This window comes from Cryptomeria japonica, chromosome 10 (assembly GCF_030272615.1).
Source record: "Cryptomeria japonica chromosome 10, Sugi_1.0, whole genome shotgun sequence".
NCBI classification, from domain to species: Eukaryota; Viridiplantae; Streptophyta; class Pinopsida; order Cupressales; family Cupressaceae; genus Cryptomeria; species Cryptomeria japonica.
In genome coordinates this window covers 299,386,646-299,458,734 of record NC_081414.1, presented here as the reverse complement: position 1 = coordinate 299,458,734, position 72,089 = coordinate 299,386,646, and the positions used below count along the sequence as shown (strand labels likewise).

At 38.0% G+C, this 72,089-nt stretch overlaps 1 protein-coding gene across 2 annotated transcripts; it reads left to right on the top strand.

Annotated features, from left to right (window-relative positions):
- Positions 1 to 20,147: 20,147 nt before the first annotated feature.
- Positions 20,148 to 68,943, top strand: LOC131040907 (uncharacterized). Of its 2 annotated transcripts, none has more exons than XM_057973865.2 (4): positions 20,148 to 20,439; positions 65,648 to 65,994; positions 67,837 to 67,963; positions 68,360 to 68,943. In XM_057973865.2, exons 1-4 carry the CDS (start codon positions 20,322 to 20,324, stop codon positions 68,878 to 68,880), a joined length of 1,113 nt encoding a protein of 370 aa, XP_057829848.2. In that variant the 5' UTR covers positions 20,148 to 20,321; the 3' UTR covers positions 68,881 to 68,943. The 2 variants fall into 2 exon arrangements, with proteins under 2 accessions (XP_057829848.2, XP_057829849.2); XM_057973866.2 differs by having other exon boundaries at positions 20,307 to 20,439; positions 65,620 to 65,994.
- The last annotated feature ends 3,146 nt before the right edge of the window (positions 68,944 to 72,089 follow it).

Sequence of the window (72,089 nt, the reverse complement as noted above, 5' to 3'; positions counted from 1 at the left end):
TTTTGATGTGATATTTCATTTACTGATACTTACAATTTGTGCGACAAGTTTCATATAACCACCAAAGCCGAGTTTGTGTTTCCCGTGCTTTTCTTGTCTTGCCTTGGTTGCCTTTGACGTGTCACTCAATCTATGAAAAGTTTGAAATATGTTAGATTATATATAGAGAGTAATTAATTAGTACATGATTACATTCTTAATAGTATCCCATACCTTCTTTTGGCGTCTGGTGGTGTATTTCCTTTTTTCCTTTCAATTCTCTCCTTGGCATCCAAAATTAGGTCTTTCCACTCCCTCTCTGGAATCATGGGGGACGCTCGTACTTTACATTCTTCTCTAAATGGGTCCTATATTGGTCATTCACATATTTTATATATGTGCCATCTTTTTCAAGTAGCTTGGTTTTGTCAAATGTGTCATTTCCAAACAACTCAACCATACGGTTTGTCAATTCATCTTTTAACTTTTTTTCTTGGTCATTCCACCTTTTAAAGAAAAAACAAACCTGTTAGATTCAGAAATGAACTGAAGCTACATTTATTATAGTTCAAGAAATGGATCAAAGGAAAACTATTCTAGCAATGATATAAAATCAAAATAATCGATTAGGATTAGTTCACATGTGATGTTCCACCTTTTACATATGGTGGGCCCAAATATCTGCAATGCAATGTCATTAAGATTTTTATAAAAAATATCATTTCCTTCAAAAAATTCATGGGATCATTAGTCCAAAACGAGTGATCAGAAAGTAAATTACAATTAGACTATATATAATAATAATTTTAAAGTACCTGGAACCTTCTATATCTTTAAGGGAATCATTTCTTCATCGCTCACCACCAATGTGGCCTGCAACGTTCCCATAATAGCAATACAAGAAGATCCAGGAAATGATGGTATGTTATCAGTAATAGTCACCTCTAGCGCATCCTCATGTGCATCTCCTGCTGTAGAAAATGAATCCACTATGAAATGCCCACAAGAAAGAACGCTTGAAGGGAAATAAACACGTAACAAAAGATAGAGCAAAAGAGGGATCTACCAACAGTGGGCAGACCAATATGACGTGCAGTAGAGGATGTCTGCATGTTGCGTGTTGCCAACATTGCAGTCGGCAATACATGTGGGGCTAACCTCTGATGAGGCACCGATGACATTTGCACAAGAACATTGACATCACCTGAATAATAATACATTAAATATATAAAACATTAAATATATGAAAAGTGCAAGAATTGTAAACAAGGATGAACCTTTATTATGAACATTGACAATATCAAGTATGATGTATTTTGGGTACTCAAAGTGATAAGCCAAGAAAATCATCATCACCTAAACTACCTACAATACCCCGATCATGGCCACCAGGTTGATGAGGAAGCATAAATTGTTGTAAAAACAACACGTACATATTTTAATTAATGACATAAAAGAGTATAAAATATAAACCATTATTGAACTTCTATTATAATTAAAGCTTTCATTACTACTTGCAATTTTTTTGTTGTCCACATCAAATTTTGCACCCTCTCTCGTATCTCATTAGTCTGAGGCTCCACGGATGCCAAAGCAACAATCTCTCTACTAATTTTTCTAATAGACCTTTTTATCAATTCTATAGGGTTTGTGGAATTTGTGATGTCATCATCGCTTACTCCTGTTGAGTCCACATCCCTAGAGAGGTGCTCAGGTACTGCAGCTCCCTTTCCCTTTCCCCGAACATCCATCTATGACAAGAATATCATTAACAATTACAAAATTACTCTAAAACGCTCAAGAAAAGAATATAATAATGTAACAGTTTGCTTCTATCTAATTTGTACAATTACAATGAGGTTTACCTGCTCGGTAGAAGTGTCGCGACCTACATCCCTATCTATGTTGTGTGATGGATCCACGTCACCTTGTGACAAAGAAAAAATATAAAAACGTTAGCGAAATGAAACCAATAGACTTAGCAAAAAAACTTCATAATAAAATGGTATGTTGGAGTCATTAATTGAAGGTTGGTTAATTTAAATGGTATATAGTACGTACCACCCCCATGATAGTATCTTTGTTTGTATCTATATGATTCAAATTATAATCGATTAGCAGCTCTTCCCCTACACTTATTGATTTTATCGCACATACGAAAACATGATTTCCCTCGTGTGCCTTAAATATGCAATTGGGTTGTTTATTAGTTGACCCAAGTCGCATACTATTTATAAAACCTGCAATATTCCCTGTTGCTTTTGGCCTTCCATCAATGTATACAACCACTCGTTTACTTTGATCATTATCTTTCTGTTGTATATAATTTGCTGATAGTGCATACCTACGCATACGTTTTTTATATCAAACAATTTGCATCCAATTATTGTAATTGTAGCAAGGTCCGACAAACTCCATCAATTCAGCAACTTTGTTGTAATAGACCTTTATGTTGTCCATGGAAAATAGGCCCAAACCATGTAACAATGAAGGTGCTATGTGATATATCCTATTGTTAACACAAAAATCAATGTTTATTGGAGGAAGTTCCTTGGGTACCCATTGTTTCTGTAGATGTTTGTACCTCAAGGGCACCTCAATTTCGCCTTTGGTCTCATCATCATAAGAACATGACCCCCCTTGAGAAAGGAAAAATTTCATGCATTTATTGAATTTTCTTCTAATCTTTTGACCTCTAGTTGATCCCCCTATTGTAGACCTACTACATGTCTCACTTTTGTTTTCTATTCTTGCATTTTCCTCACTCGAGGAAGACACATCTGACAAATACCTATTTGGTGGTACTTGCACTCCATCAAATGAGAGAGGTAGTTGGTAATGAGAGAGATATTTTGCAAATGAGGGTAACGTTGATGAAGAAGTCAACCCTAAAGTTGATGTTGAGATTCAAATTTGAATAAGTCCAACTAGGGCCTCAAGTGTTGATAATTGTATTAGATTTGTTGCTAATGTCGAGGTTTGAAAAAATGAGGAAGTTTGTTTTCCAAGTAATTTTTAAAAAATAAACTTTTTTTGAAGTTGAGAAAGTACAACTTCTGAGATCCCAAGAGCATCTGCAAGCAAAATACCTGTCATAAGAGAAGATTGGAGACAGAACACAAAAAAGACTTTGAAGAAAAAGATTATCATTCAAAGAGGGAATGAATAAGAAAAGTTACAATACAATCCTTATGACAAGAGAATAGAAACCCTAAAGGGATAAAGAGTATTTAATAATTACAATAATTATTAAATACCTACAATATTATTAAATGCCTAAGTTTAGCTTAAGCATAAAGTGTTATAGACTAATAATTAAATAAATAATTATTAGCTAATACAAGATAACTCTAACAACCCCCCCCCCCCCCCCCTTAAGATGAACTTAGGGAGTAGCTAAAAAACTAAATGTAGGAAAGAAAAATGCAACTATAGGAAGAAGGCAAAATTTGGGTCTCGGCAACAAGGCCTGATGAGGTACCCAATCACAACCAAATCTCTATGAAACAAAGAAATAGAGAAAACCACATGGGAAAAAACTCTACTCCAAAAAGAGATGGGAAAAGCATGCAAAAAAAAACATGAAGGAAGGAAGGCCTCAATGAGATCCCCCAAGGACAACTTCCTTCACCCCAAGCATAGAGTGCAACTGAAGATAGCACAGTGATGCAAAAGGTTTAGTGAAGATGTCAGCAACCTGCTCCTCTATAGGAATGTACTCCAAGATGAAAAAGTCATCCTGAATCAACTGTCTAATGAAGTGCATGTGAAGCTCAATGTGTTTAGACCTCCGGTGCTCCACTGGGTTGTGAGAAGGGTGAATGACACTTTGATTGTCACACCAAAGAATAGTGGGACTATCATGAGGAAACCCAAACTCAGTCATCAACTGCCGAAGCCATAAAACCTCCTGACTGGCTAACACCGTTGCTCAATACTCAGCCTCTATATATGATAATGCAATAGTAGACTACTTCTTGAAAGACCATTTGATAGGACCAAAACCAAGGAAAAAAACAAAGCCAGAAGTAGACTTCCGATCTTGAGCATCACCAACCCAATCTGAGTCAGTGAAGCCAACAATGTGAGGGGATCCTGAAGTATAGTGAATGCCAAACTGTATAGTGCCCTGAATGTACTGCAAAATACATTTGGCTGCTTGCCAATGTCTCTCATGGGGATCATGGGAGAACAGAGAGACAAGACCAACCGCAAAAGAAAGATTTGGGTGTGTATGTGTCAATTATAACAAACTGCCAACCAACTGTCGATATAAGGTAGAATCCACGGAAGATGTAGAACAGGCGAGAGACAAAAAAAACACTTGACTGAAAGGGTGTGGGTGTAGGTTTGCAAGTAAGCATGTCAAATCTATGAAGCATATCAAGAGAATACTTCTTCTGAAGTATGGAAATCCCATCGGAAGATTGAATAACCTGGAGACCCAAAAAATAGTGTAGAAGGTCAAGATCTGTCATCTCAAACTGCTCCATCAAGGCTCTCTAAATATGTTGAATTAAGGAGGATGAGCTACTGGTAATGATAAGATCGTCAACATAGAGCACAAGAATAACTATTTCATCCCCCTGACACTGAATATATATTTTGGAATCAGAATGACAATGTGTAAAGAGTGTGGAAAGCAAGAAAGAGTCCATCTTCTCATACCAGGCCCGAGGAGCCTATTTGAGACCATATAATGAACATTGAAGTTTGCAAACCAAAGAGGAATCCTGCACAAAATCTTGAGGCTACTCCATATAGATCTCCTCATGAAGGTCTCCATGCAAAAAAGCACTCTTCACATCCATCTGAAAAATTGTCCATCCCTGTGAAGCTGCCAGAGAAAGTACAAAGCGAATAGAATTCATCTTGGAGACAAGAGAAAAGGTCTCAGAGTAATCAATACCCTCCACCTGAGAAAACCCCTTCGCAACAAGACAAGCCTAAATAGAACCATCTGCAACATACTTGGTATGGTACACCCACTTGCACCAAACCAACTTTCTTCCTTTCGGAAGAGTACAAATATCCCAAGTATGATTCTTCATCAAAGAAGAAAACTCCTCATCCATGGCCCTATCCCACTTCGGGCGACTTGTCACCTCTGAAAATTTTTGAGGATCATCTAAAATGGTATGACTCAGAAGACTAGAACCAGATGTTTGTGCATGAGTATGACGAGTGTCAGAAGGATCACCTGCCATAGAACTAGCAACATCAACTGTAAACCGGACCCACTTGGGTAAAGGTTGGGCGACGGGTGGTGGTGGTGATGGTGGTGGTGATGGTGGACTATCATCTACATCATCCTCAAAGAAGAAGGAATCCTCAAAAGATGAAGAGGGGGAGGAGGTAGTGAGGGAGAAGCTGGTGATGGAGAATCCATCTGAGGAAGGCGCTCATCCAACTGGACATCCCACCTAAACAAGACCTCTCGAGAATCAGGATCAAACAACCTGTACGCCATAACATCCTCGCAGTAGCCAACAAAAATGAGTGGTTGGCTCTTCCTCTCCATGGTTTTCCTTTGAGCATCTGGAATAAATGCCCAAGCCTCACTACCAAAAACTTGGAATGAAGAACAATCAGGATTGACATGGGACCAAGCCTCCTTAGGATTCAACTGGCACAATGCCTTATGAGGCATCCGATTCTGAATATAAGTGGCATAATTAACTGCCTCAGCCCAAAAAGCAGTCTGCATAGAACATGATTGAAGCATACAATTGGCCATCTCCCTTAGTGTTTTGTTCTTTCTCTCAACAACACCATTCTGCTGAGGGGTGTGAGGAACTAATAACTGATGCTGCAAACCATGTTCTGTGCAGAAATTTGTAAAATCCTGATTCACATATTCTCTCCCATTATCTGTGTGTATCCTCTTTATAGAAAGACCAGACTGCTTCTCTACAAATGTCTTAGAGACTTGAAATGAATTAAAGACATTGAACTTGTATTTAAGAAAGTACACCTATGTGCATCTGGAGAAGTCATCAATAAAAGTGAGCACATACTTGGACCTTAAAAAGGATGGAGTTAGAGATGACATAAGATCACTGTGGATCAAATCCAAGGGTGCCTTAGCACGAGTGGCTCTGCTTGTAGGAAAAGGATCACGGTGATGCTTGCCAAGTGCACAACCTCGACATACACCGTCAGTATAGGATATCTAAGGGAGCCCAATAACAAGTGCCTGTGTGCTCATCTGTTGTAAGTATCTATAGTTGACATGGCTAAAATGCTCATGCCACAGTCTGCTCACTGAATTTGCATGTGCTACAAGAGAAACACCTGAACCATCTGGAGTCTCAAAGCCATTAAACCGATATAACCAAGAATCAGGATCAACACTACCAGTAGCCACAACCAAATTAGAATCATGGAGCTCTCGAATAACCACATCATGTAGTGAGAACTCAACCATTTTACCAGAGCTAGAATGACAAATCTGATAAATAGAGAGGAGGTTCATAGAAATGTTAGGAACCAAAAGAACATCCTGAAAACAACCACCTGTCAACGGAACAAAACCTGAACCTGAAACTGAAAGTTGGACTGAGTCACCAACTATAATCTGTAAAGTATTACTATGAGAAAGTGAGGTAACAAGCTATGATGAGTGTGTCATGTGGTGAGAATCCCCAGAATCAATAATCCAAGTGGATGTAGAAGGAATAGCTTGTGTAGAAAGAACATGTCCTTTCCCAGTAGAAGAGGAAGATGGAGGTTGAGGAGTAGAAATATGATGCTGCTGCATGGCTGCCTCCAAAGCCTCTAATCGTTTCCAACAACGAGAAACTGGATGACCTTCTTTGCCACAGAAACTGCAAAGTTAATCTGATTTCTTCTTAGTCTTGGAGGAAGACTCGCCAGACTTAGAAGAGTGCTCCTATTTGGGATAGGGCTTCGGTTTGAAATCAGACTTAGGTAGTGGCTTGGAGGGACGCTCACTGCTAGCTAAATCCTTCTTAGGCTTCAATTTCTATTTCTTATTCTCTTTAGATGTCTAAGCAACCAATGTTTTTGGCTTTGATCATGTGAGCGTGTCCAACTGAGATAGGTGAGCTTGCTCACGAGTCAAGCGATCGCAAAACACATCAAAATTAGGCATGGTGAAGTGTTTACCCAATGCATCCATAGTAGAATAAAAGGTGGAAGCAATTATCTGATAGGGACCTCAAAGCTTAGAGAGAATCAGGTAGATACACTCTGGGTCTGTCTTATTTTTACCACAACTGTGTAGGATAGATCTGGTGGTTTTAAACTTGTTCAGAAAGTCCTCAATGTGAGGAAAAGAATCAGGTAACAAGGAAGAGAGCTCTACCTCAATCTGTAATGCTTTGAACTCATTGACAGTACCAAAGAGAGTTTCAAATTTGGACCACATAGTCCGAGGAGTAAGAAAACCATCAAGGTGAAAAAGCAAGTTGTCTGAAACATGTAAGGAGATGACACCCATAGCCTCATCCATCTTATTTTGGTGCTGAAGAATCTCAAAAGGACACTGCAACATCGACTGATCCGCATCCAAACAGGACCACAACCCTCTTGATCTAAGAAGCCTCTTCATACGAGCTTTCTAGAGGTGATAGTTCTGGGATGTAAGAAGCTCAACTGAAGAATCTGCCATGTGTACTTGTACCTAAACCTGGACCTGCTCTTGATTTTTTTTAATTAAGTGATCTTTCAGATTAGACAGAAGATGCAAAAGGGGTTGTTTTTTTTTTTGAGTTGAGGTGTTGTGATTTTCTGAAGTAAATTATAGAAAATAGTAAAAAATAACACCCCCCACAATATGTAAGACAAAAAACCAGTACAATTTGAGAGCTAAAAAAGAAGACAAGAGCAAAGAAAATGTGTCAGACACTATCTTGTGTACCTAATGATTTTTCTAGAAAAAATAACTCCAAATCTGAGAAGGGCTCTCCTAGACCTTTCCGACGCCTATTCATTTTCTGAAAACGAAGTCCGTTTGCCCAAGTTATGGCTCTCAGAGTGTAGAAAAGAGCGTTGACTTGGATGGCAAAAAACAGGTACTAGATGAAAAAATCAACAAATCTCACCTCTACATTTGGGTAGATCTCGAAAAGAGATTTTTGGCACCTATTCGTTTTCAAAAAATCGACCCCGTTTTCCCAAGGTAGGACAAAAAAAACCTCCCCCTATCAAAAAGGCTTGCAAGAGGAAGCAAGAGGAGGTGAGGTAGCACTTTGGTTGGGCAACGGAGGGCAGTGGGCGGCGGCAGTCAGGTGCAGTGCAGCGGGCGGCGGCAACCCCGGGCACTGTGCGATGAGCAGCGATGGGTGGGCACGGTGTAGTGAGCAATGGCGGCCCCAGGTGGAAGCCAGTCAGGCGTTGTGTAAAGGGCGGCGGCGGGGCAGTGGAAGACATTGCCTGCGGTAACTACTGACCACAGAGCTAGCTGCGATGGTTTAATAAACCGCTAGCAGCTGGTGGTAGTGGGCGCGACCTGGGCACACCATTGAAAGGCCCAGAAAAGTTTTTTTTTGCCTCAAAAAACGTGCCCATAAGGGCCAAACTCAAAAAAAAATCCAAGAGCTAAAGTTGTCCAAACTAGACAAATTTTATATGAAAATGGGGGTTTTTGGGTGTTCTAAGCTCAGTGTTGAGATCCGTTTGAGCTCAAAATTCCTAGCAACAAAAACGATACCCCAAATCCCAACTAAAACCTCTGAAAAAAAACTGAAACCCTTGCCTCCAGAGAAAATCTTCTGAAAAGAAATCAGGAACAAGCAACAACAAATGTAAGCTCTGATACCATGAAGAAGTTGATAAAGTACAACTTTTGAGATCCCAAGAGCATCTATAAGCAAAATACCTGTCACAAGAGAAGATTGGAGGCAAAACACAAAAAAGAATATGAAGAAAAAGATTATCATTTAGAGAGGGAATGAATAAGAAAAACTCCAATACAATCCTTATGATAGGAGAATAGAAACCCTAAAGATGTGCAACCCTAAAGAAACCCTAAAGGGATAAAGAGTATTTAATAATTACCTACAATATTATTAAATGCCTAAGTTTAGCTTAAGGGTAGAGTGTAATAGACTAATAATTAAATAAATAAATATTAGCTAATACAAGATAACTCTAACAATTTCTATAGGGTGTATTGACTTATACCTATCGATCCATGAGACTGTGCAGGATCCTCATCAAACGGGTTCAGGTTCCTGCACATGTAATTCAATTATCTTATGTTAGCTAAAAATTACATAGTACACAACATGAACAACATGAAATTTGTAGACAAAAAGAGTATTAAATAAAAAAATAATAATTTAATTCCTTACCTTTACTTTATGTAGACTATGCAGGATCCTCAACTAAAGGGTTGACAATGTCTGTAGTTAATGACCTATTCCCACCAAGGGTGACAACATCACACAAAATATATACATGAAATCAACACCATCAATTAAGCATCATAAGCATTACATTTGTAAGTTGATAAACAATAAATACCTATGTGTCATAAGCATCACATATGTGTCATCATAAACATGTAATCCATCACATATGTATCATAAATCACCATCCATCACATAGGTAATAAACAATCCACATTCTATAAATAAACACAAAGTTAAAAAAATGTCACATGTATCATCATAAACATGTAATCCATCACATATGTATTTTAAATCAACATCCATCACATAGCTAATAAACAATCCAAATTCCATAAATAAACACAAAGTTTAAAAAATGTCACATAAATAGTCACTCTCCCTATCTCCATCTCCTCAGGGTGGCATAGTTCTACTATTAGGACCCGTTAGAGGTGGAACATGAATTAAAAACATTAAAAGGTGCTTCATGAATTAATTATGCAATGACATTATAATTCAAAACATAATGAATTAATTATGTAACCATATAAGTCAAATAAATTTCTATCAAGAAATTAATATTAAATAGATAATATACTAATCACATACCTCATACATTTCATTCATGTCATTGATCTTCTTCTTCATCCAACTCATCATCATGACCATGATGATGATGATGATGATCATCATCATCATCATCACCACCACCACCACCACCACCACCATCATTGTCTTCGTCATTGTCACCATCACCATCACCATCACCATCACCATCACCATCAAAATCATCATCATCATCATCATCATCATCATCATTAGCTTCTTCTTCTTCATCATCATCGAGTAACTGTCGATCATGATCATCATCTACATCATCTTCTACTTCTTAAGTATCTTCCTCTTCCATCACATTATACTTTATCGGCCTTCCTCTTGGATCGTGTCTAACAACAAATGACCAACCTGGTTTGTGTGGAACCTCTAAGTAAAATACCTACTCACATTGGCTTGGAAGAACATAGGGCTCATCCCCAACTAGTTCAAACGACCTTGTATTAACCATTGTAAAACCATCATCATGTTCAATAACAATTCTATCAGGATCATTTTTATTCAATTGTAGCATGTACCATTTGACGATGAACAAAACTAATTTGAAGGAATTAAAGTCACAATCAAGTATATCATCCAAAATGCCATAGTATCGATTTTGAGACTATTGAGGATGTATGTCGTTTCTCGATGAAATATTTGTCACCTAAAATACTACAGTTATCCTAGAATCACAAGTTTTCTTCATGTCATCCAACTTTTTGATGTGAAATTTATGACCATTGCAGCACATAGTGTTGTGGTGTTTGACTTGCAATATGTCAAACATGTAAAAATTATTGCATCATGAGTTGATAAACATATGGGTGATTAATAAATTTATATGTACCTGTTTATCTCTTAAACCATATACTAAATCAATTTCCCTTTGCGTAACATTGAAATCTCCATTACGATGAGCTTCTTTAATCAATGAAGCCACACCTTCCCATGTTAATGTGCGACCAAAATATTGACAATGTTAAATCCATACCGTCATCCAATCAAAGATTGTTTGCAATATACAAATGTAGTGCATCCCACTCTCGACCAACTATACAAAAAATAAATAGACATCTTACAACCGATTTATTTTGAAGATTAAGAATTAATTAACTACAATAACATCTCATAATTACCTCTCACTTTACTCAATCTACTTTTCCCCGTCAAGTACTCCCCTTCAAATTTGTTAATGGGGTTGAGATCCCAAATGCAATCCACGTGGATCTTTGCTACAAATTTAGGAAGATATTCAGAAATATACACCATAGTCTTGTATACCATATATCTCTCCACCATAGAACCCTCAGGATGTGCTCTTTGTCAAACCAAAGCCTTGAAAAATTTCAAGTGCCTCTCAACCATCCACATTGACCTAGTGTGTACACGTCCACACAATTCAATCTCCTCAACTTGGTGTATGAGGTAGTGTTCTTGTGCATTGAAAAAAGGTGAAGGTAGACACTTTGCATTTCACACATTAGATGAGAAATTTTTCTCTTCCAATATTTTATATCTTTTTATGAATTTCTTTACATGACAACCACCTACAAGATATTCAAGACACAAAAATATATATTACATAACAAGTAAAACAAATCACAAATATAATGTCTATACAACGAACTTAAAAAATATCACTACTTACCTCATGTATTTTCCAAGATCATATTTAACTTGCTTGACATTATTGTCAAAGTGGTCTGGGAGAGATAGAGGTAGAACGTACTGCAACAATTATAAAATTATCTTTTCATTTTTTTCTAACATAATACAATGAAAAGTGCATGCACAGTATACAAATATATAGTAAATACACAAGAACATGAATTACCTTAATGAAGGTATGTCAACCATGCATTGTCATCCCTGGCCCAAATTCACTTTTCTTTGATATGAGATTGTTTATGTTGGCAACAAATCCTGTGGGAAATTGAATTTTTCTTATGACTTCTTTTATAACATTGCTTTGTTGGTCCGTTAATAACCAAGGAAGGTCACTTATATTAATCTAGTTTCCATGGCTATTTGATTGAATGACATTTTTCATTGCATGATTGGATTCCTAAATGTCACTACAAGTTTTGACATTTTTTTTTTCTTTGTCACGCCTTCCATCCAATATTTTCCATAATGTCTCTGTTATATTCTTTCCAATGTGCATAGTATCAAACAAATGCACAATTTGTAATTGCTCGTAGTAGGGCAACCTACTAAATTGTCGGGGATAACTTTTTAGTCCCTTAGGAAGGTGGTCATTAATGCCTTGACGACCTTCACGATCATCAATCACATCATCAATAAACAAAACACAATAGAAAAGATGTTTTATGACATAAACCATTAGATGGAATGGCATTACCTTGACGATTAATTCTATTATATTCCAACTTCCATAGGTGAGGTGTCATTCATCGTGGCTTTGATGTATTCTCTTCTTTCCCATTGAAAATATGTTTTTCAGTATTTCGATACTTATGATTTTTGTGGAGAAAGTGCCTATACTCATCAAACACCTGCTTTTCTAAACTTTTCGAATGATGAGATTTCATCTTTGGACCACAAACTGGACATGCAAATTTTCCCTTTGTTGATAATGTATAATTGGATTAAATATGTTAATTTTTTTAATTATAACTATCATGCGCAACTTTAACACTATAACATACCACAAAAATGTGTTAGCCCTGGGGCATCGTTTATTGTCCATACAAGCATCACATGGAATTGAAATTGTCTTTGTCCTATTGGTCTAGAGACGTCATACATAGTGACACCATTCCATAACTCCAACAACTCATAGATAAGAGGCTCAATATATACATTCATATCTTTAACTTGGTACTTACTTAATCGAATGAACAAAAACATTACATAACTATTATGACCATTTTACTGCAATATTTATAATTAAATGTAGACGACTATTAAATGATAAAATACCTGGAACAATCATTGCCAACATTATGTGCTCTCTCTTTATTGACATCCATGGAGGAATGTTATTGTTGATAACAAAAATAGGCCACATTGAGTAAACAGATCTCAGCTCTCCAAATGGATTGACATCGTCTGTTGCCAATGAAAGCCTGAGATTACGACATTCTTCTTTAAAGTGTGGCCACTTTTCCTCAATGTCCATAAATATTGAACCATCTGCAGGCATTCGAATAATGTCATCTCGACTTCTATTATGTGATTGGTAATCCATAAATTGTGTCAAGCTAGTGCACTTGAATAATCGTTGCATACGTGGAATAATGGAAATATAACGAAGAACCTTGCGAGGCACCTTTTTTGTTATTTGATTTGTTCGATATCTACTGATATGACATTCAGGGCATTTAGTTTGAAATTCATGTTTTTTGTGATATATAATATGATCATTGGGACAAACATCTATTGCTTGATACTCCATTCCAATATCTTTCATAATGGCAGATAATTCTCGGTATGAGCGAGGTAGAATATTTGATGGTGGTAACAAAAACTCACCTATCAATCTACAACAAAAAAATATAATTTGTTAATATAAAGAATATTAATGGTACATGATTCACCATTTATTAACTATAATGACATATATGACATACCTTAACATACCTGAGATTGTTATGTTGGATAAACCATTCATAACCTTCAAGTTCACCAACAACAATACAACGGAGATAAGAGTTGTCTGGGAGCCTTCATAAAGGGCCTCATACGCCTTCTCAAGTAGAGGTAAATCATGAACAACATCAAGGTCATTTTCATCATCATGATCAGTTGCGCCAGTACTAAATGTGTCATGGATCAAAGTATTTGTACCATCATCTTCAATTGTGTTTTGTGGCTCATGATTGTCATCTTCCATGGGATCATTATCTCCAGCTTCGATATTCACACCTCCATGTTCCTCCACTTCGAAAACCATATTCTTCAGGTTGTGTTGATCCATATCATGTGCTTTGGGGTGCTCGACCTATATAAAAATGATAAACATAAATAAACCATGATCATGATCTTATCATCAAGTGATTTCTTATGTATATAAATTGTTAAAACGATATAATAAAAAACTTACCAATGGATGATACTCATGTCCCCCTTGAATGTGACCATGCAACCTACAATGTTTCTAAGTTGTTTTGATTAGGAGTCTTCTAGTCTTTAACCCCTTACAAATTTTGCAGGGACAATAACATTTTCCATCACCTTTTCTTTTCAAGTTAGACCACAATCTAACAATTGTCTCCTTATTTTGTTGTTCGCTGATATTGTCTTACATGGTCTTTCTTCACAGGCAAAAAAATTAGGCTATAGAACTAGTTATATAGAAGTTGAAATGTTAGTTATGAAATCACATTTCAATATAATCTACCAAATTAAATTACTTGAACATAGAAATAATGCAAATTGAACCAAAACCATTTAACTCTTCTTTTTCATCTCAAACCATATCTAATGGCTTTGTGGTAATTTAGAGCAAGTGATATGCTAATGGCTTTGTGTTATGCAATCCTTGTATCATATCTTAAGTTGACTAATGTCTAATTGGGGTAATCCATGAGTGTCTAATGTGAATTCATTATCAATGTTGTGAAGTCATCGAGAGTATGGTGATAGTCATCCTTATAGGATCCTCTTAATACTGTCCAAATCAGTCTAAAAGGAAAGTAAATATCCATTCCCATGCTCATGCATACTTACATGACTAATGCTTCCCTTGTGTATCCTAAACATTGGAGAGACCTTATTTGAATTGCCTAATCAATGTGGTTGTTGTCCTAATATGAAATACTGAGTTCTACCCTTGCCTTTGCATCAAACTTCTCACATCATGTTTCTTCAACAAAACACACTATTCTGATCCCAATATTCCTCAATACCCTCAATGGAGGGGCATGTATAATGGTTTCAACATACAAAGTCAATGATCATATAGTCCATTCTTCTAGACACCCTTGGATACATTACTTGGCTTCTAGGCTTGGGAAAACTAATATGAATTGAGCCAACACCATGAGAATAGGGTCAAGTATCATGGAAACTAATCATAATATGTGAAGACGAGGTTCACACCTAAGTGTTGGCTCTCAACAATGCCACAATTCCAAAATTGTCAGTCTCAAGACTTCTCGTATTGGGTCAACACTCATTGATGGCACAAGACCAAATCAATGTATCTAGGCTTCAAAATCCTTACTCTAGGCTTGGAGGACCCTACACAAGGTCTATGAACACTCACTTGGTATTACAATAGAAAGAGCCTTCCTCTAGAACTTTGTTTGCAATGCACACATCATTGGTAATCATTGTTATGATGGATGGTCTATTAGGACAGTAAATAAAATGTTTATTCTTTTTCCACCCTTTGAAACTACAACAAGGTATTTGACTTGGCAGGGCCCCCACACATCATTTCAACACCAAACATGAGGAAATTCAACCTTTTGCCTTCTCAATGCATTTTTTTTGGTCTTTCACTGGTTTTCTTAGTCTGATACATAGGGATATCAAACCTTTCATCGCATCATCACATGCACAAACTTCCCCATATGTCCCTGTAAGTCTGATATATTAAATACATTTCACCTAGCCCTATCTAGTACAAATTCTTGTGTCCTATCCATATAGGATGTTTTCACACCACACTATCATCCTTGACTCCATTACATGTCCACACTTGGGTTTACAAACACAACTCTGTCAAAACAAAAACAATATCACTAGTAAAACTATGACTGTGACAATTAATACCCTTAGTATAGTCATAGAAATTTAATTTATTTCATTTGGTTTTGATCCACAAACCCTTCTGAAGGTTGCATAGGGTCCCCTCACCCCTCTCTCTGTCATCAACCACTTCAAAATACCAATCGCTTGGTCTTCCCACCAAATTCTTCACTCTTACTGCCTTTTACTGTCTGATACATAAAGATATCAGACTATCTTCATGCCCAAGCATGTAGCAAATCTAATTTGGAGCCCTACACACAACATAGTATGATACATAGCATGAACATAGGTTTTCCCACACATTTGTTAAACTTATATGGATGGGAGACCAAACCATACATTATTTACTCCTCTCGATAAACACTAGGCAGGGTTTTGACATTTTTTGGAAAAACTATGATATCTTCTTTAAAACATAATGAAATTCAATGCCACAAAAAAAAAAAGAAATTAACTCACTTCTCTACCACATCCAATTGACTTCCCATCAAATTATGATGATTTTCACAATGAAAAATGAAGAGAATCAGACCGAAACATCAAAAAATGCACATAAAACCCCAATTTCATTAAGCAAAAATCTTGGATGGCATGCCAAAGGCCTATTTATTCCCATCCAAGTGGGTTACAACATCAAACCACCATAAACTAATTTTCCAACCATATTTTTAAGAAGTTGCTACAAGAAATGCAAAAGTTGTCATGGCAAAATGACAACTTTTTTGCCAATGGACCTCAAACTTTCACAATCAGGTCCCAATACATGAATATTTGAATGGTATGGCAGCTTCCAAAGAGGGTAAAGCTTGCACACAAATTGAACTGACATAAATATTACAATAAAATAATTATTCAAATATGCAATTAACAATATCCATGCACATCAATCCTCTTCACATTTAATGTCTCTCCCTAGCGTTTCAATTTTTTAGATAGTTATTGATTTGATCAAACACATGGCAATTATATTTATGGTAGAGTTTCAAAAGCCTTTACGCTTTGATAGATATCATACCCTACTTTATGGCTCAACGTTGCATCTTTTCTATTCTTGTTTCTTGCATAGCCCGTCTCTATATTGTGCCACACACCATCTTTGCAGCCTTCCAAAGTAGTGTTATGTTTGTTCATTGCCCCTTTTACTAAACTCTATAAACTGCAATATTGTATTTATTTTTAATCGATGCTTTCCTACATTGTTTGATCTGTCATCTTGTTAGAAATAACCTCTCTATTATGCTTTGATGGATGTCGCATCTTGTTACAAACCTCACATTTTGGCACTGGCAGAAAGGATATTAGCAAAGGTTGTGGAATATGGCTTTTACATCTACCAATTGTCATTCCATCTTATGCATATGGCTTTTACATGTAGAAGAAATAAATTTGATCAATAGGCCATATGGTGGATGATAAGTGGAGGATGTAAGTACTAAAGGTGTGGCACTAGTGGCTTTGGTACATGAAGGTGACTAGAGGTTGTGGAAGGAGAAATGGTGGAAGTTGGATCTATGGTAGAGGTGGGAGTAGATGTTATTTACGCATGAAAATGTTAAGCTAATACTCATAAAATAGCTAGGAATCCAACTTAAGGCCTTCTATTTGTTAAAAATTTTCTCTACCATTGAGCTACTACCCCCTTTCTTACCATTCCATTGTTGGATTGAGTGTAGATTATTTTCAACACCCATTATAAGACACATTATAGGTTCTTGGGGCTCCTAACCTAACCTAGCTTTGATAACATTTTGAGCTACTACTCATGGACTAGTTAGGTTACCAAGCTATGAACTTCTATTTGTTGTTAGAATGTGATCTATGACTAAGTATCAGAGGATCATACTAACTTGTGTATCATGCTTTTATGTGTCTCTGACATGACTCCTAGTAACTATATAAGGATCTTACTAGTCCTAGATCTATGCCTTGTCTTTTTTATATGGTTCCTAGTGAGAATATATTAATCTTACTAGTTCTAAATGTCATAACTTTGTGTTTTGCATGCTCCATGTGTGTTACCAATGTTACTTCATATTACTCACTTTGTACTTCCCTTTTATCTCAATATTGTAGATTGACAATATCATAAGTATTGGGAGCTACCACCTTTCCAAACTTGTAGTCATCTTGACTCTCAATAGCTTGGTGAAAGAATATTTGGTTTCTCCATATTTTCCCAAGAGTATATGAGCATAATTTCATACTCTTGCTAAGAGGGGGCTAAATATTGCATCATAAGTTGTATCTCTTTATAAATATACACTAGGTTTGGACTCACTTTAGTGGTTGTGCCTTATTTATGCCTACTTGTACTTAGGTTTGAGAACGTTTCCATAAATTTGGTTCATTCCCTTATTCATGATGTTCCTCATGGCTTAATTTTCTAGGACTAGGGTCTTGGGAACTCTTATTCATGGAAATTGGACCTAAAATTTGAAAGATGAATGTTGGATTCGCAAATAGTAGGAATTTCCTCTCCAAATTTGGACTTTTTCAAAAGTTCAATTTGAAAAGGTGCAAGTTGCATATAGATACAAGTCTATTTCTCATTTCAAACCCCTATCAACTCCAGCCCACATCTACCAATTTTTCAATTAAACAATTCAAATCAATTGAGCATAGATCTATAATCAAGGAACAAGGCATTCAAAGATAAAACTTTGTTACATCAGTTATGATCAACTACATTATGTTTTTCCATGATGAAAGCATACACTAACATGTTCTAGAAACATTAAGGCTTGTGTGGAACTTCATGCCAAGCATTTCAAAATCGAGGTATATTTGTCAATTTTTTATTTACATTTATGTTTGGAACATATTAACACAAACTCTAATGTTATGAAGCTTCCTCTGCTAGATACCTCCCTAGAACTGGTTCAAGATGACTCTCACGCACATTTGTAAATGTGCAAGGAAACACAATAGACAAAAAAAATAGTAGAAAAGGAAGATGGTTTTCCAGCTAAAGACCTTAACATAAAACATGAAAAATTTAAGTAACTATCTGGAACTACCTCACTGTTAGAGGGGGTGTGGTTGATAACTAAAAAAATAGTTTTACAATGACCTCTCCTATTCTATCTTCTAATGAAAACTGGAAAGTCATCAATGCTACCTGCAAAAGGTTGATCCTTTAATCGGTTAGCTCGTTCTTCGTTGTGTATACGTCCTAGTGCCATGGTAGGGGCAGGGTGGGAGAGAGAGAAAAGAGAAAGAGAGGTCGATTGCCCTCCAGGCCATGTAGAATTCATGGTGGCGAAAGGGGAAGACTGAACATCAACAATCAAGGCATGAGGGCAACATTAAAAGACTTTCGATGATGTTGACCTAGGAATGACAAAGCACGGGTAGTTGTGAAATGTAGTGGATAGCTCAGGCAAATATGGGTGGGACGCGAGCAATTCCTCATATATGCAAATCAATGAATGAAGGTCAAGATTCAGCTACCTCGAATGGTGAAGATTCTACCCAAGCAATTCCTCATATTATGCAAATCCGAAATTCCTCATGCAAATATTATGCAAATCCGAAGATTCAATGAATGAAGGTGAAGATTCAACAATTCCTCATATTATGCAAATCCGAAATGAAGGTGAAGATTCTACCTCGAATGGTGAGTGTGCGAAAGTACCTCGAATGGTGAGTGTGCCGTTTGATCTTGCCAGGGGTTGAGGTCGACGTGGAAGCCTGCACATGATTGAATGCACAAATGACTTGCCCCTTTTTTTTTTTTTAAGTAATACTCATTGTCGTCGAAATTTTGACAAAAGTGGGCACTATTTTGTAGAAAAAACAAATTTCATTGCTAATGCCTTCTCCGTCGAAAACAAATGTGAAATTACCGTCAGAATTCTGACGAATTCGAACATTTAAAAAAAAAAAAATCAAATTTGATCACGATATACCTTCTTCGTCGGAATTCTAGACCAAATGTATTAGTGAAAAAAAAAAAAAAAAAAAAAAGAAGAAAAAGAAAAAGAATAAGAAAAAGACAGAAACACAAAGTGAAATAAGAAATGAAGAAAAATAAGAGAAAAGAATTAAAAGGAATATAAATTTGTAAGAAAATAAAAATTATATATATATATATATATATATATATATATATATATATATATATATATATATACCCTTAAAAGGACTACCTTACTACCTTCTTATATATGTAGAAATACAAAAATATAATCCCTATTATATGCGCTTAAAAGAACTACCTTCTTATATATATATAGAAATACAAAAAGATAATCCTTATTAATGACAATAGTTAATAAAATAAGAAGAAAATGATACACAAAAGAAAAAGAAAAGATAATTAGTTTTTTACAATCTATAATAGTTGTTCTAGTTTCTAAATTAATATCAAAACAAAAAAAAACGGAAAAACATAATTTTTTTTTTTTTTTTTTTAAATTACAAATATTTTGATTTGTTTGGACTGATCATACATCTATGAAGGGTATGCCTATATGAACGGTCAAAATACAAAGATGAATGCAAACGATGGCTATACCTCCCAATTTGTATCGAGAATAGTTCCTGCCGTCCAATTGACTCCCACTACAAACGTTTACTGAGTCATTAAGTTTGGATTGTAGATGTAAAAGATTTGTACCGCAACAATTCAAAACTGTGAACATTTGGAACTCTGGAAGTGTCGGAGAGATGGAGAGGGGAGATGTAGAAAGGAAAGTGTACGAGGCATGCAGGAGATGTCCTTATGGAGCCGATCTCATGGTTACTGCTTTCGTACAAGCCCTAAACAGCTATCGTCGCTCTTCTGGTAAATTCTTATAAATAGACATTTACCTTCAAATTTAGTATTTAATGCTTCTTTTTTCATAATTTCAGTTGGTTCCCACAAACCCTTTTAATAGCTTTGCTTGGGTGGCATAGTAATTTAGGTGATTCAGCTCTGATATGTATGCGAACATATCATATAATTTGGCTTGGATAACAGAAAATTGTAATTTCAGATTTTAAAGTCTGTAATGCTCATCATTGTTTTATATGGTGTTGGTCTATTTTTTCTTCTATTTAGTTGTTATTACAATTTCACACACTGCAGACAATGCCTCCTACTTAATCAGAAGAAAATACCGCCTACTTATCAGAAGAATTATCCTTTTGTTTTTATGGGCGATCAAGCCAGCACGTCCCAAAATTCATCAAAATCTGACCAAGGCTCGACTTGGTCATGGATGACGTAAACCTTCTATACCTCTATGCCTGATTGAACAAGTGCGAATGTGCAATTAATGGAAAGAGAATCGTCTTAAATGGAATTTAATGTTTCAAGAACAACTTCAAGATGCACATAGCCTTCCATTATGCTAAAACATAATCTGTAGTTTTTGCAAGAAAATCTGTTTTTCAAAATTTTCGAATATTTTAGACACGGAGAGGGGGAATTCGGACATTTGGACTTGTAAATTTTTTTTTGGTAAGATATAAATTCGAAAATATGGATTGAATTTGACAAATCCAGCCAGTCCAAAAAATCTGGATCCAGAACTGGTTGTATTTGATAACAATGTTTATGAACTAATAATATATAAGGTACCTAGGGCTAAGCGACCCTAGCCTGGAAATTCTTGGCTGAGGTAGTAACTCCTTTTTGGTGTTAACTAAGGAAATGTAAAAAATCTTACATGAATTGCACAAATCAAATGCATCTTCTTTTTCATCTCTCCAGATTTCTTCGTTCTTAAGCATCAAGCATTTTCCAACTGCAATAAAGTTAAAAAAATTAAAAGCTAGTGTGTTTTACAATGTATTCATCGCATTCTTTCTTCTTTTTCATCTTCCTTTCTTTGATTCAAATATGAAAAGGCACTGCTGAGTGCTCATAAATACGTTTTAAAAATTCCAAATAAATCGTTTCTCTTTTTGATCTTGGTTTTAACAAATTCTACGTTGGCGTGATGTCTCTTTAATAGCTCTAATTCTGCGGAGGGAAAAGAATGATATTAAAAATGTAACCCAATTTTCCACCCTTCAACTGTTCACTAGATCTGCCACCATAATTCCTGTCCACTTGATATGTTGTATCAGACCTCAAAATTCTCAATTTCCATCTTAAACTCTTGGCCGAAGCTATTCTGGCTCCAAAACAGACCTTTTGTACAGCGTGATAGTGATGTGTTTGTCAATCGCAGCTGTTAATTGCAAAATCGACAGTGTAAAATGTGTGACTAACACGCGTGTTAGTCAATCCGTACTGCCATTTTGGAGCCAGAATAGATGCGTCCTAAACTCTCTGCCCCTTTTTTATTACCTGGGATTTGAGTTTTGAGTTCCATCCACATGAATTTCCTGCCATCTGTTTTCTGTAGCGGGTACTATTCCCTCTAAGATAGCCATTGCTTCTGCTTGAAAATATTAATAGAGGTTGAATATCATAATATCGAAAGATCCCTTGCCCTTGTGGTAACTTGGATGATCTTTTGCAGCCCCAATAAATTGAGCTTAACCCAATATTTGGGAGGTTTCTTCTACATATCTTCAGGCTTTTCTCAGCCTATTCCCACCAAACCTGTTATCAGGGATATTTGTATATATATGTATTATGTCTATATGTATGTATATTTCCTGGGACATATCAATGCCACATGGTTTCCAGGGTTCACAAAACTTATGGTATTCCTGTATCCAAATCCATTCATGTCTTGGCAACTTGGGTAGTAATATTGCATGTCATATGGTTTGGTATCCCAGCTGATATGCGCTAGATCAACACTAACAATTGATTCTATATCAATGTTATGGCATTAACTCGTAGCAGCAAATCAATATGGCTTCTATAGACTTTAATATATATTAGAATTAAACTTATGGACTTAACTTAGCACAGATATAGTTAGTGAACTCTTTTTGTAATTTTTTGGGTCATTGTAAAACCCTTATATTTCTGTGTCGATGGATTCTTTTAACTCATACAGGCTTTAGAAAGTCAATAAATCCACCGTGGCAGATTAGGATGGATAAGTGATGCTCTATGCAATAATTGTTCTTTAGTGCATGCACGTATTAGGAAGAAGGTTTAAATATATGTATACTTCACTTAGCTATTCTCTTTATAGGGCTGTGTTTGATTGTTTTATAAGGTAAAACAATTTGTTTTTGTATTCTAGTTCACCTATGATGACAATGCCATTTCCTCTGTCAGCCTGTCATATTACAATGTCCAGGTGGTAGTTTGATTTTTATAGAGTATTTAGGATTAGGTGTTTAGCTTGTTGGAGAATGTATGTGACATATTGTCTCCTTTTTTGGCTTTAGGAAGGGGAAGGTAATGAATAGCAGTGTCAATTTCGCAAATAACATTTTTACATTGTATGTTTTTAGGAGCAATAGCAAAGTTGAGACCTTTAATAAAATGGGAAACCATGCCTTTGGTTATGGGGAAGCCAGATGGGTTTTAACTTTTAAAATTATAACACAAGGTGTTGGGGATTTCTAGCCAAGTTTCATTTCCCTGAGGATGAGTGAGGAAGACCAGTCAAAATGGCGGACATTTTCTATGCAGAAAATCCAAAAGAACATTGGCAAATCTAGAATCTTCTTTTCATGAGATAAATTTCGGTAACAGCCTCAGACTACTATCAGGTAGAGGCTAAGAGATCCTTTTGCAGAGTTGCCCACACAACTATCAAATTGTGGTAAGTTCAAACCATAATCATAGCAATAAACATGAAATTGGATGCACATCAGAGAAACATTTTTAATTGAATTTATGATCAAAATGGAGTTAAACTGATCATTTAAAAATTGCTGTATGATTATTCTATTATAGAAAATTTTGATTATCTTTGATTGACGGTCCCTGCCAATGCACTTGTTGTGGACACTCCTGTTTCCTAACTGATTATGTCACACCAAATAATGCTTTTCCTATCATTGTTTTGTGCTAGTTTGCAGTCACCCACAATTGGAATCTTCTAAGTTTAGAAATTTCAACATATTCTGTTACACCCTTGACCCATAGAATGTATTGGGATATGTGATTACTGATGGTTAGTTTTTAGATTTGATATTTGTAATGTAGTCTGCTTCAATTGGATTAGGGGATTCTATGACCCAGTGATACTAAATTAAGGATGTAGTAAGTAGTTGTTAATTATCATATTGACAAATTTTGTTCTGGTCGTAAGGCTTTTGGAGGTTGACCCCTTGAAGCAGTTTAGTCTAATAATAAAATGTTCTGCTCTATTTCACTCATATTGTTTGATCTGCTATATTCTGTTCTTGTCTGTGCATTTATTCTGCTATTACTGTCTTGTGAATCTGTTATGAATATTGATGGTATTCTGGTTTTCTGCTAATTAATTACATTACATATTTGCACAAAGAGGACTAAATGGATGATGGAATGATCTTTCTTTTCTTTTTTTGAAAAAGGGGGTTGAAAATTTATTTATCAGAATATCTCATCAGTACAAAAGAACAACAACCGGCAACCATCAGAAAACCAACAGAATACCCAAGAGAGCAGTCAAAACCAATCACTAAACAGCAAAGCTCATCAATACAGGAGAGATATCTAGTAACCATAAGGCCAAATCCATCCACGCTATCCATGAAAATCTTCAACAATCAACCTTTGAAGCCTTTGGGAACATCTCAGAGGGAGATGCTCCCAATCATCAACACTCCAGTCGCCCGTGTGCTCTAAGGCCCATTTGGCCGAACAATCAGCCACACTATTCCATTCCCTTGGGATATGGACAAAAAGAAATGAAATACAAAGAACTACTCAAGCAAAGGATTTGCCTAGCCACTGAAGCCAACTTCCAACTCACATCATCAAAATTTTGCTTTTTTAGCATATTGACAAGAATCTGGGAATCTGTCTCACAAATCATTCTTCATAGACCAGGTTCACAGCTCCTTTCCAAAGCAATAAGAATTGCCAATGCTTCCATAAGATTGTTGCTTTGATGACCCTTATAAATGGAGAAAAAGCAGAGAGCAGCATTAGTACAATCTCTCCCAATGCTTCCCACTCTAGCACGTCCAAGATTTCCCTTGGAAGAACCATTTGTATTAATCTTAACAAATCCAGAAGGAGGGTTCCATCTGCCAACTCTTTGAATTTTCTTGCTAGGAGCCTATCTCTTCCTTAAAGAGTCAGCCTTCATCCCACTTGCAGAAAAACCCAAATCATCTATTATCTCTACCTCCTGCGGCTCCAAGGAAGCATCCACCTCACATTTAGCTTGAATAAATTCCTGTATCATACCAACAATTCTCTGCCAAACCTATTGTCACCACCATCTTCTTATCCTAAAATATCCTGCAATTCCTTTCAAGCCATATCTGCCAAAGGACGTAGGTTGGGTCGATACTCCAAGTCACCTGAAGAAGAAAAGCCTTAGTAGGAGGCCTCCCCAAGCTCCTGCAAAAGTCAATTAGAGAGGAGGCATGAACACAAGCCTGCTTCCAAATACTGCACCATAAGTACCAAAGGAATCCTGAAAAAGGATAATGAAGAAATAGATGGGAGAACTCTCCTCATCCATCCCACGGAGAACACAAGTTGACACCCCTTGGAAGCCTGGCTTCCGAAGATTCTCCCAAGTGAGGCACCTATTGCGAGTAACAAGTCAAAGGAAAAAGTTACATTTTGGTCATGCAAACTTATTCCACATAGTCTTCCACCAAGGGATTTTATTTGTCCTATATCTTTGCCTATATAGTTCTTGAAAACCACAAGCCACAAAACTAGCTAGGAGATCTCCCCCCTTGAGAGAACTACAATCTCTTCTTGCAAGAATTTTAGAAAGCTCCACACGATCTTCCAAAGAACCTCCAGGTGGACATTCATAGGGGTTCTTCCATTTGCACATCTCCACCTATCCTAATCTTTGAATTATTTTAAAATCCTCAACCCTCTCCCAGCCAGCCTCAATGAAGCTATTGGAGAGGGATTGTAAATGTGGATACACAATCAGAACGGGAGGGAACCCATTCTAGGAGTCAGACCAAATGAGAGCCTCAGAACCCTTGTTACAAATCCAAAATAGCCGTTGCTTAATTAAATTAGCACCTCCTTCAAGAGTATCCTAGATCATAGTTCCTTTTTCTGTCAAGAAGATCCTTGGCACATCCTCACATTCCACACCCCTCAAGTACATCCAGGAAAGTATCTTGGCCCAACACTGATCTTGATTGGTGCATCAATGTCAGTAAAGCTTAGCAACCAAGGCTTGCCCCATAAGGGAAGCCTGACACAATCCAAGCACCCCATCCTCAATCGGTCTACACACAGTCCCCCACTTAACCAAGCTCCTTTTCGAGGAAGACAAGTTACCTGCCCATAATAATTGCCGAGAGAGAGCATCTATGTCCTTGATGAAATTTACAGGAGCCACTTGGACCATGCATTTATAAATGGGTAAAGCCTGCACCACAGATTTCAACAACAATACTCTTCTAGCAAAGGGAAGCCATTTGAAGGTCTAATGACCAACTTTCTTGCAAAACTTATCCAACGCACTGTGCCAAGTCCCTCTAGGCAAAGGGCTAGGAGAGAGGGGTATACCCAAATACATGAAAGGAGGAGTTCTAGTTTGAAATTTGAGAATCTGTATAATCATAGCTTGGATCAGAGGAGGGGTGTTGAAGAAAAATATGGAGGATTTGCCTTCATTAATCTGTTGACTTGAGGCAGCAAGATAGATATCCAAAGCCTAGCTGAAGCTGGACGCCTCTTTAACTTTAGCCACTCCCAAAAGAGTGTCGTCATCCACAAACTGTAAGTGGAAATGAGAGAGGAGATATTACCCCAATTCCAACCAGAAATCAGCCCTTGTCGCACATGGGATTTTAGAAGACGACCCAATCCTTTAGCCAATAATATGAATAAGTATGGAGGGAGTGGATCACCCCATCGGAGGCCCCTTGAAGCTCCAAACAAAGAAGTGGGCTTACTATTAATGAGAACAAAGTAACAAATAGAGGTAACACAACTCGTAACCTAACCAACCCAACTATGATCAAATCCAAAGGCATTACGAAGTTTTTGAAGAAAAGACTACTTGACCCAATCATAAGCTTTGGCCATATCAAGTATAATAAACATAGCCTTCTCCTTGGCCATATCAAGTGTTTTTTAGGCACATACGAACACCGAATAAAATACCCAAAAGTATCTTATCCTCTCTTGAAAAAGCTTCTCAAATGTTGAAGATTGGCTTAAGGATCACTTGAGACAACTCCAAGGTTTATAAATGTTAGGTCTTGATGTGTGGATAACCACGAGTGGTTGTTGCGATTGCTGTTTCATCAAGTGGCCTTTTGCATGAAGAGACTTATGAATAACTTTGCGGATGATATGCAGTGAAGTCTTTCCTACTACTACGAAATATTTATTAAAAAAAATGGCAAAAGATGACGGTTGAGAGGTTCTAAGCTATCCTAAGAATGAATGGATGAAAGACAATATAAGTGAAACTCTACTAGTCTTAGTATCGCCATACAGGAACAACTCCACCAAAACTAGTGCAATCTTCTAAGGATACTTAAAGATTTTCAAATCGTTACTAAGCATAGACACCATCACTTGAATGGATACCCATGATTGAGCAACAATTGAACTTGAGCACTTTCAATGATTCAAGTTGACCACACAAGGCGCACTTACAATCAGCAAGAGGCTAGTGGTATGGATTACGAGTTTCACAATAAATCAAGTACAACATTCCATCATTCAATCTGAGTGCTAAAACTAATATCAAAGATTGATTTGAGAGGGTGAAAAACCATGCAATAAGCTTCAAAGATTGAATAGAAACACCATAACTTCAATGTTTTATTAATCCAAAAGCTGAATAACAACAATTCTTCAAGTCCTTCTCTTATCACTCTTGAACTCCATCTCTTATATCTAATATCTAATCTCTCGAGCTGATATCTAACTTTCTAACTCTTTTCAAATGAAATGAGTGGAGTTTATATAGTACTCCAAATACAATGAAGGGCCAAGATCAAGTGAAGATCAAGGGCCAAGATTTTGCCACCTAAACCCTAATTAGGGTTTGATACAAATGAAACCCTATCTAGATGAGCATTATCATGAAATCAACCAGTGAGAAAATAGCAGGTGCTGGCACAGAAATCAAGGAAGCATCCTCCAATGAGAAAATGAATTGCCAAGTAGGATCATAACAAACTATCTTCTAGAATCTTGTTTCCTTTCTCTCCTTCCCTTTTGGCATATTCAATGAATTTGGTCACTATGCCCTCTATCTCAGTCATCAGAACTTCAGGTAGAGACTTCAACTGTTCCTCCATGTGCATGACTTCATCGAAGGCTTTGACGATAGCATTCTCCCATTCAGGTTTGAGCTCTTGAGTCTTGCTGGCTAATCCTACGAGTTCAAGCATATCATCCAACTGTCCTTTGGTGATCATTCCATCGATCCCATGAAAGATAACTCTTACTCTTTCTTCCAACTCTCTGGCTTCTATAATAATCCCAGGATCAATCTTCCTCTCCAAGACGATCTGTGCTACTTCTACTATCTTATCATGAATACGATGCATATCATCTTGAACTTGACTGCACCCGTTTCCAATATCATTTGCGAAGTAGACTACTCCATTGTAGAAAGCTGGGTGTAGATCCTTCTCTTCTTATTTTCTCTCTTAATAAGACTTCCCTGGGTGTTTTCCTTATTACTTGCAATACTGGAATGATAACATCTCTAGCATGAGCAAATGCTTCGAAGGCTTCTATGAGAACATGAGTTCTTCCAAGGACTTTTATGACTGTGTCGAGTGTCTTCATTATGCCTTTCATGAACTTGCTAACTTTGGTATATGAGTCTTCTATCCATGTGTCCATCAACTGTGCCGAATTCCTCATCTTCTCCATATGATCAATTGATTCTGCATGAAGCAAGGGTGGTGGTGTAGCTGTTGGACTCTGATGTCTCAATGGTTCCTGGAATTGTTGGAAATAGTTCCTCCACGCATTTATCTCCTTCTTTAACCTTTTATTCTTTTCTACTTCAGCTCTTTGCATATCATTAACTGCCTTCAATGAATCATTGGCATCACCTATGGCTTGCTCGGAGGTGAGTGGACCCAAATCAATAGTCTCCATATCATACTCATCTACTGTGATTTCCCCTTCATACTTATCAACCATTGGAGTAGCTATTTGCAACTTCCTAGATCCTGAATCATCTCTGATCACCTTAGACATCTTCATAGCTTTCCTTTTCTTAGTGACTTCTTGAGTCCAGCTTAGAAGGCTCCCTATGTCGTATGTTGGTTCTTCTTCAACTACTATTACTTCTTGGGCTAGTCTTTCCTTAAGCCATTCAAGAATAAAGGATCTCCCTTCTTGAACCTGTGTTTCTTCATGCACTTGCTCATCTCTAGGTGGTGAAGTAGTCTCATCATTGTGTAATGTCTCCTACTAGGAGGCTGCTAGGAGGCTGCCAATTCCTGTAACTTAATAATAGTTCTGATCAGATCTGATCGATGATCATGTCACTGGATGCTTTTGACTCCTTTCCTTTATATCTCTCAATGTGAGGGAGAGGTCACACCTCTTCATTATGGATGCCCTTTGGCAATAGACACACCCTTTCACCATTAGCACCCTTTTGAAAGAGTGCAACTCTCCATTACTTCTGCCCTTTGAAAGAGATGAAAGCTTTCACAATCAGATCTGCACTTCTTATTTAAATCAGATCTGCACTTCTTATTTAAATCAGATTTGCACTTTTGATTCCCAAATTACCCTTTTCAAAATGAGGTTCTCTTCTCCCTTTTATATCCCATGTTTGAGGGAGTCACAACTTTTCTTTCCATTGTTTTTGACCATTTATTAACTTAATTAAACTTTAATTATGTTTAATTATATTATTTTATATTTTAATTTTAGCTTTATTTTTATTCCTTTCTATTTATTATTACTATTATTTATTATTAAATTCTATTCCAAAGTGGGAGCATTACAGTTTGCCCCACTCAAGATTGCTTGTCCTCAAGCAATGATCATGGAATGTTCAAAATGTTTCCCAATATGAAATGGCTTTCGAAACACTCATAGAATAAACATGCTGCTACTTTTTTTTGTAAAAACCTAGTTCTTGCCCTAAATCACCATGTTATGTAAAACTACAAATGGAACAAGATGCGTACCTGATTGAGATCATGCAATAGGTTAGGAAACCATTGGACTAATAATATAAATCTCTAAAGAAAGATAACTAAGCATAAATTAACTTAACAAGGGTTTGGTCCAACTCCCTATAGGAGCTCAATCATAAGAAAGTGGGAGTAAGAGGAATGATGAGGTGTCCAAGAGACCCTCTACCCTAGGCCCAAGAGCGTAGTGAAAGCCAGAGCCCTCTTGGCCTCATGGGACCATCGATCAAAACTACCATGAGGTGGGCTACCTAGTGAGGTATCCTATCATCGTTCCCCTTCATCACTTCCATCATTATCCCCTTGTTAATAATCAATTATGATAGAGTTTGGAAAGATACAATAGGGTATCTTGAATTTCCTTCCCCTCTAAGTCCAAGAGCGTTGACTCTGTCTTACACCCCCTTGGCCTCATGGGACCATTGGTCAACTACCATGAGGTGGGCTACCTAGAGGAGGACCTCATCACTGTTCTCCCTCTTTGTACTTCCTTATATTATTACCATGCTGGTTCGCTCAACATATGCATCATAGGGTATTCTTCATACAAATGATAATATGAATTACATATACATTTCATAATTATGTAATTTTAAGACAAGTTTTCTCTCATCCTTGTCTCGCATTTTTTCTTAAATGGTTTGCACAATATCATAGATATCACTTAATGTTAAGAACTTATGATTAGAAGCATGACACACATCTATGACCTCAAATACAATGTTCCTAAATAAATGTCTATAGTAATCATAGACACTCATGGAGCAAACAAACACATCAGATATGAATCAAACGCGGAGCATACACTTGAAAACACGAAGCATACACATGGATAACTGCAAACACGGAGCATACATGTGAATACACATATTGTTAGATTCTTTTTCCTTAACTAGGACAATTCATTGATTCATCTTTAGATTCTTTACCCTGTAGGATGGCAGGATCATTGCTCTGATACCACTGTAATGTCTCCTACTAGGAGGCTGCCAATTCCTGTAACTTAATAATAGTTCTGATCAGATTTGATTGATGATCATGTCATTGGATGCTTTTGACTCTTTTCCTTTATATCTCTCAATGTGAGGGAGAGGTCACACCTCTTCATTATGGATGCCCTTTGGCAATAGACACACCCTTTCACCATTAGCACCCTTTTGAAAGAGTGCAACTCTTCATTACTTCTGCCCTTTGAAAGAGATGCAAGCTTTCACAATCAGATCTGCACTGCTTATTTAAATCAGATTTGCACTTCTGATTCCCAAATTACCCTTGTCAAAATGAGGTTCTCTTCTCCCTTTTATATCCCATGTTTGAGGCAGTCGCAACTTTTCCTTCCATGTCTTTTGACCATTTATTAACTTAATTAAATTCTAATTATGTTTAAATATATAATTTTTTATTTTAATTTTAGTTTTATTTTTATTCTTTTCTATTTTATTATTATTAAATTCTATTCCAAAGTGGGGACATTACACATTGTCTTCTTCTTCATCTTTTTCGATCTCTTGAATGTGATGAGTGAGATCTTCTTGTCCTTGTAATGATTTCTCTTTGCCTTTATCATTGTGAACTGTGGATTCCATTGATTCATTTGCTCCTTGACTTAATTCCTTTTCTACTCTCTGTTCTTCATGTCTTTCATCCCGGTTCAACTCTTCTTCACACCTGGAGGAAGGATGACTGGAACTTGATTTATGTTTTTTCCTTGAGGACTCCTTTTCTCCACGATCTTCTTTTCTCTTCGTACCTCTTGAGTGAGATGGTTGAGAAGCACTCCCAGTCGTGCTTGCTTCATCTTCACCATCTTTCCTTGCTTCTGAGTGGAATGTCATTGTTATGTTCTGCTCTTTCAATTTCTGATGCTGTATGTCTATCCATATGTGAGTGTATTCCAAGACTTGTTTCATCAACTCCTTCAAATCTACGACCTCCATGTCAACCCAATTGATGTTGATCTCCTTGCTTTCTTTGGCATAGGCTGATTGGAGATATTTGCCGCTATCCTGGACCTGATCAGCAACATTAAACAACTTATATTTCCTAATGAAGTCTAGAGGTAGTCTGGAATACATCTTTTTTTTCACTTCCACATCATCTTGAATGTTCATCCAATAGTCCTCCAACTGCCACTGGTGTCCATGCTTATTTCCCAAAATTCCTTTTACACTATCATATGGATCAAAGTGATCTCTGGGAGTGAATGGCTTGAGTGAGTAGAGTGCTAACTCTTTCTCGGCATCCTCAGCTACTTGAAAGGAAGGACACACTTCTATAGAGTCTCCAATTGTAATAGGAAAAGAAACACTGGTTCCATGCTTATGCCTATATGCCTTGACATATGCCACCAATTGTCTCACCACCTCAAGTAGCACCACTCTGTCTATTGGGTAGCATGGCAACATGTAGGGAGGAGAAGGATATTCTTGCACTCTGATATAAGTGAACTTCGGAAATTGGATGAACCAGGCACCATGCTATTGAACCAATGCTTGTGCTTTTGGAGAGTCTTTGTTGAAGTCCACCTCGAAGCATCCTTGTGATGTGCATAGTGAATGCATCATTCACTCTCCTATAGTGTTGTTTAGGCAGATGATGAAGCTGCGTATAACACTCATGCACTTTTATTTCTCCGGGTCTTCTTCTGACTATACCCCTATACATTAGTCCGGGATACTTGTAATTTCTTGCGAGAGAGTATATGACATAGGAGCTCATGTAGAATGTTCTAGTGTGCATCAGTCTTCTTAACTGCAAATCGATACTGTTGCTGATGAGCCTCGCCCAATTAATTGCATCTTTGCCATGAGTGACAATCTCTATGAAGTAGAACATCCAGTCCTCGAAATATGAAGTCGTGGGTGCACCAACCACTCGATTAAGTAGGGTGAAGTCTCTGAATTTATCTTTGAAATCCACCCTATGTAATCTGTCGGGCCACCTTCTCTTACCACCTCTATTCTTCTTTACCCAAAACTTGTCGACGATCTTTGAACAAGCTTCTGGATCATTGTCATAGGTGGACTTAGCTCCTTCCATACTTATGTAGATCATGTCCTTAGGCTCGGGTAGATGAAATGCTTCACTAATTGCTGTCTCCGAGAGATATGCAAGTACTGTTCCATCCTTTGCCACTATTCTTCTTGAGGGAGAATCATAATGTTGAGCACATTCAATGATTAATTCATAGCATTGCACCACAGGGGGGAAGCCAGCTGCATTTATAATCCCACTATCAATCATCTTCTTTGCTGTAGCAGTAGGTTCACTTGTGTACAACTGGTTTCGAAACTTCTTGGTGTCGAATTTCCCGAGATTGGTGTCTCCTATTTTGCTCCAATGAGACGTGATCCTGGTTTCTAATGCACCGTTCCTTGAGTCTTCCTTGATGTGCTTGACGGGTCATGGTTCTATTTGGTTTAGGAGCCGCCATATTTCACCTATAAGAGATATGCAAGTTAGGATAATGGTGAAAGGTATGTGAAATGTTGATACAATGAAGCCTTTTCGCTTGGTAGGCAGCCTATGATAATGATCTAAATCAATCTTACATCTAAATGAATATGAAATTTGAATGCCAAATAAGACTGATTTTTACACCTATTTGCACTTTCTCAATGAATTGAATGAATTGAGGAGGCCTAATCTACTTAAAAAATCAATATCTGACTTTAATCAGACCTGTACTTGATCCTTTATCAATTAAAATGATGCCTTTACCTCTGTTAATTGATATTCAACTTTAAATCTGATCAATGAGGTGAATGCTAATGTCCAGAAGTTCACTGTAACTGGATACTTTCGTCTTGTGAAGGGTGAATTCAGTTCTCTTTAGGACAAGTTTGGTGTGATACTGATGTAGTTTGCTGTGAATGGATAATTTTGGCTGAGCAAGCTGTCTCTTTGGTGAATTTCCCTGCTCAGTGATGAAATTCACCTTGCTTGATCACTGAATCTGCTCCTCCAATGATTGATTTTACTTTCGATGCTGACTGAGATTGCTAATATTGCTAATGAATTTTGCCTTGCTGATGAAGTTCGCCTTGCTGAGAGGAATTGTTTGTTTGATTTGATGGTTTGAAATGAAGGTTCAAATTCCTTCTTATAGGCAATCAAGGCAAAGGTTGTGTCTTTTCCTATAAAGGCCGACTTGGTTTTGATAGGAATAAAATTACAAATCACCTTTTAATGCTGGCCAACTTACATTTTCTTATTCAAATTTGAATATTGTTTTTGGGTGCCAAAGTAATGTTTAGTTAATCTTTAAAATGCATTGAAATATCAAGGAAATTCGCTCTCATTTAGGAAGATATGAAGTTCGCTCCCCTACCTTAGCACATGAAGTTCGCTCCCCTCTTTCAATTCATGAAGTTCGCTCCGCTATGCTTGAAGATGAAGTTCGCTCTTCTCTTTCAATTCATGAAGTTCGCTCCTCTATGCTTGAAGATGAAGTTTGCTCCCCTCTTTCAATTCATGAAGTTCGCTCCTCTATGCTTGAAGATGAAGTTCGCTCCCCTCTTTCAATTCATGAAGTTCACTCTTCTATGCTTGAAGATGAAGTTTGCTCTTGTAGGCTTGAAGATGAAGTTCACTCCCTTAGGCTTGAACATGAAGTTTGCTTTCAAATCAAAATCAAATCGGCTCAAGGTAAATACTCTCACATATCTCTTGGGCATATGAAAGAAATTCGCTCTTATTTGGGAGTACATGAAGTAAAATTCGCTCCATTACCTTTGCATATGAAGTTCACTCTTGGAGATCATTACATGAAATTCGCTCTCAAACTCATTCTCTTGAAGTTCGCTCTTCCTCCTTAGCACATGAAGTTCACTCTCCTCTCTTGGCACATGAAGTTCGCTCTCCTTCCCTTGGACACGAAGTTCGCTCTCCCTGCCTTGGTCATGAAGTTCGCTCTCCTTCCATTGGTCATGAAGTTCGCTCTCCTTCCCTTGGACATGAAGTTCTCTTTCCTTGCCTTGGTCATGAAGTTTGCTCTCCTTCCCTTGGACATGAAGTTTGCTCTCCTTCCCTTTCTTCCAAAACACTTCATTGTTTCATCAATCCAATCCTTAGGTTCTTTTTAATCCTTCATCCACCAAAAAGATGTCAAACTTTCCCTATGAAGGCCTAAAATGCAAAATTCGCTCCTCTCAAAGAATACATGAAGTAAACTTTGCTCTAAAGGAGTACTTGAGGTGTTCTCAAATCGAAATCATACTCTCTCCTCATTCATATGCTCTAACTCAAACAAGGCTCTTAAGGGAAATTCCCTTCAAAAGTGATGGTCATGAAGTTCGCTCCTGAGGCTAAGCACATGAAGTGAACTTCAAATCGGAATTCTGACTTACCTTTATTCACTTCATCCATTCAAACTTGTCAAAATAGGGCTCATAGAACGACTTCGCTCTCAACTAAGGGCATTCAAAGTGAATTTCTCTTTTCAAGAGGAGCACTTGAAGTTTTCGCCCTCAACCTCGAGCACTTTAATTATCCCTAACTGGCAATCTTTCACACACTTCGTTTGAACTTATGACTAACTCACATGAAATCTTGACTTTACAAACTCACTCATTTCATTCGGGAGGGAGATATTAGACTAAGAGACTAGGACCTGAGCAAAAAAAGGGGGGTCCCCATCTTGATGGGGTGATGTGTGTAATGATCACAACAACGACCCAATCCTTTAGCCAATAATATGAATAAGTATGGAGGGAGTGGATCACCCCGTTGGAGGCCCCTTGAAGCTCCAAACAAAGAAGTGGGCTTACTATTAATGAGAACAAAGTAACAAACAGAGGTAACACAACTCGTAACCTAACCAACCCAACTATGATCAAATCCAAAGGCATTATGAATTTTTTGAAGAAAAGATCACTTGAACCGATCATAAGCTTTGGCCATATCAAGTATAATAAACACAACCCTTCTCCTTGGAAGTCTCCATGGAGTGTATAGAATCAATAGCAATGACCACCCCATCCAAGATTTGCCATCCAGGTACAAAGCCACTCTGTTCCTCTGAGATAAGCCTAACAAGTGCTCTCTTAAGTCTTACAACAATCAATTTGGAAATAATCTTTTAAACCACATTGCAAAGAGCAGTTGGTCTAAACAAATCTACTAGCCCCTTCTCTTTTGGGAATAAGTACAAGGAAGGTAGAATTCAACGCTCCTAGCATTTGTTTGCTACTTTGTGATTCCAGCACCATAATTTATAATTCATCTCTGACAATCTCCTAAAATGCTTGAAAGAATTCAATTCAGAAGCCATCTGGTCTGAGGGCTTTTCCTTTCCTCATTTGAAAGACAATCCCTTATAACTCTTCAATTGAAATTGGACTATTAAGCCATCTCATTCATCTCTCTGGTGACTGTTGACGTGTATTTTGTACACCATCATACACAGAATAAAATACCTAAAGGCATCTTATCCTCTCTTGAATAAAGTCTCTAACTGCTGAAGATTCGCATGAAGGATCAGTTAGGATGACTCCAATGTTCTGGTTAGTAGGGTCTCTACGTGTGGATAAGCACCAGTGGTCGTTGTGATTTGCTGTGTCCTCAAGGGGCCTTACACTCCGAAGTCTTTGTTTTTGCTAAACTAAAGAAGCTTTTCAAAAATAACAAAAGGATAGGGTTTTGCAAGAGGTCTAATCTAATCTAACCCTAAGAATGACTTCATGTGGACAAGACTTGGCAAGATTCTACCAACTTCAATTTTGCCATAAAATAACAACTCAATTGAAATTGATGCGATCTTCTAAGGTAACGAAATGATTTTCAACGCATCAAAGATCAAAGACACTACCACGAAGGTACATGTCCAAGATACAATAATGATTGAAGGCTAGGTGATTCAAATATCTCCAGTTGACCACGCAAGGCGTTCCTACAATCAGCAAGAAGCTAGTGGTTTGGAAAGCGAATCCTACCAAAGATCAAGTCTCACACTTTGTCCTTCGAATTAATACACTACTTTGATTGAGCATGATTCGAGTAAATTGAACAACCATGAAGATAACCAAGAAAGTTGCAATAAAACACCATAACTTCAATATTTCATTGATTTCAAAGTCATCATGTACAACAATTGTTTGAATCCCTTTCCTCAAAACTCAATCTTGCTACAAAAGTAAAATTGCTTCTAACTCTAATCTCTCTAATACATCAAACTCTCTGATATCTAACTATTCACTATTACCAAATGAAACGAAAATGAGGGTATAAATAGCATCCTCAATTACAATGAATGGTCCAGATTGAAAGCAGATCAACGGTCAAGATCATGACACCTAAACCCTAATTAGGGTTTGTTACAAATGGCCTCCTTTTTACTGAACAATATTAAATGCATAGCCAAATATTAAATTTGGCACAAAAACCTAGGAGACATAAACCAATGACAATTAAGGTGCCATGTCATCTATAACAACCTCTCATCTAGAATCTTATTCCCTTTCCAATGTTCTTTTTTAGCATATGCAATGAATCTTGATACGATTCCTTCGATCTCAGCAATTGGAATCTCGGGAAGATTCTTCATACTTTCTTCCAAGTGAATGACCTGATCAAATGCATCTAGAAGAGCTGCGTCCCATGAAGATTCAAGTTCCTTAGTTCTTTCAATCAAGAGCATGGTGGCAAACATCTGATCATATTGCTCGTCTGTGATATTAGTGTCCCTGCAAAAGATGACCTTGATTCTATCCTCCAATTCCTGCAAATCCACATCTGTCTCGACCTCGATCCTCCTGCCAAGAATGGTACGAAGTACCTCAAATACTCTGTCCTGGATCGGATTGATCACCTCCTTAATTTGGCTACATCTAGTACTGATGTCCTCAAAAAGAACACTCTTCATGTGGAGTAAGGTTGACCACTGAAGCAAACTGTGAGGTCCTCCATCCATGATCTTTTCTTGCGCTAAGACCTTCCTCGATGTTTGCCTAATTACTTTCAATACAGGAATGATAACATCTCTAGTATGAGCAAAAGCGGCTACTGTTATCATCAAGTTGTGGATTATCTCAAGAACCTGGATAGCCCTATGAATAGTCTTCATCATCCTTGTTACAAATTCTACGGCAACTGTATGAGATTTGTCCATCCAAGTACTAGTACGCTGGACCATATTCCTGAATCTTTCTGCCTCATTAATTGATTGAAGGGGAAGTGCCTGCACTGCTGATTTAGCTGGATCCTGCCATCCCAAAGGTTCATTGAGATGACTGAAATATGTCCTCCATGCACCTCTCTCTCTCTCAAGCTTTCTATTATTCTCCATTTCTTCTCTAAGCTTGTCTTTCAATGCCTCAAATGAATCGCTGGCATCATCTAGTGTCTGCTCAGCTGTGGATGGTCCTAGCTCAAATGTCTGTATATCATATTCCTCTGCTAGGATCTCACCTTCATATTTGTCTACTGCCGGTGTAGCTATCTGCAGTTTTCTGGATCCAGTCTCATCTCTAATCATCTTGGACATCTTGGTAGCCTTCCTCTTCTCTGTTACTTCGTGAGAACGTCCAACAAGGCTCTCTAAATCAATTACATTATCCTCGTCCTCTATTACGATCACCTTGGTTAATCTTTCCTTCAACCAATCTGGGATGGCTGATCTTGTCTCCTGAACCTGTATTTCCTTATGCACCACTTCTTCTTCTCTGGGAGGAGATGTTATTTCGTTGTCTTCTCTATCTTCATCTAGCTCATAATCTTGGAGAGATCCATCTGGTGACCCTTGCGGTGCCTGTCCCTCTTCCTGCCTATCATTCTGTACCATAGACTCCATAGATTCTTCCACTTGAAGTGTCCTCTTCTCTGGTCTAGAAGATGTACCGGATGAACGATCTCGGTTGGCCCCTTGCTTCTTCTTGGAAGATTCCCTCTTTTCAGGTCTCTCTTTCCTCTTCGAACCTCTTGGATGGAGATTGCCTTCACTTGCACATCGAAGGTTACCTTCACCTGAATTTCTAGGATTAGGATTCCCTTCGCTTACACTAGCTCCACCTTCGGCTGGTTTCTCTTCCAAAGTGAAAGTCATAGCTATGCCTTGCTCTCTCAACTTCTGATGCTGTACGTCAACCCATCTGCGAGTACAAGACAAGACTGGAGCCATCAAAGCATCTAGATCCATGACCTCGGGCTCATTCCAATCTAACCTTATTGATTTGCTTTCTCGATCATAGGATGACTGGATATGCCTGCCACTGTCCTGAGCTTGGTCGGCCACTCTGTAAATCCTGCATTTCCTGATGAAATCCAAAGGCAATCTAGAATGCATTTTTCGTTTCACTTCAAGATCATCTAAGAGATTCATCATAAAATCTTCTATCTGGTACTCATGCTTAAACTTTCTACCGACTGTCTCTTCTAAATGTCCATGTGGATCAAAGCTTTCTCTCAAAGCAAAGGATGAAAAAGAATACAAGGCTAACTCCTTCTCTGCGTCATCCATAGCTAAAGCATTAGGACATACCTCAACTGAATTGCCCAAAATGATAGGTACCGGAACTCCATTCCCATGTCTGTGTCTGAATGCCTTCGCATATGCTGCCAACTGTCTTGTTACTTCAAGTAACACAATTCTGTCTGTCGGATATCTCGGCAACATGTATGGAGGTGAAGGACATCCATGCACTCTAATATAAGTGAACTTCGGAAACTGAATAAACCAAGCACCGTACCTCTTCACTAGTTCCTGTGCATCCTGAGATAATCTGTTGTGAATCCCACCTTGCAACGTCCTTGTGATGTTCATCGTGAAGGTATCATTAACTAACTTGTAGTTGCTTCCTGGCGGATGATGCAAGTGGACATAGGAATCACAAACTTTGACCTCGCCGGGTCCTCTTCCAATCACTCCTCTGTGAGGTAGTCCTGTGTACTCAAAACTCCTAATCAAGGCATATATGGCGTATGAACTCATGTGGAAGGACTTGGTAGCCTTGAGTCTCCTCAACTGTACGTCCAAGCAATGGCTAATCATCCTAGCCCAATGTATGGTTCCTTTCCCTTGAACAATCACTTGGATGAAGTAGAACATCCACTTCTCAAAGTAGAAGGCGTGAGGGGCTCCTGTAACTCGGTTGAGCATTGTGATCAAATCTCTGTACTCCTCCTGGAAATCAATCCTGTGCGGTGTGTTCGGGATCTTGCTCAGGCGAGGACGACTCTTGAGTAACCAGTTCTTGTTAATGATGCTTAGACAAGCATCTGGATCATCTTCATACATTGACCTGGCTCCTTCTATGCTCTTGTATATCATGTCTCTGTGTTCTGGAAGATGGAAAGCTTCACTTATAGCTTCCTCTGAAAGGTACGCCAAAGTATTTCCTTCATTGGACACGATCGTTCTAGACTGAGGATCATAATGACGAGCACACTCGATCATCAACTCATGGCACTGAACTGCTGGAGGGAAGCCGGCCGCCTTAATGATGCCACTCTCGATTATTCTCCGGGCGACAGGTGATGGCTTGCCAATGCAAGGGACCTCTCGAAACTTCTTCGTGCTGAAGTTGCCCAAGTTGGTATCTCCAATGTTGCTCCATTTAGACACGATCTTGGTCTCCACTTCTTCGGTCTTTTGATCTTCCTTCATGAGAGCTGGACGGCTGGTGGATGCTCCCGCCTTCGAGGTCGCCATACCTACACAACATTTCATAATAAGAACTAGATTTTGCAATGCATAACATAGATTAGAGAGTAAATTTTAGGAAACCTCATGATAAGTCCTTGAGTTATCATTTCCTAAAAAAAACGATTGAGCTAGCTGGAATTCAAAATTTCAAAATTCAAAATTTAAGCTATGACGATCAACGTTCAAAATCAAAACAATAAATCAATATCGCCATACCTTTCTTGAGAGCTAACACTAGAATGCAAAATGAAGAAAATCGCCTAGGCAAAAGATCGAAATTGGATAGCTTCAATGTGATCTTCAAGCGAACGTCCTTCTTATCAACTCGCCACCTTTGGGGATGTCTTTGTCGTGATCTTTAATGGCCTTGGCAAGTTCGCTCAAATGGAAACTAAGGTTCACACGTACTCTCCTTTGATAATGCTTCGCACCACCTTGCTTTAATAAAATTCGCACTTTCTAAACATAACTCGCACTTCTCCTTCCAAGATCGCATATGAGATGATAAAATGATAATGTGAAAATAACAATTTTCACCCTCCCTTTATAAGCGCTCACCTCACATTCACCTTAAGGCCGACTTGGTAATTAAAAGCAAATTTTAAAAAGGCCGACTTTTGTAAAACAAATAAATACCAAGCGCTCCATTTGATTTTAATTAAATTAATAATCAATTAATTAAATGCCCTTTGTTTTTTAAATTAATAAACTCGATTTTTTACAAGGCAAAAATAATTAATTAATGTCTTGCGCTATATTTAAATGCTAATTAATTGAATTTTTTGAATTTGTCGATTTTAGCATTTAAAATAAATTCAAAAAATGTTTTAGCGCCAAGAATTTGAAGATGGAAAGGTACAAACCTCATCGCCCTGATCCCTGACTGAGGGACAGGAGTGATCTATCAACTTGGTTTGGAATCTCGTGCTTTTGACGTTTAAAACCTCTATCCCCACGTTGAATTTGACATTTTTGCTGGGAATTTCGAGCTCGATTGACTTGCTTGTGCGAATGAGTGCTTTTTGAGGTGATATCGCCCTGGTCCCTTGGAGAGGGACAGGAGCGATCTTGGTGTTTTCTCCTTGATCTTGGTTGTTTGATCTCCATTCTTCATTAAATGGCAAGTAATAACATTGTTTCTTCATTCCACCTTACTCCACTTGGCATCTACACGGCATTTTGATGTTTGGAAGATTATCGCCCTGGTCCCTTGGTGAGGGACAGGAGCGATTTCCATGTTCTAGCCAAAATTTGCTATCTTTCAACCTTTGTTCTTTGTTCATTGCTTCCAAACGGTATTCTTGATCTTGTGCAATCTTTGCCTTGTCTTGATTTTGAAGGAAAATGAATGATCTTGTGCAAATCGCCTTGGTCCTTGATTGAAGGACAGGAGCGATATAGGTCCCTTGGTTCAATTGATCACCCTTTGACGTTTGAAACCTTTACATATCGTTTTCTTAAGACACCTTTGATACTTTGCAACCTCGTATAATCCTGACTTGGCATGATTTTCGCATGAATTGACAAATATGGTGAATATCGCTCTGGTCCCTGACTGAGGGACAGGAGCGAACTTCAATGTCCTGGGCTCATGTTTGCTTTCATCAACTTGCCATTGCTTTCATCGTGTAAAATGAAGTCCTTTGATCCCCCTTGGACACTTGATACTTGATAAACCTTCAAAATTTAGACCCTCATGAAGATTTCGCTTTGGTCCTTGCCTGAGGGATAGGAGCGAACTGGGACATTTGGTGCAAATCCTTCAATTTGGTGGTCTTTATAACTTTGTTCATCATCGAGATACTTCAAAAATGTCCTTGTCTCCACGTATCCGGACTTGGAGTGGTCTAAAACTTGGGATGAAGGCAAGATAAATAAGATATCGCCCTGGTCCCTGGCTGAGGGATAGGAGCGAACTTTGCTCTTGTAGGCTTCATCTCACTTTGCTAACCTCAAAAATTATCTTCAATGGTCTTGTTGTACCCCCTTTCACCTATTCTTGGCATGAAATTTGTTCAAACTTGGTGAAAAATTGGTCTAAGGCAAAAAATCGCTTTGGTCCCAGGCTGAGGGACAGGAGCGCCTAGGCCAATATAGGTCTCATTTGGTGTCATGCAATCTTCAATTTGGTCTTCAACGAATCCGTTACACCGTCTTGGCTTGCCTCAAACCAAAAACTTTTTTGCCTTTTGCCTGAATTTTACCTTATGAAGAATTTCGCTCTGGTCCCTGGGAGAGGGACGGGAGCTACACTGAACTTCGCCCTGGTCCCTGACTGAGGGACAGGAGCGATTTTGCTTCAAAGTCAAGTTTTTCCTTCACGAAGGCACTTCAAGTTGTATTCAATTGATAAAACATATCTTCTTTGACCTCTTCAAATCGTCAAGTTGTTGAAATCCTGCAAGGACAAAGCAATATTTGATTTTGAGCTTTGGTCCTTCACTGAGGGACAGGAGCGATTTTGACTCTTGGGGCATTTCCATGTTCGTGAAATTCTTCAATTTATATTCAACGGAACGATCACGCTTTTCTTTACCACTTCCACTCGAAAAATCATCTTGATCCTGCAGAGACAGTAAGATTTTTGAAAACGAGCTCCGGTCCTTCACTGAGGGACAGGAGCGATTTTGCTCCTACAGGCCAAAATATCATGATTTCACAAGTTTAATCACTTCTCAAGGCAAAAACAAATCATTTCCAATGCCCGGGATCAAATATCAAAAAACTCAAAATTTGGTCAAAATTACTCAATTGGATAAAATTCACAATTTCATCATTAACACTTAGACAAATTTAAACTCTGCATTCAAAATTCCAATTGAAAATAAACCATTCTGGTGAATTCACTTCATTCAAAATTGCATCCTACAAAAGGAAGCTTAAAAAGCTCTCAAGACTAACTGGACTCTGGCCTAAAAAGATCGAAAAGGGAACCCTAAGGCTTGACCCTAATCCAGACAACTGACAAACTACCAAAACCCTAAAAAACGAAGCGAAAGGCGAGCGAAAAACGAGCAAAAAGAGGGGGTCCCCATTTTAAATGGGGCGATGTGTGAAATGGTCACAACAGTGACCAAAGAGGGAATGCACTCCAAAGTCGTATTTTCATCCTCGACAATTGGGGGAGAGTCCAAAAATAAGGAGGAAAAATACCGAATATCTACTAGCTATCCACCAAAGAGGAGTAAGCTTACGCAGATCCCATAAGCAAGCGATCCCCCAAGCATTTCCTTGAGCTCCAATACACTAACATTGGTCCCTCTACCAAAGTTTGGAAGCAATATTGGCCATGCCCTCTACAAATAACTTATACTCTCTATACTCTCTTTTATAGGTCTTCTTGTGGTTATATAATCTTAGTGTCATTCATGAATCAAGGTCACTCTTCACCAGAAGAAACATAAACCAAGGCAAGCTTGGGCCCTCTGTAACTATTGGTGTATGGTCACGCTTCTTATAACAATATCAGTTCTTGCCCAAGTATTCCATCAAGCCTGCTAGACACCTATCAGCCTACATCACGACAACCATCTTGTGTGCGACCTTGTTTGGTTTATATCAAAGAAACGAGACTCGGACTCGGCTCGGACTCGGCAAGGCCAACTCGGACTCGGACTCGGGACTCGGCGTCAGACTCGGCTCCAGACTCTTCTGGACTCGGGATAGTGAAAAACTCAAGAAATTTAGAGATTTTTAAATATTTAAATCTTGTTTCAGACACCCTTTATTGAATACACCTTAAAGACACAATAACATCATCAAACTCGGTTCATTTGATTACATACACAAGTATACATCAATCACATAAGCATAAACGCAAATTGTAGCTAAAGAAAATAACAAACATAGATATATAAATATTGTCAAATGTATACAATATTACAAAACTCATGGAATAAAAAATCCATGTCATCATATGATCATCATCAAATGTTTCATACAAATACCAAAGGTAAATACAACTACAAGTCTATGGCTCAGAGGAGCCTGCACCCTCCGGCTCCAGCCCCCTGCGAAGGTGTCTAAGGTAGGTCCTGGATGATTTGACTGCCATAGCCGCTCCCCGTGACACCATGCCATGCTCACCAACATCAGGAACATCCGTGTCACTATCTGCCTCTGAATCTCCTGTCTGTGCTCGTGCTCTCCGCTCCTCCTCTGCCATGGCTACAGTCTCAACCTCTATATCTACCTGGTCGATCCAATCAATGTCAGACTCGTAGGTTAAATTTTCTCTACTTCTATCGACGCAGTTTCCCCCATATTTTTCGACGGGGGTTTGGGGGCAGCGCCCCCAAGGTGGGGTCAAGGGGCAGCGCCCCTTGCGCGCTCCCTGTCGCGATACAGGGCGAGGTCGAGGGGCAACGCCCCGCGAGGCCAAAAAAACTTATTACAAGTCTGAATTAGGGTTTCTTTGAGAGTCTTCCTTAGGGCCTGGTTTTGCTCTTGTTGCTAATTGGGTCTTGCTTGGTGAGTGAGTATCATTCTTGAAGGTCCAAGCTAGGTCAAGTTGGTGAGTGATAAAGTCTGGAATGTCATCCTGATCTTCAAATGCCCTGAAATTTGGCTAAGTCTGGAATGTCCTGATCCTGAAATTTGACTAAGTCTGGAAAATTGAAGAATCCTCCAAAAACTAGATTTTGCAATATAACTCCTTGAGGCCCGAAACCACTCTCAAACATCCTGACAGTATATATGGAATATAACTTAAAGTATAAGTGTCTTATACTTAAATGTTATATTCCATAAAATAATCCTGACGGAGAGACCAAAATGTCAAATTTCGCCCTTTCAAAAAAACTTATTACTTTTAAAAAAAACTTTTTAAAATGTTTTTTTTTTTGTCATTTTATTAACCTAGCCAGTAGCCGAGTCTGGGGCTCAGGACTCGCCGAGTCTAGCGATTTTGAGCCAAAATCGCCAACTCGGCGAGTCTGGCGAGTTTACTCTCCAGACTCGGCCGAGTCCGAGTCCGAGTCCGAGCCCCTGCGACTCGTTTGGCCTGACTCGGACTCGGACTCGCCGAGTTTGGGCGATTTCAGGCGAGTCTCGTTTCTCTGGTTTATATTAACTGCCAATGCATCTTTATTAGTATTAATGCCTCTTCATGCAATTCTTGAATACACAACTGGTCCACACAACTGAGACAATGTGCCCATCAATGTAAGTTGGTGTATAAGTCATCAAGTGTACATATGCTGCTCATCTGGGTTTATAATTTTGTAATGGCCCCTTTTTGTAAATGCCCTAGTTTTTGCCCTTATATCCGATTTGCTCTTATTCAATGCTTCTATTTTTGGGATGGACTGCTGTATCTTACTGTGTGATGAACTCAGTCTATTCTGCTCCTTTTATCAGATCAGACTTTCCAATTGATTGTTCTCAAATCTGAAACATATCTTCACAAAATTCTGCCTTAGGACTGCTCCAAATATGTGTCTGAGTTCTGCTCATAAATGTTTGAGATTCTCTGCTCATTAAGTCTTCACATATCCTCCTTAAATCTGCTCTTAATCTCTGCTCTAATCTGCCTTAAATCAGAATGATATTCCATAAATTGATGATGGAATGATCCTCACTAATCTTCTACTTATACAACTCCAATAGGTCTCTTCATCCAACGGTCACCTCTCTTTGATTAGGTCGGCCAGCATTAATTTAATAATAATATTTGTTTTTTTTTTATCCTACCCCAAAGGGTGTGCTGCTTTGTAATATGCCCTAGGTCGGACCTAACTTTCCTTTGCCATAGTCGGCCTCCCTCATCCTATCACAAATATTAAATGCAAATAAATCTAGGTCAGCCCTTAACTTGGGTTGGGCATTGTTGGGAAAATATTAATATTATTTTTGCCCTTTTTCCTTGAACGCCTAGGGTTTAGACTTATTGGGTGTTGGGTTTGATATCATAGCAGGGACATGATAAATTTGGGTGCTGCACCTCGCTCCATCTGGAAAAGCATTGCCCTATGGTGTTGCATCTCATAGTTTAAGTGTCTTATTCACATTTTTTTCTTTTGAAGCTACTACATTCTTTTGTAGCTCTCAATCTAATTTTATGATTTCACATGAAGGTTCATAGCACATTTCTTGTTATTTTTGAGTTTTTCTATGGACTAAATTCCCACGACAGTCATTGTTGGCAAGGAGGTAGTAACCTTTAATGTTGTCTCTCCTCTCTCAGCTTGAGAATCTAGCCTTAGCTTCATAAATTTTGACTACAATAAGAAATATGGGATTTTAGTTAGTCCACTATTTAGACTGTTGCTATCCTTGTTGGCAACTTCATTAATAGCATATAGCATGGTAATTTGGGATTTTTCTTCACAAATGAGACTCTATGCCATCCTTGTTTTAAAACTCTCAAGTGGTACAGGTTATAATCCTTTGGTCCTTAATTGAGTCTCTTTACCTCTTCCTTGGGATATGGACTGATTAGTATGCCATCCATTCTGTTGTTTGTTTGTTTGGAGCCATGGCATGATCAAAAGAGCACGTTGGGAGGAATATGAACAATCAATCATAGTTGAGTTCAGTTTGTGTAGGGTAGGAGCTGAAGATGTTAGAGAATAGATTCTAGGAGATGAAGAACAAGGGAGACATGTATTTGGTCATATGCTATAGCCTTGTGAGCTTGTAAGTTTGCATTTCCTGTTAACAAGGTTAGAAGACACAACCTCACTAGTTGGAGTTTCATTCTTTAGGTTTATCTAGGAAAATATGTGTATGTTTGTTAATCTTCTTTCCTTTCCGTGTTTACTTGTTCATTTTTCAAATTTTTATGTAATTCATGCAAGATGGCCACTTTATGAACAAAAATGCATAGGCATACGTTTCCTTGTAATTCAGTCATAAGACTAGATAAGATTCAGGTTAATGAATTAGATGTCAGTACAACTAAGCTAATTATATATCATATTGGTATTAGAGCCATGATAATGTTCCTTGGAGTGTGGATTGTGGATTGTGGTGTTAAATGTTGGATTTGATGCCATTCACTGGATTGGAAGAGGAAAGAGATGAAGGCAGCTTATCACCTTTGCAGCAGGCATCCTCTAGGAGTTGGAATCAATGTGTCAGAGCAAATATGGTTCAAGAGGTAATACACACACAAAGCGTCTGAAGACCAAGTTGCAAGGTTTTCGATTCTGGAGGCATATGTTGCAAGCATCTTTGATCCATGGGAAAGCTTGAAGATCACAAAGGCATTAATTGGCAATCTAGACTTGTCATCAGAGGCACGGAAAGTACAAGAGGAGGCAATAACTGAAATTCCTAAAGACCAAGGAATAGAACAACCCCAAGGCAATTCCTCCGGCTCCCAACTCAGCTACCTTTCAAAGTTGAAGCTAAGGATGTTTTACTGCCATATGAAGGACAAGTTTTTGAGGATAAACTTGACTATTGGCTTTCACCATTTTAGGTGTGTTTCAACTTGCTTAATATAAGTGAAGAACAAAAATTTTCTTTTGCTTTTCATCTATAGTCATGCTCTTGCTTAGTAGAAAAAAATTCATTTGCATTATTCAGCTTTGAAGAAGCTACCATTCATATTTCACTAGGCTGTAGAGTTTTCAATCAAATCACAATTTTGTAGGCAAAGGTAGAAGGGCAAAAGCATGAAAAATATACCTCTGAATTTTGGAGGAAAGAAATCCAAGTGGGATTGGATACTCAGTAATAGAATGTTGTGGTCAAGTACATTAGCAACATTTTCAGCAACATACAAGCAAAAATGTAATATCTCGCATTGTTGACCCTTTTGACATATTATATTTTTTATCCATACCCCTGTAAATTCAGTTTGTGATGATACTTGCTGATTTAATATTATGTTACAAAATAGATATTTTTGCTGCAACGAGTGCTCAAGTGTTTGTGATTATTAAATGATGTGTTTGGAAATTCAAGTGATTAATATTGAGTATGTCATTTCTATAATTCTATGCTATATCTGTTGGGTGGTTGAATGTGTGCATGTGTGTATTGAAGCATTTGATGATTAACTAATTGATTTATTATTAATTTTATCATGCGAATTTTATTATATAATGCAAATGCTATTGACAGTATATTTGAGTGTATGTGTTTTAAGAATAGGTAATATGGAAAGGTGGAATTAGGTTTGGTATATGAAGTTTTTAAACATCTAACCTTGGTTTTAAACAATATCTTTGTTTTAACTTTTAATAAATAAACTAAGATCATTAATTAGATATATTAATTTATATAGAGAATAAATATTATAAATAAATAATATTAATATATGAACTAAAAATTCTAAATTTTTTCTAAGAGGATTTGAAGAGAATTAAATAATTATATTTAATCTGAACATTTGAAGACAAGTGAAGAAAGCAATTAGTTTTTATTTTTTTAGGATATCTTGGAAAACAAATAAGTGCATGACTCTAGGATTCAACAAGCATGAAAACTTAAATTAAAATAGAGAAGAAAATACACAAATGTTTTGAATATTTAAGCATCAAGTATACAAATTCTGGAGGATAATCTAAGGAGAGATTAAGTGTTTTAGCATTAAAATTCAACAAGGACATTCAATAAGCATTGAAAGGTTGGAGCATGATCATGAAATATTTGTACAAACATGCTTTCAGTTTGGGTTAAAATGTACTTAAGTTTATATTGAATTTAATTTGTCGAAAGTTGAAACTATGTGAATAGTAGATTTTAAAGAGAGAAAATTTGGAAAGAGCATTTATGGAAACTGTTGATTCAAGGAATCTATGTGCAAATTGAATATGAGGGAATTAGGGTCTTGTTAAATTGATTTTGAATGAATTCGATCTGAAACCAATTTTTTAAAAACTCTAAACATGATGAAATTAGGAAAAAGAGACAAATTCTAGTGAAGATAATTGAAACCTGTAATGAACCTTTGCTGTACCTGCCTCGCCTTCCTGATAATTAGGGCCTGATCTATCCACTGAAGGTTGGATTTAGGGCCACAAAAGGAAATTACGGTTTCCTGCAACATTTAGGTATTTTATTTTATATGTCAGCAGTAATATTAGATCAGTGGCATAATTATTGCAGCACAAAAATACATACACGACCCATTCTAGATTTTGAGGATTTTCCAGGTTGGTTGGGCTACCCATCCAGACCCATCCCGTCTCTTAGGGCTAATAGGGCCACCTGAGGATGGGCCCGACATACCCCTGGCTTGCACTGATTATCTTGAATGTACTAACAAACAGAAGATATCAGGAAGATAACAAATGCATACAGAAAACATAGATTCATGACTATATTACTTGGTTAACATTTATCCATTATATATAAATTTGTAGGGATTAATTCATTATATTTGTGCCTAGTTGTAGAAACATGACTATGATTAATTAGCATTCCTTTTCTTTACTTATTAGTTGTGTCTGAGAATGAATGAATTATTTTTATTCTTCTATCTGTCACTAAAGTGTATTTTAATGCAGCATACTAAACTTGATATTGCAGGTTACCTATCTGGCGTGAAGATTAAGTTCATTTTACCCTTTTGTACATTACAAATGTGCTTAGTTCATTTGGCAAGACATTTTTTAGGCATGGAACCGAATTAGCAATTAATCTAGGCCACTAGTTAAATTATATTCATTACTGTTATATGAGGAATGAAAGCAGATTTAATACAACTTGCACATAGACATACTTCATCATTTCGACATTTAAGTGGATTGGCTTGGGGACATACCAGCCTGCTGGCGATGGGGAGGGATGCTTACCAGGCGCAGGTCCTTCATCGCTGGGAAGAACTAGCACCTAGCCCTTTCACATCGTTTGCTGACTGATGCATTCCCAGGGCAGTCCTCATGGTTGTCTAGGCATCATAAATTATGAAAACTGAAATAAATATTATTACTGAGTAATGAAGTTACCTGCTGGATGCTTCTCCTTGCCCTTCTCTCCTTGTCACCTCCTCTTCCATGTTTCCTTGGGGTATGGGTTTATACCTCTTTGAAACCACACGATTCCCCTTGAAACATGTCGTCTATTCCGGAGGTGGCTTGGGAATGGACGTGTCCTTTCATTACTCCCACTAGTTAAAATAAAATGTATTTTAAGCAGTAAAAATAATTTATGTATTGAAAATATATATATTTATGTACATGTATTGTTTAATGTTTCTAATCATTGCTTGCTGTCTACATGGGAATATGACAGTCCTCCCCCCTTACATTGCTTGTCCTCAAGCGATGTGGAGATTTGGGTGGTTGAAGATCTCTTCACCCTCCCAGGTTGCATCCTCTTTTGGCAACCCTTTCCATAAGATCAAGTATTCTACAATGTTTTTACTCTTTACTCTCCTTTCTCTTACGTCTAATAGGGCTTCTGGCTCCAGTGTTAATTTCCCCTCGTCATCTAATGGAGGTAACTCCTTGCATGGGGATATTTGCTGCCCTAATGCTCTTTTTAATCTAGACATGGAATACATTATGGATGCGGCTTCCTGGAGGAAGCTCAAGTTCGTATGCTACCTCTCCTACCTTCCTTGATATTGGGTAGGGTCTGTAGAACCGTGGCTTTAGCTTCTCTGCCCGACTAGATTTCAGCGAAGACTGTTTGTAAGGTTGCAACCGTAGGAAGACTAAGTCTCTTATCTCAAATGATCTTTCAATACGATTACAATCAGCGTATATCTTTTGCTGATTTTGGGCTTGATGTATGTGATCTTTTAGAGCCCTTAGGATGTCCATGCTTTCTTGAATAAAATCCCTGGCTCGTGGTACTTGACTTTCTGGAGTAATTAGTGATCCAAAAGAGGTGGGTTCATAACCATAAAGTGCTTTGAATGGGCTCATTTGGATCAACATATGATGTGTAGTGTTATAACAGTATTCTCCTAAATGTAACCATTTGATCCAAGCTTTTTGCTGCCCAGTGACATAATTTCTTAGATATCCTTCAATCAATTTGTTGACGATTTCAGTTTGTCCATCGGTTTGGGGATGATAGCTAGTACTCGGAGTGAGACTAGTCCTTGCCATCCTGAAAATTTCTTGCCAAAATTGCCCCATAAATCGACTGTCTCGGTCACTTATGATATTTTGGGGAAGCCCATGAAGTTTGAAGACTCCCTTAAAAAACACTTCTGCTACTTGAGATGCTTGGAATTTGTTTGTTATAGCAAAGAAGTGTGCATATTTGGTGAGACGGTCCACGACCACATATATACAATCTTTTCCTTCAGCCTTGGGTAGGCTGGTGATAAAATCCATTGAAATGCTTTCCCACTTCTGTTTGGGAATGGGCAATGGATGTAGCAACCCAGCTGGGTGGTTGAGTTCTGCTTTGTTCTTCTGGCACTGTGTACATTCTTGTATGTATTTTTGGACTTCCTTCTTAAGTCCTTTCCAAGAATACCGTTCTCTGATTTGTTTATATGTCTTATAGAACCTTGGGTGTCTTGCCAATGGATTATCATGGTACTCTTTAACTATTACTTCCTTGAGTTTAGAGTTGGGCACTGTTGTGACCATTTCACACATCGCCCCATCGCAAATGGGGACCCCCTCTTTTCGCTTGTTTTCGTTCGTTTTTGCTTTCGTTTTTAGGATTTTGTTAGTCAGTTAGTCGTCTGGATTTAGGGTCAAGCCTTAGGGTTTTTATTTTTGTCTTTTCTGGCCAAAATCCAGTCGTTTTTGAGGGCTTTTGGAGCTTCCTTTTCTAGGATGCAAATTTTGAATGCAATGAATTCGCCAGAATGGTCTAATGTTCAATTGGAATGTTGATGCAGAGCTTAAATTTGTCTAAGTGTTGAGAGCCAAATGTGAATTTTTGTCCGATTGAATATTTTGACCAAATTTTGACCTTTTTGATTTTTGATCCTGGGCATTGGAATTGATTTGTTTTTGCCTTGTGAAGTGTTAAAATGTGAAAAATCATGTTATTTTGGCTTGTAGGAGCAAAATCGCTCCTGTCCCTCAGTGAAGGACGGGAGCTCGTTTTCAAATATCTCATTATTCCTGCAGGGTCCAGACAAGTTTCGGGTTGGAAGTGATGGAGAACAACGAGATCTTTCCATTGAATATAAATTGAAGATTTTCATGAGCACAGAAATGCCTCCAGGAGGAAAATCGCTCCTGTCCCTCAGTGAAGGACCGGAGCTACAAATCAAATTTTGCCTTGTCCTTGCGAGATTTCGACGACTCGATGATTTGAAGACGTCCAAAGGGAGATGCTTTACCAAATGAATATAATTTGAGATGCAAAAATGGAGGAGAATGGTCCAGAATGCAAAGTTCGCTCCTGTCCCTCTCCAAGGGACCAGGGCGAAGTACCTTATAGCTCCCGTCCCTCTCCAAGGGACTAGAGCGATGTCCTTCATTAGGCAAAATCCAGGCAAAAACCAAGGCAAGTTTACGTTCAAAGGCAAGGAAGACGGTGAGATGAACTCATTGAATACAAATTGAAGATTTTAAAACGTCCACAGGGGTCCCAAAAGGCCTAGTTCGCTCCTGTCCCTCAGGAAGGGACCAGAGCGATTTTTGGTATAAATGATTTTCTGGCTAAGTTACAAGCAATGTTAAGGCATGGACGAATGGAGTGGAGTATGACGAGTCCGTTGAATATAAATTTAGAACCTGACAAAGTGAAATAAGAGCCACAAAAGGAGGATCGCTCCTGTCCCTCTCCAAGGGACCAGGGCGATATAGTGAATATATTGCTTTTCACTCAAGTTTGAAGCCGATCCAAGTCAAGACAAGGTGGCAAAGGACATTTCAAGGCGTCTTCATCAAGCACAGGCACTCGAAGGTCATTATAATGGAGAGATTTGCACTCTAAGACCTAGATCGCTCCTGTCCCTCTCCAAGGGACCAGGGCGATGTTGGATATATTGGCCACTTCATGCAAGTTTTACGTAAGGACAAGATTTTGCAGGGTCTTAGAAGGTCCATGGTGCCTTTTGAAGATGGTATACAAAGATTTCAAACGTAAAATAATCACCAAGTTGAACATATGGACCATATCGCTCCTGTCCCTCTCCAAGGGACCAGGGCGATTTGCTTTGGACTCTTTATTTTGCTTCAAGTTCAAGCTAAGTCAAGACTTCATAAGGTCATACAAGGTTCGAGACACCGTTTGAAGATAATATGCAAGAGTTTTGAACGTCCAAACGTTGCTAGTCATGCTAAAGGACTCACATCGCTCCTGTCCTTTGGACAAGGACCAAGGCGATCTCATCAAAGGCACTCATGTTCCTTCAAAACGAGGCAAGGCGAGGGTAAGCAAGGCAAGGGACGGCGTTTGGAATACATCACAACAAGGATCGAAGTTAGAGGTTGCCAAGGTCAAGGAGAAAACATGGATCGCTCCTGTCCCTCTCCAAGGGACAAGGGCGATGATCCCTTTAAACGTCCAAACACGTCATGAAAACAAATGGAACAAGCTTAGAAGGAACGAGCAAGGATGTTATTCACTCTACAACAAAGATCGAAGATCAAAGATGCATATTGAATGTGAAAATATGGAGATCGCTCCTGTCCCTCTCCAAGGGACCAGGGCGATAAACATCCAAAAGGCACCCATGAACGCATGCAAGATGATCTAATTCGGAGGACCCATTAAAATGATCGATATTGAACGTGGAGAGGAAGGAGTTGAACGTAAAAAATGCAAAAATCACGACCAAATCATGGATCGCTCCTGTCCCTCTCCAAGGGACCAGGGCGATGAGGTACGTCCCTTTTATTTTCATAATTTTGGCGCCAAATAGACAATTCGAATTTCCTTAAATGCTAAAATCGATAAAAAATTGAAAATCCTATTTAATTTGGCATTTAATACAGCGTTGAACATTTATTAATTATTTTGCCTTTATTAGAATCGAAATTTGCAAATTAAAAAACGTAAGGCATTTAATAATTAATTAATTAATTAATAAAAATCGCATGGAGCGCTCATTTAAGGGAGGTCGGCCTTGTTATTTCATTTAAAATCATTAAAAAATCATTTCATATCCTCAAGTCGGCCTAAGGAATGAATGCAATGCAAGCGCTATATATGGAGGGTGAGAACTATTATTGTCATATCATTATTTTTTATCCTTCATGCGAATTAAGGAGAAGCGAAGATAGTGCGAAGTATTTCATGTGTGGTGCGAATTTAATCCAAAGGTGGCGCTAGTCTATCAAAGGGTGGTGCGATATTTGAAGACTTCATTGGAGCGAATTTGCCAAGGGTCGAAGACCACGTCAAAGGGGCGGGACTTGGAAGATTTGTTTGGGCGAACTTGAAGGTCCATTTGAGCGAATTGTCAGAGGTGCAATTGAGGATCGCGTTTAATCCAAGGGTGGCGAAGTGGATTTTCTTGAGGAGATAACATTGAAGATCATTTTTTTTACCTCAATTTTGCCTAGGCGATCTTTTCCTTTTTGCATTCTAGAGTTAGCTCTCTATTGAGGTATGGCGATTTGATTTTATTGTTTTATTCATTCATCGTCATATTTTAAGTTTTGAAATTTTGAAATTTTGATTTTCTTGGCTCAATCGTTGCTATTTTTAGGAAATGATAACTCTAGAGACTTATCATGACGTTTCCTAAAAAAAATTCTCTCTCTAATTAACGTTATTCATTGCAAAATCTAGTCCTTATATTGAAATGTTGTGTAGGTATGGCGACCCCGAAGGCGGGAGCATCCACCAGCCGCTCAGCTCTCATGAAAGAAGATCAGAAGACCGAAGAGGTGGAGACCAAGATTGTGTCGAAGTGGAGCAACATTGGAGATACAAACTTGGGGAACTTTAGCACGAAGAAGTTTCGAGTTGTCCCCTACATTGGCAAGCCATCACCTGTCGCCCGGAGAATAATAGAGAGTGGCATCATTAAGGCGGCTGGTTTTCCTCCAGCTATTCAGTGCCACGAATTGATGATCGAGTGTGCCCGTCACTACAATCCACAGTCCAGGACAATTGTGTCCAATGAGGGAAACACTTTGGCGTACCTTTCAGAGGAAGCTATAAGTGAAGCTTTCCATCTTCCAGAGCACAGGGACATGATATATAAGAGCATTGAAGGAGCCAGATCAGTGTACGACGATGATCCAGATGCTTGCCTAAGCATAATCAACAAGAACTGGCTACTTAAGAGTCGTCCCCGTCTAAGCAAGGTACCGAACACACCACACAGGATTGATTTCCAGGAGGAGTACAGAGATTTGATTACTATGCTCAACAGAGTTACAGGAGCACCTCATGCCTTCTATTTTGAGAAGTGGATGTTTTACTTCATCCAGGTGATTGTTCAAGGAAAGGGTACAATATATTGGGCTAGGATAATTAGCCATTGCTTAGACGTACAGTTGAGGAGACTCAGGGCTACTAAGTCCTTCCACATGAGTTCATACGTCATCTATGCTTTGATCAGGAGTGTTGAGTACGCAGGACTACCTCACAGAGGAATGATTGGAAGAGGACCCGGCGAGGTCAGAGCTTGTGATTCCTATGCCTACTTGCATCATCCGCCAGGGAAAAACTACAAGTTAGTTAATGATACTTTCACGATGAACATCACAAGGACGTTGCAAGGAGGGATTCACAACAGGTTATCTCAGGATGCCCAGGAATTCATCAAGAGGTACGGTGCTTGGTTCATTCAGTTTCCCAAATTCACTTACATTAGAGTGCATGGATGTCCTTTACCTCCATATATGTTGCCGAGGTATCCGACAGATAGAATTGTGTTACTTGAGGTAACAACGCAGTTGGCAGCATATGTGAAGGCATTCAGACACAGACATCAGAATGGAGTCCAAGTACCTATTATTTTGGGTAATTCAGTTGAGGTATGTCCTAATGTCTTAGCCATGGATGACGCAGAGAAGGAGTTAGCCTTGTATTCTTTTTCGTCTTTTGCTTGGAGAAATAGTTTTGATCCACATGGACATTTAGAGGAGACAGTCGGTAGAAGATTTAAACATGAGCACCAAATTGAAGATTTTATGATGAACCTCCTAGATGATCTTGAAGTGAAACGAAAGATACATTCTAGATTGCCTTTGGATTTCATCAGGAAATGCAGGATTTACAGAGTGGCCGACCAAGCTCAGGACAATGGCAGGCACATCCAGTCTTCCTATGATAGAGAAAGCAAAACAATAAGGTTGGATTGGAATGAGCCCGAGGTCGTGGATTTAGATGCTTTGATGGCACCAGTCTTGTCTTGTACTCGCAGATGGGTAGACGTTCAGCATCAGAAGTTGAGAGAACAAGGCGTAGCTATGTCTTTTACTTTAGAAGAGAAACCAGCCGAAGGTGGAGCAAGCGTGAGTGAAGGCAATCCTAATCCTAGGAATTCAGGTGAAGGTAACCTTCGATGTGCCAGTGAGGGCAATCTCCATCCGAGAGGTTCGAAGAGAAAGGAAAGATCAGAAAAGAAAGAGCCTTCCAAGAAAAAGCAAGGTGCCAACAAAGATCAAACACTAGGTACTTCTTCCAGACCAGAGGATAGAACAATTCGAGTGGAAGAGTCCATGGAGTCGATGGTACAAAATGACAGGCAGGAGGAAGGACAGGCACAACATGTTTCATCAGATGGATCTCTCCAAGACTATGATTTAGAAGAAGATAATGAAATAACATCTCCTCCCAGACAAGAAGAAATAGTACATAAAGAAATTCAAGTTCAAGAGACAAGATCGAATATCCCAGATTGGTTGAAGGAAAGATTGACCAAGGTGATCGTAGTAGAGGACGAGGACAATGCAATTGATTTAGAGAGCCTTGTTGGACGTTCACATGTGATAACAGAGAAGAAGAAGGCTACAAAGATGTCCAAGATGATTCGAGATGAGATTGGATCTAGAAAACTGCAGATAGCTACACCGGCAGCAGATAAATACGAGCGTGAGATCCTAGCAGAGGATTATGATATACAGACTATTGAGTTAGGACCATCCACAGCAGAGCAGACTTTAGAGGATGCCACCGACACATTTGAGGCATTGAAGGACAAGCTTAGAGAAGAAGTGGAAAAGAATAGAAAGCTTGAGAGAGAGGTCGGTGCATGGAGGACATATTTCAGTCACATCAACGAGCCTTTGGGACGTCAGGATCCAGTTAGATCACCAGTGCAGGCATTGCCCCTTCAATCGATCAATGAAGCAGAAAGATTCAGGAACCTGGTCCAGCGTACATGTAGTTGGATGGATAGATCTCATACAGTGGCCACAGAGTTTGTTACAAGGATGACGAAGATCATTCATCAGGCTATCCAAGTTCTTGAGATTATCCACAAATTGATGGCAACAGTAGCTGCATTTGCCCATACCAAGGACGTTGTCATCCCTGTCTTGAAAGTAATAAGACATACATCCAGAAGAATTTTAGCGCAGGAGAGGATCTTGGAAGGTGATTCTCACAGTTTGTTCCAGTGGTCAACCTTACTCCATATAAAGAGTGTTCTCTTCGAGGACATCAGTGTTAGATGTGGTCAAGTTGAGGAGGTGATCAATCCGATCTAGGACAGAGTATTTGAGGTACTTCGTACCATTCTTGGCAGAAGGATCGAGGTCGAGACAGATGTGGATATGCAGGAATTTGAGGATAGAATCAAGATCATCTTTTGCAAGGACGCAGATGTTACAGATGAGCAGTATGATCAGATGTATGCCACCATGCTCCTGATTGATAGAACGAAGGAACTTGAATCTACTTGGGACGCAGCTCTTCTAGATGCATTCGATCAGGTCATCCACTTAGAAGAGAGTATCAAGAATCTTCCCGAGATTCCAATCATAGAAATCGAAGGAATCGTGACAAAATTCATTGCATATGCTAAGAAAGAGAATTGGAAAGGGAATAAGATTCTAGATGAAAGGTTGTTACAGATGACATGACATCTTATTTCTCATTGGTTGATACCTCCTAGGTTTTTGTGCCGAATTTAATATTTGGCTATATATTTAATATTGTTCAGTAAAAAGGAGGTCATTTGTAACAAACCCTAATTAGGGTTTAGGTGTCACGATCTTGTCCGTTGATTTACTTTCAATCTGGACCTTTCATTGTAACTGGGGATGCTATATATACCCCCATTTTTCATTTCATTTGAAAAGAGTAATAGTTGATGTAATAGAGAAGAGAGATTAAAGCTAGAAGCAATTTTATTTTGTAGCAAGATTGAGTCTTGAAGAGAGAACTTCAAGCAATTGTTGTACATGATGACTTGGAAATCAATAAAATATTGAAGTTATGGTGTTTTGTTGCAAATTTCTTGAGTTATCTTCATGGTTGTTTGATACACTTGAATCGTGCTCAATCAAGGTAGTTGTTAATTTGAAAGACTAAGTGTGAGATTTGATATTTGGTAGGATTCGCAATCCAAACCACTAGCTTCTTGCTGATTGTAGGAACGCCTTGCGTGGTTGACTGGAGAACACTTTGAGTCCTTAATCTTCAATTATCATTGTGTCTTGGATATGTACCTTCATAGTAGTGTCCTTGATCTTTTGATGCATTGAATACCATTATAGTACCTTAGAAGATCGCACTAATTTCAATTGAGTTGTTATCTTATGGCAAAATTGAAGTTGGTTGAGTCTTGCCAAATCTCGTCCATGCTAAGTCATTCATAGGGTTAGGCTAGATTAGACCTCTTAAACCCTATCCTTTTGCTTTTTTTTTGAAAGTTCCTTTAGTTTAGTAAAATCTTCGAGCTTTAGAATGCGTAAGACCCCTTGGAGGAAACAGCAAATCACATCATACCACTAAAAAAGCTTGTCCACACGTGGAGACCCCACTAAAAGAACCTTGGAGTCTACCTAACTGATCCTTTACGCGAATCTTCAGCAGTTAGAGACTATTTTCTCAAGAGAGGATAAGATGCCTTTAGGTATTTTATTCTGTGTATGATTGTGTATAAAATACACGTCAACAGGCACCAAGTACAACCTGTCCTTATATAGGATAAGCTCCTCCACAACTTTGTATTTTGCATGACTTGATGGGTCCCTCAAGATCTCGCTAGCAAAAAGGTCTTTGGCGTATTCTGCCAAAAGATCATATTTCCAATCAGCATTTATAGAAGTTATGGTATTTATTTGTGGCTTCCTTGATAAGGCATCTGCTACCACATTGGTTGTTCCTTTAACATATTCAATATCAAAGACATAAGCTTGTATCTTGCTGACCCATTTTTGTTGCCTATTATTTAGATCCCTTTGGTTTAAAAAGAATCTTTGGCTATTGTGATCTGTCTTTACATGGAATTTGGTGCAAACCAGGTATTGGCGGAATTTGGCTAGGGCATGCATGATGGCTAACATCTCTTTATCATAGACGGGGTAATGCTTTTCTATTTCTGTCAGCTTATGGCTTTCGAAGGCTATGGGGTGTTTGGTTTGCATGAGGACAACTCCAATCCCTTCTCTGGAGGCATCACATTGTAGTTCAAAAGGAAGGGAAAAATCAGGGATAGCTAGGACGGGGCATGAGCTCATAGCTTCCTTCAGACTTTCAAAAGCTCTTTGGGCTGCTTCACTCCAAGCAAAAGCCCCTTTCTTAGTTAGATTGGTGAGAGGGGCTGCCACTTTGGAGAAACCTCGTACAAACCTTCTGTAGTAACTGCATAACCCCAAGAACCCCTTTAATTGTATGAGGGACTTAGGTCTAGGCCATTCTCTGATAGTGGCTATCTTCTCATCCACGCTAACCCCCTCCGCATTAATCTTATGCCCTACATATAGAATTTCCTCCATTCCAAACTCACATTTGGACGCCTTAGCATAAAGTGACTCTTGCTCTAGGATCCTCAATGTGTCCTCAATGTGTTTGAGGTGCTTTTCCCAAGTTTTGCTGTAGATCAAAATGTTGTCAAAGAAAACTAGTAGAAATTGCCTTAGTTGCTTGCGGAAAGTATGATTCATACATGATTGAAATGTTGCTGGTGCATTGGTTAGACCGAAAGGTAGAACCAAGAATTCAAAATGTCCATAGTGACACCGAAAAGCTGTTTTGTGGATGTCTTCTTCCCTCATCCTGATTTGATGATATCCTGATCGAAGATTGATCTTGGAGAAATATTTGGCTCTGTGTAGTTCATCAATCAACTCATCTATCCTTGGGATTGGGTACCTATTTTTGATGTTTTTCATATTCAGTGCTTTGTAGTCAATACACATTCTTAGAGTGCCATCTTTCTTTTTAACAAGTACCACCGATGATGCGAAAGGGCTGGAACTAGGTTGGATGTGTCCCATAGCAAGTAGTTCCTTAATGGTTTTCTCAATTTCTTCCTTATATTTGTGAGGGTGGCGATAAGGGGTAGTGATGACTGGTTTTGCCCCCTCTTCCAATTCTATAGTGTGTTCAAACCCTCGTTTGGGAGGCAAACCTTGGGGAATTTCCCCAAACACCCGTTTATATTTCTCCATGATGGGTTTGATGTCCATATGTGTGGATTTCTCATGAGTATTGCTCTTATCTAGTATCATGCATTGGGCCACCCATTCTCCTCGTCCCTTTCTAAAAATTTGCTCCAATTTCTTACAAGAAACCACTTTAGGGCTACCATCAGGTAAACCCTTGAGAGTAACTTCCTTCCCTTCATGTTGAAATCTGATTATTTGGTTTGGGAGATCAAACATGAAACATCCCAGTGAATAAATCCATGGAGTCCCCAATATGATATCTGTGTCTAATGGTACCACGTAGAGATCTTCCCTTACCGGATGGCTACCTATTATGAACTCCAACTTAGGTACCAACTTAGTGCATTGGACCCTTGCCCCTGTGGCTGTTGTTGCTTCAAACCCCTTAAAAGTCTGTGTGGGTAATTTATGTTGCTTGACAACCCTTTCATCGATGAAGTTATGGGAGGCTCCGCTATCCACAAGTGTGACTACTTTCTTCCCTTTAAGTGAACTCTTGATTCTAAACAGGTTGTGTTTAGAAGCATGGGTGATAGTGGCAACTATGGCTTGATCTTCCTCCCCCAGTCTCATCCTTTTGCTAAGTGGCTCTTCCTCATCCTCTTGCTAGGTGGCTTTTCCTCATCCTCATATGGTGAGGCTTCTATTCTGTGAACCTGGCCTTGACATTTATGGCTCCTTCCTTCATATGGTTTTAGGCATGTGAAACAAAGTCCCTTCTTTTTAGGGTCCTCCAAGGCTGAACACACATGTCCCTTTTCTCTCTTTCCCTTGCAATAGGTGCAAGACCTTACAATCCCTTCTTGATTGTGTTTATTGTCCTTGGGTGGAGGTTTGGAGGAGTTGCCAAAGGGCTTGGTCTTGTCCTTGGGTGAGCTTTCTTCAAATTTCATAGCTTTTTGTATAGCCTCATCTAATGTTTGGGGTTCATGGGCACTTATGGGAGGCTCCGCTGTCCACAAGTGTGACTACTTTCTTCCCTTTAAGTGAACTCTTGATTCTAAACAGGTTGTGTTTAGCAACATGGGTGATAGTGGCAACTATGGCTTGATCTTCCTCCCCTAGTCTCATCCTTTTGCTAGGTGGCTCTTCCTCATCCTCATATGGTGAGGCTTCTATTCTGTGAGCTCGGCCTTGACATTTATGGCTCCTTCCTTCATAGGGTTTTAGGCATGTGAAACAAAGTCCCTTCTTTTTAAGGTCCTCCAAGGCTGAACACATATGTTCCTTTTCTCTCTTTCCCTTGCAATAGGTGCAAGACCTTACAATCCCTTCTTGATTGTGTTTATTGTCCTTGGGTGGAGGTTTGGAGGAGTTGCCAAAGGGCTTGGTCTTGTCCTTGGGTGAGCTTTCTTCAAATTTCATAGCTTTTTGTATAGCCTCATCTAATGTTTGGGGTTCATGGGCACTTACTGTGCTTTTGATTGATCCCCTCAGGCCTTCTATGAATAGGTAAGTAAGCCTTTCTTGTGTTAGACCCGGTACCATCACTGCTAATTTCTGGAATTCTGTGGCATAGTTTTCAATAGTCCCCTGCTGCCTTAGTTGGGTGAGCTCTCGAAAGTACCACTCAGGATGCTTTTGGTCAAATCTTTTCATGAGCTTTTGGGTGAACTCCTCATATGTGTTTATAAGTTGATGTCTTTGAGTGATGAGGCCATGGTGCCACCACTCATGGGCAACTCCGGATAGATGAAGTATAGCAAATTTAATGGCATTGGATTGAGTCATGGGGCTGAGGGATAAATAGGTATCCAATTTTTGGACCCATGACCTAGCCAATACCTTTCCTTCCCCGTCATAGTTGGGGATGGTCACCTTACTGAGCTTGTTTTGAAGCTCTTTGTGGGCTGGAGGATGTCTTTCGTTACGGCCAAGTGTCTTTAGTTTGGCATCACAATAGTCTTTGAAGGTTACAAGATCTCGTAGTTCGGGATCCAACCCGCGGTAGTCTGCAAGGATTTGGTCTACATTTCCCATGGGTCTGTCATGGTTATCATCACTTGTTGGCGCTTCCTCAAGTAGGAATGAAGGTCAAGTGGGCCTTGAGCTGGTGTCCTTTGACGGGGTGGGGTGGTGGTTTTCAGAATGATTGGATTGGGCTTCTTTGGTGTTATGGTTGCTTATGTTTTGGAGGGCCTGAAGGACTAGTTGGTTATTCCTCTCATTCTGTTCAATGAAGGCCTGCATGGTTCTTTCAGTTTGTTCCCTCAGTGCTTGAGCGGTTTGCTCCATGAAGGCCCTAAGTTCATTACTAGCTTGTTCACTCATGTTGTTGGCTCCTTTTTTTCTCTCTTTCTAAGGCCCTACGGGATCTTTGGCTTTGTTGCATCAACTATTTCCACAGGGTGGCAGGAAGGAGGCTCTGATACCACTGTAATGAACCTTTGCTGTACCTGCCTCGCCTTCCTGATAATTAGGGCCTGATCTATCCACTGAAGGTTGGATTTAGGGCCACAAAAAGAAATTACGGTTTCCAGCAACATTTAGATATTTTATTTTATATGTCAGCAGTAATATTAGATCAGTGGCATAATTATTGCAGCACAAAAATACATACACGACCCATTCTAGATTTTGAGGATTTTCCAGGTTGGCTGGGCTACCCATCCAGACCCATCCCGTCTCTTAGGGCTAATAGGGCCTCCTGAGGATGGGCCCAGCATACCCCTGGCTTGCATTCATTATCTTGAACGTACTAGCAAACAGAGGATATCAGGAAGATAACAAATGCATACAGAAAACATAGATTCATGACTATATTACTTGGTTAACATTTATCCATTATATATAAATTTGTAGGGATTAATTCATTATATTTGTGCCTAGTTGTAGAAACATGACTATCATTAATTAACATTCCTTTTCTTTACTTATTAGTTGTGTCTGAGAATGAATGAATTATTTTTATTCTTCTATTTGTCACTAAAGTGTATTTTAATGCAACATACTAAACCTGATATTGCAGGTTACCTATCTGGCGTGAAGATTAAGTTCATTTTATCCTTTTGTACATTACAAATGTGCTTAGTTCATTTGGCAAGACATTTTTTAGGCATGGAACCGATTTAGCAATTAATCTAGGCCACTAGTTAAATTATATTCATTACTGTTATATGAGGAATGAAAGCAGATTTAATACAACTTGTACAAAGACATACTTCATCATTTCGACATTTAAGCGGATTGGCTTGGGGACATACCAGCCTGCTAGCGATGGGGAGGGATGCTTACTAGGCGCTGGTCCTTCATCGCTGGGAAGAACCAGCACCTAGCCCTTTCACATCGTCTGCTGACTGATGCATTCCCAGAGCAGTCCTCATGGTTGTCTAGGCATCATAAATTATGAAAACTGAAATAAATATTATTACTGACTAATGAAGTTACCTGCTGGATGCTTCTCCTTGCCCTTCTCTCCTTGTCACCTCCTCTTCCATGTTTCCTTGGGGTATGGGTTTATACCTCTTTGAAACCACGCGATTCCCCTTGAAACATGGCGTCTATTCCGGAGGTGGCTTGGGAATGGACGCGTCCTTTCATTACTCCCACTAGTTAAAATAAAACGTATTTTAAGCGGTAAAAATAATTTATGTATTGAAAATATATATATTTATGTACATGTATTGTTTAATGTTTCTAATCATTGCCTGCTGTCTACATGGGAATATGACAAAACCCTAGGAGAAGAAATGGTATCCATTGAGTTGATGAATGATTCTAATTTCTACTTGATTCTACTGTACTCGTGCCTGATTTGCTTGTTGGAATATACTATATTGTGATTTCAATTGGATGAACTATATTATGACACCTGTAGGAGAAGATGGACACTAAGTTGAAGAGGTCTACAACTTTTCATCTGTATATCAATGATTAGATTTTAGTGATTAGTAGAACATTGGTTCAGCTTTTGAGACGTTGCAACAGGAAGCATTGTAAGACATGTAATAAGAAACTGAAGTCATCTATGCATCCTTATGCAAGTCTATATTTGGGCTGTAACTGATATGTTTGGATACAACACCACACCATCTGGTGCAACATCTGGTATAGGGTTTTAAAAAAACTGCAAAAATAATTAAACCATAATATTTTTTTTTCATGCAGACAGAAGCACCAACACAGACTCACAGACAGACAGACACATACACAGATACACATGCATACAAACACACACATGAATAACTAAAGAAAAACATAATACTAAAAACTAAAAATTATAAACTAAAATATTTATAAATAAATATTTTTAAAGTTATGTTGAAAACCCTTGGATGTATAAATAAATTGAATACATGTATATTTTTATGATTGACATATATGGCAGTGTATTTGTATAAGGGGATCTTGAAAATTTGTTGTACCCTACCCAACACTGAATCCGTCTCCATGCAACTTTGGTTTATAATGTCATACATGATGTGGTATACATAGATCAACACGTGGAGCAACTAATAAGGTTTAGAATGCTAATGCCAATTTCATCTGGTCAAAATAGGAAATTCCGAAATTGTGAACAATGGAGTGAAGATAATTAATTAGATTCTAAATTGTTGCAACTCAAAGCTAGTTATTTGCTAATTTTAGTAATCTATTCAGAAGAATTTCCTGAAAAATCAGAATGTGAAGCTCAATTTAATACACGGTCTTTATTATTTAATGTAGAATTGATATTTTTTTTATGTCAAACAATGTGTATCACATAGATTATAGCTAGGGAATATTTTTTTTACCTTCATTTTTAGCAGGTTTCTGATTCCATTTTGATCAGCTGTGTTGTTTGAAAATGTGGGCTTCAGTCTGCACGCCCTTTCCAGTTTCTCTTTTCCACACAGCAGATGGGAATGACAAGGACTATCAAGCTGCAGAGGAAGCTGTTCAAAATTTTCCCAAATTAGATCTTATATCATCATCTTGCATCCCAAGCGATGTGACTTATGTTGGAACATCTAATTATGTCAATCCAATTCAGGGCATGCCTCTGGAGTCACTGAACTTGTTATATTGGCTTTTGCACCCTCGTTACCAGCTAGAGCTGGTCCAGAATCCAGCAGAAGAGCTATCAATAATTTTACCCTCCAAACTACAGAGGGGATACCAAGCAAATGAGTTTAATGTTGCATCCTCTCCAGATCATATCATGCGAGTAAGATTCACTTCCAATTATTTTTTCTGAATTAGAAATGAGGAATTTTCTTAGCTAAAAATAATAGTTTTGTAAAGGTAACATGCTATATTTAAATTTTCTATTGTTGAAATATAAGATTATATGATAATAAGAGGTGAAAATTTGTTACTCGTTTGTCTCTTATATTCATGATGAGCTAAGAGTGTGTTATTCTATTGTTTCTCTGAGTTTATGGGACAGGGATGCAGTGACATAGGGATGAAGTTTCAGGGATGGAAAAAATGCTACCAAGTTTTGGGGATGGCAAGGGGGTGATTGCTAAAATAACTTAAACAAACTAAAAGCACTGAAATTTAAAAAAGTAAATAAAATTTCTTGCACTTGCAATGATGATCCTCCCTTTTTTTAGTTTACAACTTCATAGCATTTTTTTTTTAAATGTTACCATTTTAAAATTTTTATGGACCAAATGGAGCCCCAAAACCCTAGGATGTTTGAGATGTCATCCGGACCCCAGGGACACATACCCATGGAAGACTTATTTTTTATAATCAAGTATTATTGGTATGATTTTCCATATATATATGCTTGCAGTTCATAACAGAATTTACTTTCCCTTATTTGTTCGTGTACTTGTTCGATTACTAACAATCAAATAGATACCTTGTATATTTGATGACTTGTAAAAGGTGAATGAATATTTTATTTCATACTGTAACTTCTTTGAGTCTTATGGTACTTGAGACACATTTGTTTGTAGTAAAATCCTTTTTGTGTTTCTCTGTTGTTTGTTTTCACTAGCTTGAAGTGTCTTCTTTGTAGACTGGGCTACATTTCTCATTCCACTTGGCAACTCCAGCACATTATCTTCTCTTCATCCTATATTACTTGATTGCATCCACAGCATTTAGGCTGTAATGTTAGCAGAATATATTTGTTTTCCAGGATGCGGCTGCATATCTAGAGTAAATCATCTTCATGTATGGAACTTTTGTCTTCTCTGGCCATGATTCCAATCATGTATATGCTGATTGTTTGGTTCTAAAGGTCTTCTATCTAATTAGTCAGCTTCATGTTTTCATTGAGTCCTTGCCTCAATACATAAGTAGATAGTAGGAGGCTTGAATCCACAAGGGGCATAAAATTGATATAGTTGATTAAATGAGGTTGATTGCATTTTTTATGTGTTAACTGCTTCCTTTTAGACAATCCTCTGGCTGTGACTAGAGATTCATAAATGTTGGCATAGTGCATGCTAATCTGAATGTAGAGTGATAATGACTGGACAGAGTTTAGAGTTTTGTTAAACATTCACCTGCAAGTGCTTTTTGTATGCAAGCTAATTGATGTGAACAAGAAATCTTATTCTTTGTGTTCGAGTACATATCTATCACAGGAAAGATTGAAAATTTGAAGATTGTGAACACATTATGTAATTGGACCTGGAGCTATATAAGAGAATCTGAGGAGTAATGCCTATTTAGATCCACAGAACATTCTCCTAGTCAAAAAATGCTTTAGATTAGTTCACTTTTGAGTTAGAACAGTCATAGGTATGGACAATGGAACTTGTTTGACCATTGTTGCAACTTGTTGCATTTGAATGTATCGAAGTTGCCTGATCTTGCTATTATTGTAATTAGTGGCAAACAATGAGATCATAGTCTTGCTACTGAATAGCCCATAATATGTAGGTCATTCAAACATGATGTTAACTATAAAAAAACGAGTCACATAAAGCAACATTATTTTATGTTGTCTCTTATTTTATCATGATCGTGTGTAACTGCTTTGAGATGCAACTTGTTTTCTAGATGGTGTTGCATACATAGTAACCTTGAAATGTTATCCAATCAACAGGTCCAGAAGGGAACAAAAAATGAAGAGGATCTGAAAACAGAATTTGAAACAATCAAATTGAGTTTTGGGAGTATGTTTGCTTTTCATGGAACATCAGCTGAAAATCTTCACAGTATTCTGCGATGTGGTATGTCTAATTTTGGCTTGTATTTATGATTGTGTTATATGGAATTGAAGCCTGCTTTAGTCAGTAAAAGTCAGTGATTATCTTCATTAGATCTAGTGAAGATTGGATTTTTCATGTTTTTGATATAGGCAATTTGATATATTGCTTAAATCTTGTATGTGTATGCTTATAGTTTTCTGTCTTCCAACAAACTCCATTTTAAATTACTAACACCAAAGATTGTTACATGAACCTTAAGTATATACAAGCATTGGATGATTCTTGTGTAGCTGTTAGAAGAAAGGGTCGCATAGCACACTTTTAAAGCTGCACATTATTTGTGTCCGATGTGTGGATACTTGATTATTTTCCTTGTATTGAAGACAAAATAGTTTTTTGACATAATGATTCTTGTAGGGTTACTGAACCTGAGCAATACAACATTGCAGCGAAATGGAGCCATATTTGGTGAAGGAACCTATCTTTCTACAGATATCAACGTTGCTCTGAGCTTTTCCAAAGCACAAGAGGGATGGAAAGATTCATGTTTTGGGAAAAAGTTGCAGTATGTGTTACTTTGTGAAATTGCCAAGGGTGAGAAAGTTTTCTACACTGATAAGAGTGGGCAGAGCCTAAGAAAAGTAAATGATAGCTCTTATTCAGGTCCTGCACATGGATCATATATTGTTGTCCAGAATAGTGATTTGATCAAGATCAGATATGTATATGTATATGCAGAGCCAAGACTGAAGTATGAAAGTAAGCTTGGTATTAGAACAGAAACTACCAATACTACAGCATGCCTGGAAATCAAGAGACTCCTAGGAAAACAAGATTGGTGCAGGCTCCTTATTGTGTTTTATGTTATACTGTTATTAGGAATTTCATATTTTAAATCAGTTAACATGCATGATAAAAGGCGAGTTTCAATGATCTAGGCTGTATGATTACTGTGACATAGTAAAATAAGAAAGCATGAACCCTGATTTCATTCCAGAACATTCCTTTAGTTTCCTTTTTATTCTCTTAATTTCTGTGGTCAATGCTTGTTTTATCAGTCTCTATTTAAAATTTTAAATCACTTCATCGTGTTTGGTATATTGGCCTTTCCGTAGTTTCCATTTACACACCGTTTGACTTGGTTTAGCTGTTAATAAATATTTTATAAGCCATATCAATATGGATTTATAGAAATGCAGTTTATGTATGCCAATGATGATCTTCATTCTCATCCTTTAAAATGTTTAGAAAGTCAAATTTCTTGGAATACTAAACAAACAATAGAATAGCTGTCACAAGCATGAACACTATATATTTATATTTCAGTAATTTGTATCTCTTGGACAAATCCAGTCCGTTAAGCTAAAAGTTGCTCTAGATTTTACAAGTACATTTTTGCAGGCAACTATTGATTTATAACCATACCGTGATTAATGGAATTCAAGGGATGGTCTCTTCTACTGAATCAAAAGCCATTCTTTGGCTTTCCTTAAGGGGAAATCAAGTCAAAACTTGTTAACGTCTTCCATTTCATATGTAAAATGTGGTTGCATTTCTTTTGTTTCCTTCCTGATAAATTAAAAAGAAATTACTACAGAATGTATAAAAAAAGCCCAAACCCCACTAACTCCATAAAGGAGAATTAACTCAAAAAGAAGTCCAAGTTTTTGTAGACAAAATGCATCCAAAATCATCCCCCATTCAAACATAGATGAGCCACATTATAAACCCAGCACCAAGGATCTTGAGCTGTTGAGTGCATAAAACCTAGATCTTTGTCTATACTATTTTTAACTGTATATGTTACAGTTTTTCATGGTTTGATTTTTTTGATAGTTATATATGATGAAAAGTGCCGTTGTTTCTAGCTGGTTCTTTCGCCTTCATTTTTACTCTAATCTTTTAACAGGAGTAAACAGTTGCTTATTACCATGCTAATGAACTACTAGCAAGCGGAACATCTTAGCATACATCGCACCAAATACATTCATGAGATAAGTTTATGGCATGCATTTTTACTATAAACTGTATAGTAACATGCAACACCGTTGTAGTTTGTATGTAGTATTCCGAGTTGACTTGCTAGAGGATATCATGAACCTCATGTAAAAAGCTTCATTTCAATTTTGTTACATTAACAATTACTATTCCACTATGATGCCATTGTAAACAGGTCTTAGACATGCAACACCAAAATTTGGAGCAATTTGGAACCAATTTACTTAGAATAACTCCTATCTGATTCTTTCTTTGCAAAGAAAGTAAATTAGAAGTTAGATATTGTAACATGCAATAACATATGCTAATTTGAAATAACAACTTTTACATATATGTTAATTTGAAATAACAACTTTTACATCTTTGTAGTAGAGAAGGAGGGAAAAACTACAATTTTTTTTTTTTTTTAACATAAGACAACTGAACAAAAATTTGATTTTATTTGAAATCTTGAATTGAACATAGATCTATGCTATTAGCAAAAAAAAGTAGATATGAATGTAACTTTAACATTTCAATTTAAATGATGAGATGTTTATAAAAATACATTTTTCCAGATGCCACAATTCTAAACTTTCATAATTTTATCAATAGACAAATGAGGAGGGAAAGTATCATTAGGGCGCTTTTCCACCCAACCATGGACATTCTAGTCCCCTGTGCCATATCCTACTAGATTGGCCTGACCCTTCACAGGGAGGTAACAAAAGGTCTAATTCATGCCCTCTGAACTGGTGGATAATTCTACACAGATCCCTAGTCGGTCATACACCATTGGCTACCCCTAACTAGCATGACCTTTGATTGGGTTGTGTATTTGAATTAACAAATTGGTTGATAGTAATTCAAGTAGTTATTGTTCATAACTTTACTTGGTTGAATTTAAATTCTCGAAGGTGTTCAAGTCATTATGTCCGTCTCTAAGCTAACTGCATTCTAACTCTATAGAGCTCATTGGTTGTCATATATGCTTGGACTCAAGTTTCCCATGCTGGTCAACAATCTCGAGATGACTTATATTCTTATAACGTAACCTTTCTTTGACAAAACCCTAGATTAATTTAATATGGAGTTCATGCTTGTGCCCTTGAGCTAGCAACCTGTTCTCTCACGAGTACAACAGTCAAATTGTTCATATTTCACATAGTGTCAATGTTCTTTACACGAGAAGTAGCACATACTTGGCCTTTATTAATTGGGATCTGCCATTAAGTTGCAAATGATTGACATATGATGCCCTTTTTCACACATGAATATTACATAAAATACTAAATAGTCAATAGTTCTCCATAGTCTGGCATGCTTGATTGTATCGGCCAGTACTCTACCTCATCCTGAGGTTAACAAACTTATTTTATTTTAGATGTAAATTGTTCCCTTCTAGTTTTATTGTAGCATGGTGTAAACTGATAAATTTTCCTTACTGTGGAAAAGATGAGATAGACAACAGGCTGCTATCTCCCCCATCTACATTAGCTTCTATGTTCTGTATGTATGATGAGCATTCGTGCTGCTACTGTATCGTCCAATGAAACTATATATTTTTGTATGAATGTCAAACTGCATTAGGAAGCAGTGAAGCTATGTATTTCTATACATATGACTATATGCATAAGTAGCGTTATAAGTTCCCTTGTCTATCAAATCTTTTCACACTACGATAAGTTTACTAAATGTCTAAGTGCACCTGAAGTATTTATTATGCCCAACTTAGTTGCATTAATGAGTACTGGAATATTAATCTTGCCTGTTGTTTCTTACCAAACTGAAGATAAATTAACCATCTTGACAGATGCTCTAATATAAGCACCTCCTTGGCCCAAAGGTTTTCAAATAGCTGCAATCACACTTAAGTGTGAAATCAAAGTTCCACCCTTCTTGGTTGCAACTTAAGGTTCTAGAGCATAAGTCTAGAAACAAGTGAGTTTTAACTTATAGTTGACCATATTTGTACTCACATAAAGACTCATGTCTCATAATAGTGTTACATGATTTTAGTTAACAACACTAATTTTCATATAAGGTTTTTGTTTTATCCTTCTCATAAATCATTATATAAGCCGATGCCCTGCAAAATGGACAAGGTTAGTATGAGATAAATAACACAAGACACATGAAATCATTAGTGTTAGTCAATCAAAAACTAATC

Excerpts from the sequence above, each read along its gene's own strand:
- LOC131040907 (XM_057973865.2), top strand. The coding sequence starts at position 20,322 with ATGGAGAGGGGAGATGTAGAAAGGAAAGTGTACGAGGCATGCAGGAGA. Across the intron at positions 20,440-65,647 it reads CAGCTATCGTCGCTCTTCTG|TCTGCACGCCCTTTCCAGTT; the intron begins GTAAATTCTTAT and ends TGTGGGCTTCAG. Across the intron at positions 65,995-67,836 it reads CTCCAGATCATATCATGCGA|GTCCAGAAGGGAACAAAAAA; the intron begins GTAAGATTCACT and ends TCCAATCAACAG.